General features: G+C 36.4%; 2 protein-coding genes across 2 annotated transcripts in view; one reads left to right on the top strand and one right to left on the bottom strand.

Moving 5' to 3' along the window:
- The window catches only part of LOC121386291, a 24,894-nt gene extending 23,525 nt beyond the window's left edge, over positions 1-1,369 (top strand). The window contains exon 13 of the mRNA XM_041517143.1: positions 146-1,369. Within this exon, the coding sequence (XP_041373077.1) occupies positions 146-188 (43 nt within the window). The 3' untranslated portion in view covers positions 189-1,369. The remainder of the gene's footprint in view (positions 1-145) is intronic.
- Positions 1,370-16,609: 15,240 nt separating this feature from the next.
- Positions 16,610-61,177, bottom strand: LOC121386292 (serine-rich adhesin for platelets-like). Its single transcript, XM_041517144.1, has 16 exons — positions 61,100-61,177; positions 56,214-56,326; positions 53,239-53,574; positions 41,959-42,000; positions 39,542-39,583; positions 36,396-36,437; positions 36,006-36,047; positions 32,366-32,401; positions 26,541-26,570; positions 26,082-26,111; positions 25,282-25,311; positions 24,302-24,325; positions 21,943-21,984; positions 19,991-20,029; positions 18,203-18,598; positions 16,610-17,022 (listed from the first exon to the last, which is right to left on the bottom strand). Exons 2-16 carry the CDS (start codon positions 56,284-56,286, stop codon positions 16,622-16,624), a joined length of 1,605 nt encoding a protein of 534 aa, XP_041373078.1. The 5' UTR covers positions 56,287-56,326; positions 61,100-61,177; the 3' UTR covers positions 16,610-16,621.
- Between the last annotated feature and the right edge of the window lie 10,912 nt (positions 61,178-72,089).

The raw sequence follows: 72,089 nt of genomic DNA, 5'->3' as shown, positions 1-72,089 counted from the left end.
GGACTTTAGCCCTACTTGCTGCTAATCAATAACTGTAGTCTATATGGTGTCCTGTCACTTTCTGTGTACCAAGTGACTAACTGCTGATACCTGCTCATTAAACAATATGCTGAGGTGTCATTAATTTTTTTCTTGTTACTTTCAGAAATATCGACTCCCTTCTAGCACAAGCTTCTCTGAATAGATGAGATTCTACATAACAAAGAGAAACAAGCCTGTTCTAGAATAGTTTACAGGGGACAATTTGCGAGAGCAGGGAGAAATAATTATTTTTTATATACTCACCATACATAAATTAACATTTTTAATTAAGATATATATGGGTAGATGTAGATCCATGGGAAGAGGCCAAGGGGTGTGTGTGTGTGTGCCCCCCCCCCCTTTTTTGCAGAGGTCAAAATAAATACTAAAAGTGTTTTCAAATCCCACTTACTGTGTTCAGTACCCCCTCTATCACAAACCCTTGGATCTGTACCTGATGTATATGTGGAAAAGATATGACAGACAAACTAGGAATAAATTTTATACAATAAAATAATTTGTCCCCCTTCCAGTGATGTATTATGGAACAGCCCTTATCTGAATGCATGCTGGGACATTTTTGTAGCAGTCTTGGTAGTCTGTTATTATTATATATATATATTTTTAAACCCACTACTCCTTTCCTTTCTCTCCTTTGACTTCCATCTCATTTCTTCCCAATCTGGCAACAACTCCTATCTTTCAACTTCTTTCGCTGACCACCTTCACATCCCAGTCCTTGTCCCTCCAGCTACAACAGGTGCTTGTCTCTTGTAGCTATCTTTGCCACACCTGTCATTTCCCATCAGCTTTTAGTTGTGGGCTTAGTCTGTGATTATTGGTATGGTAATCTGTAGATTTTAGTTTAACACATGTAACTTTATTCAACATTGCTATGCTCCCTTCTAGAGCCTTCACGAGTCCAAAATATTGGGACTTGAATACTCGAGGGTCAAACTCGACCCGAACACTAGATGATAATGAGACTAAGGAATAAAGTAAAATAGTATTATGTATCTTAATTCCAGCACTGAACATGGATGCCAAATCATTCCATTGCATTTAGAAACCGGTTGATATGTTCAGTGTTGTGAAGGACGGACAGCCAGTTTAAAAAGAGAAACTAGCGCAAGATCATATAATTATTATGTAACTTATATCTATCATTATGTACTGCTGGGTGGGGCAGGGTTATTTCAAGCAACATGATGCTGATACATCGTAGGGTTTGGAAAACTAGGATAGTCAAGATGCTTCCTGTTCTGTCTGAAATTATATATTTAATTAATACATGTATATATATTTCAATATATTGTTAACTTTAACAAATAAATTTATATTTATATCAGTTTTATGTTTTGGTGCTTCTGTTTAATATAGTGTTTATAGTTGACAGTCAACCACTTGCTATGTGATTAGTAAAATTTCTTGTGCAGAACAATTTGTCATACATTCCCTGTCCAGAGGTGAGATCTATGTTCAGCTCAGTCTGTGAAGTGCTCGGTCGAGGTGCCTTGGCCACAGGATGTCCTCAACCATATAACTAAATAAAATGTGTTGAGTGTGTCGTTAAATAAAACAGTTCATATATGTTACAAATCTGATCATTCACAAATTAAAATTACTTTTAAATTTCTTGAACTTGGTTTAAACAATATTTATTAGCAAATTAAATTTAGGATTTGCCAACAGGCAGGTGCCTATATTAAGGCCTCTCCCTACATTTAACAAATATACATGTTATACATCAAGGTGGCTAGAACAATATTACAATAAAGATAACACGGATAGTTGGAGGAATAGAAGAGAGGAAGGTGTAGAAGAAACAAAGAATAAATAGCAAGGAGTTAGAATAGTTAAATGGTTAATTGATCTTGAAACGCTTACTATTAATAAGAAAATTCTGAACAGATTTAAATATAGAGATATTTTTTTGGACACTTAAATTAGAATCTCCAAATAGTAAAGTATGACACTTGAGATTATAATAGTTCAGTAAATGGGTATTGCGAGCTGCAACATATATTGGGCAAAAACATAAAAAATGTTCTTCATCTTCAACTGGATGGCCACAAATACAAGAAGAGGTATCTGTCACATGTTGTACACATTTTTGACCATTCAAATCACTGGAACGGGTAGAGAGACATGGAAATTGAATAATACATAGAGAATAATACACTAGTGGCTGTATCATACAATTTATCTCACAACTAGTTGTTTTAAAATGCATCTAACAAGCAAAAGTGAGTATGATACATTTTTAAACAACGAGTTGTGAGATAAATGGTATCTAACAGACACATATGTATTATTCTATTTCATACATATCCCAAAAAAACCAGGTTTTAAGCAAATTTGAAAAGTTATTTACAACCGTTGCACTTGTAGCTAACTTACGCATCAGAAACTTGATTGTCTGGTTATACTATACGTCACAGTATAATCTATTTCCACTGTGTTGTTTTTTATTGGATGCATGGCACTGGTAACCTCGTCATCACCTAGGAGCAGCCAGTCGTATGTCTTGAAACTTAACACACCACACGTATGTGTGTAAACAACCCATGAGTTATCAAAAATAACCAATGATGTTCTCACCAACAGGTGTGTAAGAAATGTAGTTTATTACAAGATGAGGATTACATTGACTTTGTTAAATCATGTATAATTTACAGTATAAAAAATACTTTAAAACAATATCGGGTAGAAGACTATCTGTCGGATAGTGACAACAAACCAAATATTTCAGTAAATTACCAATTACTTCAGGAAATAATAAAGTTTATGAGTGGAGGTAAAATTTTGTTTGTGTGTAAAGGAATAAATGTTAAAATTTTACAATTTCTAGCAAGATGCATTTTCAAGCTGGGCTCAATTCCAACAAATGAACACCACACCCCACAAGACATTTTTTATCGCAGCCTCTTTGGTTTAATCCAAATATTAAGATAAATATTTTATTAAACGCAGTGGGAGCAGGCATGATGTGCTTGTTATTATGGATGTGGTTGATAAGTAGTAACCTTCATTTTACATGACAGGTTTGACAGACAGAATAACTTTAATGTAAATTATTTTCAGTATCATTTCGCAACACAAATTACAGATCAAGACTGGGGAACTCGTATACAATATTCCTTTTCAAAATAACAAGATGATACACAAATACAATCCCTCCAGTTTAAAATAAAACACAAAATATATAGAGGACTGTTCTGAGAATTGCTTAGCTATAACTTTGTAATTTAATCAGGTTCATAGATAATTTTCAAAAACAAAAGTTCTCTTTATTCTGCTACAAAATCTATAAACAATTGCATTAAAATGGCATTTTGTTACAAATTTAACACCAAAAACGGAATTCTGTAAGCACAAACTCTTTAAACTACATGATGTCATTGTTTGCCAAATCATGATGATGTCATATTTAGTATCGACAAGGTCATTGGTTTGTAAGCTAGCATCAAACTGTCCAATAGTATTGTCCATTAGACCATTGCAGAATATTTTTCACTGAGAAAATATGGAAAATATTTTTCCTGTTACGAGTGACCGCTGGGGTAATAAAATACAAATAGTAAACTGATACACAATGTAATTCATGTGAAACAAAACAATATACTTTTTGTTGAAACACAAAAGAGACCTTAATTCATCTACATTTATTTGCTGAATCTCAATATGTTTGAAATGTTCAAATTTTTAAAGTTACATGTATATTTGAACTGTTCAAAGTTCACTAATATTAAAACATTTAATTTTTCAATATTATACACAACGATCCCCTAATGACAAACTTCATAATTCCTTAATCAACAGGGCATTTGTTACAAAAAATGGTGAACAAAGACATAAATACATAACTACATTACATGGAACTTAATCAACCAAAATTACATTTTGAAATTAAAATAAACAAATATATATCCAGGGTTTTAACACCTACATGTGTTTCTAGACTTCGATAAATGGCATTACCCAACGGCCATGGTTGTTTTTGGGGTTTTTACCAATTTTGGACAAAAAAATTCTCAATCTGAATGTAAATAATTCTTCTTTTTTTATTATTAATATTATATAAAGACATATTATATGACAATGATACATACCCCTTGACAAATACCTCCTCCCCCTCACCACCCCCCCCCCATAACATTTCTTAATGCAAACTAGATATATTATTTTGAATAAATTACAAGTATAATATTACTTTTATAAATTCTAACGTGGCTTAATAAGTTATTTTTGAAATGAAACTGAGAATTCCATTTTTTTGTTGTTGTAAAAATCACATTTACCCCCAGTAAATTCCCAAAGTCAAAGCAAAGTTAAATTTTAAAAATAACACCACGATATCAGACGATAATTATTTTCCATGTTAGTTTGAGGTAATTTATTATATTATGCATATATACTCTTCAAAAAAAAGTAGGGGAACTCTAATAAGAATTTACAATTGCCAAAATTGTAAGGTATGTTAGCTGTGGGGAATGGTTATATGATTGGGCAAACATTACGACCGATAGTTCAGTATTACAGTAGGTTTTATGACCACCAAAGATCTTGAAGGACGATTGGGGTCAGAAGTGAAATTTGAAAGTCAACGAATTTTTATCAGTAAATCATAAATTCAAACAATGAAAATGACTAAAAACAAAACAATAACAACTGTATGATCAACAGAATGAAAAAGATTGACAGAAATAATGTTCCACAGTGATTAATGGACCTTCCTGGAAATTGTCAAAATCGAGAATGATACCCCACGCACGTGTACGGGGCAATTGCGTGATGCATGTGCAAACTATGGAATGTGTTTCAGTGTGTTGATAAATAGACCTGAACGTTCTTTACTAGGATGTCTGTGGTCTAATAGTTGATATTAATATTTCATGTTCCTCTACTTTTTTTGAAGAGTATATGTTTGCAAGATAGTTTCTAAATTGCTTCTTGTCCATTAGCAACATAAAATTGATCACATTATACAAATTTTATGTATGTATAAAGTTTCTTTTGGATGCTAGTATATATTCGCTTGTCTACTGACGTTCAGGATCGGCCTTGGTGGTGTCGTCATTAAGCCATTGGATATAATGCTGGTAGGTACTGGGTTTGCAGCTTGGTACAGACTCCCTCCTAGAGGGGGTGGGACATAGCCCAGTGGTAAAGCACTCACTTGATGTGTGGTCGGTATGGGATCGATCCCTGTCAGTGGACCCATTGGGCCATTTCTCACTCCATCCAGTGCATCACGACTGGTACTTCAAAGACCGTGATATGTGCTATCCTGTCTATGGTGCTAACAAAAGATCCCTTGCTGCTAATCGAAAAGAGTAGCTCATGAAGTGGCGACAGCGGGTTTCCTCTCTCAATATGTGTGGTTCTTAACCATATGTCTGACGCCATATAACCGTAAATAAAATGTGTCGAGTGCGTCGTTAAATAAAACATTTCTTTTGTTCCTCCTAGAGTGAGTTTTAACAACTTAATGGGTAGGTGTAAGACCACTACACCCGCTTCTCTCTCACTAACCACTAACAACTAACCTACTGTCCTGGACTATAGACACACTAACTTAATACTAAAACCAGCCTCGGTGGTGTCGGCATTAAGCCATTGGATATAATGCTGGTAGGTACTGGGTTCGCAGCCTGGTACCGACTCCCTTCCAGAGTGAGTTTTAACAACTTAATGGGTAGGTGTAAGACCACTACACCCGCTTCTCTCTCACTAACCACTAACAACTAACCTACTGTCCTGGACTATAGACACACTAACTTAATACTAAAACCAGCCTCGGTGGTGTCGGCATCAAGCCATTGGATATAATGCTGGTAGGTACTGGGTTCGCAGCCTGGTACAGACTCCCTCCTAGAGGGAGTTTTAACAACTCAATGGGTAATTTAACACTACTACACCCTGTTCTCTCTTACTAACCACTAACAACTAACCCACTGTCCTGGACTATAGACACACTAACTTAATACTAAAACCGGTGTCGGCATTAAGCCGTTGGATATAATGCTGGTAGATACTGGGTTCACAGCCTGGTACCGACTCCCTCCTAGAGTGAGTTTTAACAACTCTATTGGTAGGTGTAACACTACTACACCCTGTTCTCTCTTACTAACCACTAACAAGTACCCACTGTCCTGGACTATAAACACACTAACTTAATACTAAAACCGGTGTCGGCATTAAGCCATTGGATATAATGCTGGTAGGTACTGGGTTCGCAGCCTGGTACCGACTCCCTCCTAGAGGGAGTTTTAACAACTCGATGGGTAGGTGTAACACTACTACACCCTGTTCTATCTTACTAACCACTAACAAGTACCCACTGTCCTGGACTATAGACAAACTAACTTAATACTAAAACCGGCCTCGGTGGTGTCGGCATTAAGCCATTGGATATAATGCTGGTAGGTACTGGGTTCGCAGCCTGGTACCGACTCCCTTCCAGAGTGAGTTTTAACAACTTAATGGGTAGGTGTAAGACCACTACACCCGCTTCTCTCTCACTAACCACTAACAAGTACCCACTGTCCTGGACTATAGACACACTAACTTAATAATAAAACCAGCCTCGGTGGTGTCGTCATTAAGCCATTGGATATAATGCTGGTAGGTACTGGGTTCGCAGCCTGGTACCGACTCCCTCCTAGAGGGAGTTTTAACAACTCAATGGGTAATTGTAACACTACTACACCCTGTTCTCTCTTACTAACCACTAACAACTAACCCACTGTCCTGGACTATAGACACACTAACTTAATACTAAAACCGGTGTCGGCATTAAGCCATTGGATATAATGCTGGTAGGTACTGGGTTCGCAGCCTGGTACCGACTTCCTCCTAGAGGGAGTTTTAACAACTCAATGGGTAATTGTAACACTACTACACCCTGTTCTCTCTTACTAACCACTAACAACTAACCCACTGTCCTGGACTATAGACACACTAACTTAATACTAAAACCGGTGTCGGCATTAAGCCATTGGATATAATGCTGGTAGGTACTGGGTTCGCAGCTTGGTACCGACTTCCTCCTAGAGGGAGTTTTAACAACTCAATGGGTAATTGTAACACTACTACACCCTGTTCTCTCTTACTAACCACTAACAACTAACCCACTGTCCTGGACTATAGACACACTAACTTAATACTAAAACCGGTGTCGGCATTAAGCCATTGGATATAATGCTGGTAGGTACTGGGTTCGCAGCCTGGTACCGACTCCCTTCCAGAGGGAGTTCTAACAACTCAATGGGTAATTGTAACACTACTACACCCTGTTCTCTCTTACTAACCACTAACAACTAACCCACTGTCCTGGACTATAGACACACTAACTTAATACTAAAACCGGTGTCGGCATTAAGCCATTGGATATAATGCTGGTAGGTACTGGGTTCGCAGCTTCGTACCGACTTCCTCCTAGAGGGAGTTTTAACAACTCAATGGGTAATTGTAACACTACTACACCCTGTTCTCTCTTACTAACCACTAACAACTAACCCACTGTCCTGGACTATAGACACACTAACTTAATACTAAAACCGGTGTCGGCATTAAGCCATTGGATATAATGCTGGTAGGTACTGGGTTCGCAGCCTGGTACCGACTTCCTCCTAGAGGGAGTTTTAACAACTCAATGGGTAATTGTAACACTACTACACCCTGTTCTCTCTTACTAACCACTAACAACTAACCCACTGTCCTGGACTATAGACACACTAACTTAATACTAAAACCGGTGTCGGCATTAAGCCATTGGATATAATGCTGGTAGGTACTGGGTTCGCAGCCTGGTACCGACTTCCTCCTAGAGGGAGTTTTAACAACTCAATGGGTAATTGTAACACTACTACACCCTGTTCTCTCTTACTAACCACTAACAACTAACCCACTGTCCTGGACTATAGACACACTAACTTAATACTAAAACCGGTGTCGGCATTAAGCCATTGGATATAATGCTGGTAGGTACTGGGTTCGCAGCCTGGTACCGACTTCCTCCTAGAGGGAGTTTTAACAACTCAATGGGTAATTGTAACACTACTACACCCTGTTCTCTCTTACTAACCACTAACAACTAACCCACTGTCCTGGACTATAGACACACTAACTTAATACTAAAACCGGTGTCGGCATTAAGCCATTGGATATAATGCTGGTAGGTACTGGGTTCGCAGCCTGGTACCGACTTCCTCCTAGAGGGAGTTTTAACAACTCAATGGGTAATTGTAACACTACTACACCCTGTTCTCTCTTACTAACCACTAACAACTAACCCACTGTCCTGGACTATAGACACACTAACTTAATACTAAAACCGGTGTCGGCATTAAGCCGTTGGATATAATGCTGGTAGGTACTGGGTTCGCAGCCTGGTACCGACTTCCTCCTAGAGGGAGTTTTAACAACTCAATGGGTAATTGTAACACTACTACACCCTGTTCTCTCTTACTAACCACTAACAACTAACCCACTGTCCTGGACTATAGACACACTAACTTAATACTAAAACCGGCCTCGGTGGTGTCATTATTAAGCCATTGGATATAATGCTGGTAGGTACTGGGTTCGTAGCCTGGTACCGCCTCCCTCCCAGAATGAGTTTAAATGACTCAATGTGTAGGTGTAAGATATATATATATATAGACAGTAACTTAATACTATATTAAAACCAGCCTCGGTGGTGTCGTGGTTAAGCCATTGGACATAAGGCTGGTAGGTACTGGGTTCGCAGCCCGGTACCGCCCTCGGTGTTGTCATGGTTAAGCCATGGGACATAACGCTGGTAGGTACTGGGTTCGCAGCCCGGTACCGCCCTCGGTGTTGTCGTGGTTAAGCCATGGGACATAACGCTGGTAGGCACTATGTTCGCAGCCCGGTACCGCCCTCGGTGTTGTCGTGGTTAAGCCATGGGACATAACGCTGGTAGGCACTATGTTCGCAGCCCGGTACCGCCCTCGGTGTTGTCGTGGTTAAGCCATGGGACATAACGCTGGTAGGCACTATGTTCGCAGCCCGGTACCGCCCTCGGTGTTGTCGTGGTTAAGCCATGGGACATAACGCTGGTAGGCACTATGTTCGCAGCCCGGTACCGCCCTCGGTGTTGTCGTGGTTAAGCCATGGGACATAACGCTGGTAGGCACTATGTTCGCAGCCCGGTACCGCCCTCGGTGTTGTCGTGGTTAAGCCATGGGACATAACGCTGGTAGGCACTATGTTCGCAGCCCGGTACCGCCCTCGGTGTTGTCGTGGTTAAGCCATGGGACATAACGCTGGTAGGCACTATGTTCGCAGCCCGGTACCGCCCTCGGCGTTGTCATGGTTAAGCCATGGGACATAATGCTGGTAGGTACTGGGTTCGCAGCCCAGTACCGACTCCCTCCCAGAATGAGTTTAAATGACTCAATGTGTAGATGTAAGACCACTACACCCTCTTCTCTCTCACTGAAAACAACCAACCCACTATCCTGAACAGACAGTCCAGATAGCTGAGGTGTGTGTGCCCAGGACAGCGTGCTTGAACCTTAAGCATAGAAATAGGTTGAAATGAATGAATGAATGGTGTTCAGTACATCTCTATCTATGACAGGTTGTACTCAGTCAGGAACTGTATTTGATTAGCCAGTCGAATCATTCACACGGGCAATGGTTGAACTCAAACGATTGATCGAGACATCCCGAATAAAGTAACTTCACAACTAACTTTGCTCTTTAAAAGAAGGATTGTCAAAGGTGACCTTTTGTATTATGGTCTCAGCATTGTCTTTCTCTTTCTCATCGTAGTGATGTTGACGTTTTATTCTGTTAAGAAAAAAAAAAGTATTCAGCTCATTAGATAGCAGTTACTGAATGGTAGATTGTTTTGTTTTGTTATTAATTTAATTTTAGTTTTATTTATTTTTTAAAATTATACACTTTTTTATCTATTGTCAGAGTTGGGTCAGAGGGTTTTACGTGCACATTCAGAGCAAGCGGTTGTAGCGCACGCCTGTCATGGGCACAGTTGCCAGCCTTGGCAGACTCCTCTGTCCAGGACAGGTTCTCAGAGTACTGCTACAACAGAACGTTCCCTATACTGGACAAGGCTTTCTGAGTCTGTAATTAAAAATAAAACAGACTTAATCAAGTGCTCCTGTTAGGTAGTTATGGGTTTGAAATGTGTTACAACTTACATATACATAACTTCACATCAGGGTTCGAAACTTGCCAAAAAATATGGGGGCCCAAATAATAATAATGCATGTTGGCAAATTATGGTAAGCGGACTATGAGCAAAATTTTAATGTGGAATACAAATATTAATAGTTGCCCATATGTTATAGTTCTAAAAAAGATATTATATGGGTGACTAACGCCATTATTTTTTAATAATTAAGTCGCCCAAACGGAACACTGATAGAGTTTGGCGACCTGGTTACAGGCCGTTTCGAGCCCTGCTCATACGTTGTTTTTGCTTTCTATTTGTTGCACGAGTTTATTTTACTGAAGAATATATACCATGAGACCACGTAGCGATTGAGCGGTATGTTCTTTGGCAAAATAAACAAGTGCAATAAATAGGAAGCGAAAACAACTTATGTGAAATTCTGTATTTATTACATACATTGTACCTTCTTTTATGTTTTACAAAAACGTTTTTTAATTTTTAACGTCACAACAACTCTTTATTAAATCTATGATCAAAACTTCTTTCATGGATTTACGTAACGTTAAGAATCATACTCTGTGGCAGCCATGTATAATGTTTAAAATATGATGTGACATCATTTGTAAATCATATATATGATATCAGTAAATAAAAGGCACCAACTGCAGTAAAAAGAAAAAGGGAATTCCCCATTTAAAAGTTCCGGTCCAAAATAAATTATCACGCAGTTTCAAAATATCTTTATGACTATATATAGTCAGATTGAATAGTTGTTCCAGCCAATGCACCACTACTGGTATATCAAAGGCCGTGGTATGTACTACCCTGTCTGTGGGATAGTGCATATAAAAGAACTCTTGCTGCTAATCAAAAAGAGTAGCCCATGAAGTGGCAACAGTGGATTTCCTCTCTCAATATCTGTGTGGTCCTTAACCATATGTCTGATGTCATGTAACCGTAAATAAAATGTGTTGAGTGCGTCGTTAAATAAAACATTTTCCTTCTTCCTTTTTAGATTGAATAGGTAAGATATATACATGAGATTTCAGCCCAATACTTTGAGAGGTCCACAAAACCAGATGTGAGACAGACAGACAAATGGACACAGACAAAACCTTGAATATCCTGTCCGATTAGAATAGTGGACTAATAAACATGCATTGAGCATAGTATTGAAGAGTACTGAAGATCAAGGATGGAAGAAGTAGTGAAGATCAAGGATGGAAGAAGTAGTGAAGATCAAGGATGGAAGAAGTAGTGAAGATCAAGTATGGAAGAAGTACAGAAGATCAAGGATGGAAGAAGTATTGAAGATCAAGTATGGAAGAAGTACAGAAGATCAAGGATGGAAGAGTATTGAAGATCAAGGATGGAAGAAGTAGTGATATCAAGGATGGAAGAAGTAGTGAAGATCAAGGATGGAAGAAGTACTGAAGATCAAGGTTGGAAGAAGTAGTGAAGATCAAGGATGGAAGAAGTAGTGAAGATCAAGGATGGAAGAAGTATTTAAGATCAAGGATAGAAGAAGTACAGAAGATCAAAGATGGAAGAAGTACTGAAGATCAAGGATGGAAGAAGTATTGAAGATCAAGGATGGAAGAAGTATTGAAGATCAAGGATTAATGTAGTATTGAAGATCTCTGTTTGATGTACATGAAGATCAAGGGTTGATGTAGTATTGAAGATCAAGGGTTGATGTAGTATTGAAGATCAAGGGTTGATGTAGTATTGAAGATCAATGGTTGATGTAGTATTGAAGATCAAGGGTTGATGTAGTATTGAAGATCAAGGGTGTATGTAGTATTGAAGATCAAGGGTTGATGTAGTATTGAAGATCAAGGGTTGATGTAGTATTTAATCAAGAATTGATATAGTATTGAAGATCAAGGATTGATGTAGTATTGAATCAAGGGTTGATGTAGTATTGAAGATCAATGTTTAATGTAGTATTGAATCAAGGGTTGATGTAGTATTGAAGATCAGTGTTTAATGTAGTATTGAATCAAGGATTGATGTAGTATTGAAGATTAAGGTTGATGTAGTATTGAAGATTAAGGTTGATGTAGTATTAAAGATGTTTGATGTAGTATTGACTCTTTTAAGTTCAAAGATTGATGTAGTATTAAAGATGTTTGCTGTAGTATTGAATCAAGGGTTGATGTAGTATTGAAGATCAGTGTTTAATGTAGTATTGAATCAAGGATTGATGTAGTATTGAAGATTAAGGTTGATGTAGTATTGAAGATCAATTTTTGATGTAGTATTAAAGATGTTTGATGTAGTATTGACTCTTTTAAGTTCAAAGATTGATGTAGTATTAAAGATGTTTGATGTAGTATTGAATCAAGGGTTAATGTAGTATTAAGATCAAGGATTGAAGAAATATTGAATCAAGGATTGATGTAGTATTGAAGATCAAGGATGAAGAAATATTGAATCAAGGATTGATGTAGTATTAAGATCAAGGATTGAAGAATAACATTATTCCCATCTCTGAACCGTGTCATTCTAGTTTGGAAGTACATGTGTATACATACAGTGCAGCACTGCCAGAGATCGTTCTTCGGTGAAAGTAGTTTTTTCTTTGCACAATATTTAAGCTCTCAATTCAAGTAATATTACTCTGTACTTTATACTCCTGAATAAAATGTGTGTCGTTGTTGGTTTGGGTTTCTAAAGGATTTTCATCTTTATTTTACAATTTAGATTTAAGTTTAAAACTGACATTTCATAAATTTTCATATATGTATCAAGCAATATCTGTAATAATAATATTGTAATTGTATAATAGTCATGGATATATATTTTGTTTTAATGTGACAATCATAGTTTTGTGTAGATATACTGTATGTATTTAAATATGTGAATGCAAGATTGAATAAAAATTAAAATGATTTTTTTTATTTTAAACTGACATGTTTCAACTGGTTGAATTAAAGGTATAGAGTGGAAGAGGGACGTACACATATTTAACAAATACAAGCACACAATTTTAAGAGGACTGTCACGAATTTCTTGCCATTGTAACATGTTTATGACCAACAGATTCTTTTTGATGACTAAAATTACATATTAAAAATATTTTCCTGTCTAAATATCGGTGTCTTATAAACAAAGTGTTTGTTGTCCTAATGTTTTTGCATAGTAGCCCAAACCAGATTTTACTTTCCAATACATTTTTATGTACAAAATCTCCAACATTATGAAGAAAAAAAGAAGAACAGCTGCTACAAACACTTGAATACGACAACAAATACACTGGATATACATTTCATTTCAACTTATTTTCGTGCTTATATCCAATTAAGGCTCAAGCATGCTGTCCTGGGCACACACACCTCAGCTATCTGAATTGTCTGTCCAGGACAGTGGGATAGTGGTTAGTGAGAAAGAAGAACTGCTGCTACAAACACTTGAATACGACTACAAATACACTGGATATACATTTCATTTCAACTTATTTTCGTGCTTATATCCAATTAAGGCTCAAGCATGCTGTCCTGGGCACACACCTCAGCTATCTGAATTGTCTGTCCAGGACAGTGGGATAGTGGTTAGTGAGAAAGAAGAGGGTGTAGTGGCCTTACACCTACCCACTGAGTCATTAAAACTCGCTCTGGGTGAGAGTCGGTAGGTACTAGGCTGCGAACCCTGTACCTACAAGCCGTATGTCCGATGGCTTAACCAACTGCATATATAAGCACTGGTATTCTAAAGTTAAAAAGTTTTTTTTGTTTAACAACACCACTAGAGCACACTGATTTAACATCGGCTATTGAATGCCAAACATTTGGCAATTCTGACATGCAGTCTTATAGAGACCAAACCTGCTACATATTTTTTCCCATTAGTAACAAGGGATCTTTTATATGCACCACCCCACGGACAGGACAGCACATACCACAGCCTTTGATATACCAGTCGTGGTGCACTGGGTGCAACGAGAAATAGCCCAGTGGACCCACCGATCGATCTCAGACCAACAGCGCATCATGCAAGTGTTTTATCGGGCTACGTCCTGCCCCTTTGGTATTCTAAAGAAGAAAATATATTTGATTTGTAATTTTGGTCGCCCCGTTAATGGGAAACAGTTTACAACAGCTGCAAACTCCGGACAGTTCTTGTACGGCTATCATCCACAGTACTGAACAGATCAGACTGGAGTACCTCTTGTAATACAACAACAGGAGAAGAACGCCAAAACCTAGCAGAATTATAAGCGCCACTGATCCAATAATGATAATTTCCATAGACTGAGTGCTGGCTTTTGGTAATGGACTTGAAGTTTGAGGCGCTGAAAAGATACACAAACAATAGTTTAATATTGTTCTGGTGTACATCATGGGTGGGAATTGGTAAACTGTAAAAAAAAGAGGAAATCTAGAGGGGTCCCGGAAATTCGTAAAATCCTAGGTTAAAATCTGTGCCATCTGACACATTTCTGAGGAAAGGACGATTAAAATGCGAGGAAACACAATATTCCATGAGAGGAAAACAGCTGATCCGAGGAGAATTCCCACCCCTGATACATGCAGTCAACATTACTGTAGTCCGTCCCATTCTCCTACACAATGTTTGTTTTGTACATAATTTCAGTTCAGTTTGAGTAAGAAGAAAAGTAAAAAGTGTTTTGGAAATAACAAAACAAATTAAAATTTTGTGTGCAATTTAAAAATCAGTCTGCTCAGAAATAAATAACTTGTAGTAAATTGAAAAAAAAAGGAGTTCGCTGTGGGAAGAACTATAGATAAAATTACTAAAACATTATTAGTAATTCTGTCATAAGACGGACATAAACTGAACAAGTATTCTGGGAGTACTGCTCAACCAATACATGTCCCCTACCAGGCCTAAAAACTTTTTCAAGGGCCATAACCGTCAAAAATGGATCAATCGCCATGTGAGTTAAACTTGATCCGTTACATTACATGAAAAGGCTACACACAAAATTTCAGCTCAATCTCTTCAGGCATTGCGCAAAAAAAAAGAGTCAGAAAAACACATTTTTGTATCTCCCAAGTTCAAGGGCCATAACTGTTAAAAACTTTTTTTTAAATTGTCCAGATTGAACAAGAAAAGTAGTTTGTTTTGTTAAACGATACCGTTACAGCACATTGATTTATTGATCACTGGCTATTGGATGTCAAAAATATGGTCATTTTGACAGTCATAGAGAGGAATCCGCTACATTTTTCCATTAGTAGCAAGGGATCTTTTACATGCACCATCTCACACACAGGATATCACATACAACAGCCTTTGAAATACTAGTCATGCATAGTGCACTGGCTGCATGGAACGAGAAATAGCTCAATGGGCCCACTGACTGGAATGGATCCTGGACCGACCGTGCATCAAGTGTGCGCTTTAGCACTGGGCTACATCACGCCCCCTGTCTAGATTGATGCATAACAATTAATAAACTTAGGCTGGTAGGTACTGGGTTCGCAGCCTGTTACCGGCTTCCACCCAGAGTGAGTTTTAACGACTCAATGGGTAGGTATAAGACCACTACACCGTCTTTTCCCCTGACTATAAACACTAACCGCTAACAACTAATCCACTGTTCTAAACAGACAGCCCGGTACCGGCTTCCACCCAGAGTGAGTTTTAACGACTCAATGGGTAGGTGTAAGACCACTACACCCTCTTTTCCCCTGACTATAAACACTAACCGCTAACAACTAATCCACTGTTCTAAACAGACAGCCCGGTACCGGCTTCCACCCAGAGTGAGTTTTAACGACTCAATGGGTAGGTATAAGACCACTACACCGTCTTTTCCCCTGACTATAAACACTAACCGCTAACAACTAACCCACTGTTCTAAACAGACAGCCCGGTACCGGCTTCCACCCAGAGTGAGTTTTAACGACTCAATGGGTAGGTGTAAGACCACTACACCCTCTTTTCCCCTGACTATAAACACTAACCGCTAACAACTAACCCACTGTTCTAAACAGACAGCCCAGTACCAGCTCCCACCCAGAGCGAGTTTTAACGACTCAATGGGTAGGTGTAAGACTGCTACACCCTCTTCTCTCTCACTAACCAACCAACCACTAACAACTAACCCAATGTCCTGGACAGAGAGGCCCAGATAGTGGGGTGTGTGCCCAGGACAGTGTGCTTGAATCTTACTTGGATATAAACCAAAGCCGGTTTATCCTACTAGCACATGCAGCACATGCAGCACGTGCTACAGTCCCCGTGCTTCAGAGGGCCCTGCGGTGATGTGTACATTTATTTTTCCTAGGTAATTTTTCCCCCCTCTTCCCGAGGGGGTTGCAAAATATATATCCTTGGAATGGGGACCTGCTGTTATTTAATTGTGCTACAAGCCCGCGGATCCTTAAACCGGCTCTGATATAATTAAGCACAAAGATAAGTTGAAATGAAATAAAATAAACTTGATCTTACCTTCTGTAGCTGTCACACTAGCAGATGTCTTAGTTTCAGAACAGTTACCGGAACAGTCGGTGTAGCAGTTGTTCTCATACCGGTGATACCGGTGTAGATGGTAAAGTTGTCTGAGTATTGTTCACTGTTGTTGACGAGACACCGGATCGTCCGGTTACCATCATACACCGACGCAATGTGTCTGACAATCGACTGTCCTGTACAGTTTTCTGGAGTGATGGGGCCATCGTGGATCCGGTCCTCGTAGGGGTACGGTGTCCACGTCATTGAGTTGTCAGCGTACGCCCACTGCCATGACCACGGCACGGCTTGTGGTGAATCTTCAACATTGCCAATACAACGCAATTCTACAGTTTCGTTTTCGTGGTATGCACTAGCCGCCTTCCTTGGTGTAACATGCATAAAGGTTTGTCCTAGATCAGGTAAAAAAATTAAAAGTTTGTTTTGTTTAATGACACCACTGGAGTACATTAATTTATTAATCACAAGCTACTGGATGTTGAACTTTTGGTAATTTTAACACGGAGTGTTAGAGAGGAAACCCGCTACACTTAAATATGACTACAAATACACTGTGTATATACATACATAGGCACTGGTATTCTAAAGTTAAACGTTTGTTTTGTTTAATGACACCACTAGAGCACACTGATTTATTAATCATCTATTGGATGTCAAACATTTATTGGTATTTCGTGTACCATTACACAAGCAAACATTGATACAATAAACATTAATTGCATGCTTTCAGTTGAAAAGAGTTGCACGCTTCATGTGTATCTGAAAAGTAAATGAAAAAAAAAAATTGTTTTGTTTAATGACACCACTAGAGCACATTGATTTATTAATCATCTATTGGATGTCAAACAGTTATTGGTATTTCGTGTACCATTACACAAGCAAACATTGATACAATAAACATTAATTGCATGCTTTCAGTTGAAAAGAGTTGCACGCTTCATGTGTATCTGAAAAGTAAATGAAAAAAAAAAGTTTTTGTTTAACGACACCACTAGAGCACATTGATTTATTAATCATTGGCTGGTGGATGTCAAACATTTGGTAATTTTGACATTAGTCTTAGATAGGAAACCCGTTACATTTTTCCATTAGTAGCAAGAGATCTTTTATATGCACCATCCCACAGACAGGATAGCACATATCACAGCCTTTGATATACCAGTCTTGGTGCACTGGCTGGAACGAGAAATAACCCAATGGGCCCACCGATGGGGATCGATCCTAGACCGACCGCGCATCAAGCGAGCATTTTCCCACTGGGCTACGTCCCGCCCTCATTCGCCGCTCCACAGACAGGATAGCACATACCACGGCCTTTGATATACCAGTCTTGGTGCACTGGCTGGAACGAGAAATAACCCAATGGGCCCACCAACGGGGATCGATCCTAGACCGACCGCGCATCAAGCGAGCACTTTTACCACTGGGCTACGTCCCGCTCCTGTTATAATGAATGTGACATACGAGCCAATATTAATCAAGATTAATGTGTGAACATAAAAAAGGACAGAGCTATATGTAGAGGACATCTGAATTATCAACTGCGTAGCAAACAAATCACAGAGTACTTACTGTGTACAGTAATATGCTTGCTATCCCTGGAGGAAGTTTCAGGGCCAAATGCCGTCGACAAGTAGTCGATCTTGCAGATGTATTTACCCGAGTCTCTGCATGTTATTTCTCCAAGAGCCACCTGTATGGAAGACCTTTCTTTATCATTGTCACGTATCCCCCCGGTTACTAGGGCTCTCTGTCGTAACGTTTCGTCCTGTAGCGTGGCTTTTCCAAACTTTCTCGTTGCTACGGCTTTAGCCACTGACTTGGGCTCTGTAGAAGTGTCGTTGCTCACGATTCTCTCCACTGTTATAGCAGTCAATGACTCTATCTGGTCGATGATCTTTCCAGGACGACATACTATTGTCATGGTGTTATCAGATTCCACTTGTACCGTTAGCAATGCAACTTCATCTGTAAATAAACATATGTGTCATTAATTATCAGATAAAGGATACAGTACGTATCGTATTGTGGGCTATGTATTGTGATACATGTATATTGTATTGTGGGCTATGTATTGTGATACATGTATATCGTATTGTGGGCTATGTATCGTGATACATGTATATCATATTGTGCGCTATGTATCGTGATACATGTATATCGTATTGTGGGCTATGTATTGTGATACATGTATATCATATTGTGCGCTATGTGTCGTGATACATGTATATCGTATTGTGGGCTATGTATTGTGATACATGTATATCGTATTGTAAGCTATGTATCATGATACATGTATATCGTATTCTGGGCTATGTATCGTGGGCTATGTATTGTGATACATGTATATCGTATTGTGGGCTATGTATTGTGATACATGTATATCGTATCGTGGGCTATGTATTGTGATACATGTATATCATATTGTGCGCTATGTATCGTGATACATGTATATCGTATTGTGGGCTATGTATTGTGATACATGTATATCGTATTGTAAGCTATGTATCGTGATACATGTATATCGTATTCTGGGCTATGTATCGTGGGCTATGTATTGTGATACATGTATATCGTATTGTGGGCTATATATTGTGATACATGTATATCGTATCGTGGGCTATGTATTGTGATACATGTATATCGTATCGTGGGCTATGTATTGTGATACATGTATATCGTATTGTGGGCTATGTATCATGATACATGTATATCGTATCGTGGGCTATGTATTGCGATACATGTATATCGTATCGTGCGCTATGTATTGCGATACATGTATATCATATCGTGCGCTATGTATTGCGATACATGTATATCGTATCGTGTGCTATGTATTGCGATACATGTATATCGTATCGTGCGCTATGTATTGCGATACATGTATATCGTATCGTGCGCTATGTATTGTGATACATGTATATCGCATTGTGGGCTATATATTGTGATACATGTATATGATATCGTGGGCTATGTATCGTTATACATATATCGTATCGTGGGCTATGTATTGTGATACATGTATATCGTATTGTGGGCTATATAGTGTGATACATGTATATCATATCATGGGCTATGTATCGTGGGCTATGTATTGTGATACATGTTATCGTATTGTGGGCTATGTATCATGATACATGTATATCGTATTGTGGGCCATGTATCGTGATACATATATTGTATCGTGGGCTATGTATTGTGATACATGTATATCGTATCGTGGGCTATGTATTGTGATACATGTATATCGTATTGTGGGCTATGTGTCGTGATACGTATCGTTTCAAGAGGTACAGATGTATCGTGACAACCTTGGTACACACCAACTAGCTGACAGGTTAAATCTAAATTAGAACTTACCTTGGCTTTCATCACTCCCTGGTTTGACTGTGGTCACAGCTGTAATAGTAATAATAAGCATTCTGAGAGAAAAAAGTTTTTTTTGTTTAACAACACCACTAGAACACATTGATTTATTAATCATCGGCTATTGGATGTCATATTTTGACAGTCATAGAGATGAAACCCACTACATTTTTCCATTAGTAGCAAGGGATCTTTTATATGCACCATCCCGCAGGCAGGATAGCACATACCACAGCCTTTGATATACCAGTCGTGGTGCACTGGCTAGAGCGAGAAATAGCCCAATAGGCCCACCGACAGGGATCGATCCTAGACCGACCGTGCATCAAGCGAGCGTTTTCCCACTGGGCTACGTCCCGCACTCATTCTGAGAGAACTGCTAAATCAATACATGTCCCCTATCGAGCCAAACAAATTTCCGTATCTTCTAAATTCTAACTCTCTGCCATAAGTTGGTGTATCGCTTTGACATTCAGACTTTGTCTATAACAGTACCGGTACATGATAAAGCTATACACACAATTTCAGCTCAATATTTCGATGCAGTGTCAATTTTTTTTTTATAAGCGACAGTTGGTGAATTAAGTAATAATCTGTTAAATTTGTGTAGCAAATCGCGACATGATATACCAAACAAATTGTTCCCTGAAAAACTATATGTGGAACAGACTGGCAGGTGAACAGATAGACAGACAGACAGACAGACAGACAGGATGGAGATTAAACCTATATAGTCCTTTCCGGTTGGAACAGCATGCAGGGGACTATTATGTCTTTATAAAAACAAGAAGAGAGGAAACAATTTAACTGTAGGACATTTACACATAAACATAAATGTTTGAGACGTACTCATCAAAATGTTAACAGTTTGTTTGCTTAATTAAAGACACCGATATACAGCACACTGATGAGCCGGCGATTAATAAATCAATGGTTGTGTCATTAAAAAAAAAAAAAAAAAAAAAAAAAAAAAATAATATTTAAGTCAAGCATTCTTGTTGTTTTGGTCAGCCATTTTGGAAACCGTTTGCATATTAAAATACCGTTGCATAAATCAAGGCAAGGCAAGGCAGATATCTCAGGGCTTGAAATTTTAGAGCATTATAAAATTAAAATACCTGTATAACAGAATCACAAGCTCAGCCTCGGCTAAATAGAAGATGAGATGATCGTACATACATACATACATCTGTCTCCTGAAAAATTACCTGCAATTTTCAGTAAGGCCTAAAACAAATAAATATGTGTTTCAGGTTTTATCCTGGGAAAAAAATAGGATAGGTAGGTAGGAACTTTTTTTTTTAAATCGAATCAAACCGAGAAACCGTAATCTAGTTTGCCGATTGCAAAAAATCAGGGGCCATGATATTTTTTCTCGATTTTTTTTATTAATTTTTTTATTATTATTATTATTTATTTTGCTTCAAAAAATGTCAGGGTCACCATATAACATCAGGATAGGTCGGGAAACTGGAAACACACATATTTTTGTTTTAGGTCCAATTTCAGCAGGTGAATTTTTATTTTACTCGCTGGGTCTAAAAACCGAAATGATTTTCGCAGGTCGTTATTTGGAATCCATATACGTGTATAGTCCTTTCCTTTTCTGTGTTTTGAAGGTCACCAGCAAGGTGACCTGCCTATATAAATCACCAGATGAAACAAATTTAATACATGCAGTCCATAATCTATTATTCTATAAAAAAAAAATTGTAAATAATTTCAGTTTGGTTTGATGTAAGAAGAAAAGTAAGTGTTTTGGAAATAACAAAAAAAAAAAACCTATTTTTGTGTGCAATTTACAAATCAATCAGGTCAGAAATAAATAACATGTAGTAAATTCCATAGCATGAAAAAAGGTGTTCCTGTATAATGGACTATAGAGAAAATATCCAGTGCATACACCAACTAGCTGACACATTAAATCTAAATTAGAACTTAATTACCTTGACTAATTGTACTAGTCTCTGGTACGACTGTCGTGGTAGCTGTAAAATAAAAACGTATTAAAAATGAGACAACATTTTACGGTTTTAAAAGTACAACTCGCACAATACCTACTGTGTGCTTATATCCAAGTGAGGTTCAAGTACACTGTCCTGGGCACACACCTCAGCTATCTGGGCTGTCTGTCCAGGACAGTTAGTTGTTAGTAGTTAGTGAGAGAGAAGAGGGTGTAGTGGTCATACACCTACCCACTGAATCATTAAAACTCGCTCTGGGTGGGAGCCGGTACCGGACTGCGAATCCTGTACCTACCAGCCTTATGGCCGACAGCCTAACCACAACACCGCCGAGGCCGGTTATCTATATTATTACTTTTAGACTCTTTCCTACATGTATACAAGGGAGATAATCCAGGGCTCAAATTTAAAGGCGGTTATGCGGTAAATTGCCGTAATGCCCCAGTCAAATGCCAAATTGCTGTAAAAATTAAACAGGCCATGCTTTATTTTGCAGGTTACTAATTGCATGGTCACCATACTTTAACCCAGGGCTCAAAATTAAAGATGGTCAATGTGGCAAATGGCCGTAGGCCTTAAAGGGACATTCCTGAGTTAATTTGCTGCATTGTAAGATGTTTCCGACTAATAAAATATTTCTACGATTAAACTTACATATTAAATATATTTTCTAGTTTAGAATATCAGCGTCTGTATATTCAATGCGTTTCTGGTTGTTTTAATATTTGTAAGAAGCCCAAACTGGATTTGGTCTTCAAATAATTTCATACATATGAAAAAATAATATTTTAAGAAATAAAATGAAATTTAACCTACATGTAGAACAAATATTAGAACGATCAGAAACACATTCAATATACAGCCACTAATATTTTATGAAGAATAATATATTTGATATGTAATTACAATCGTTGAAAAGTCTCTGTTAGTCGATAACATCTTAAAATTTGCAGCAAACTCAGGAATGTCCCTTTAATGACCCAGTCAAAAGCCCCATTGCCCTAAAAAGTAAACAGGCCGTGCTTTATTTTGCAGGTTACTAATTGCATGGTCACCATACTCTAACCCAGGGCTCAGAATTAAAGGCGGTCAATGTGGCAAATGACTGTAGGCCTTAATGCCCCAGTCAAATGCCCTATTGCCTTAAAAATTAAACAGGCCGTGCCTTTTTAGCAGGTTACTAATTGCATGCATGATCACCATACTCTAACATAATTTCAAGTGTTTTTGCTGGCCCCCTTTTGCATTTACCAGCCCCCTTTATTTTTTCACACCTCCGTGCTAAAAAAGCTTCGACCATTCCAGACTTCAAAAGTTACATAATTTAACCAGTATCTGTAACAGCCTCTATTATGTCCCAAACCAGTATAAAAGTTATATTTTATTGGAGCAACATTTATTCTCTTTTTTGTTGTGTTCACAATCTGTACTTGGAACCACATACTTGGCACCAAATTTGTCACGTGATCAGAACAGTCGTTCAGTTGTTGTTTTTTTTGTCCACTGACTGTTGTCTGATATTTCATCCATGTGCTTCAGATTTAATTGGTCAAAACTGATGATTTTTATTCTAATAAAATACTAACCCACTGTCTTGGACAGACAGCCCAGATAGCCGAGGTGTGTGCCCCGGACAGCGTGCTTGAACCTTAATTGGATATAAGCATGAAAATAAGTTGAAATGGAATGAAAGGTACATGTATACAAAATTCTGCCTTCTAAGCCGTTACCTGTCATGGAACATTGGTTGGGATGAACAGGAAGGAAATGCTTTATTTAACGACGCACTCAACCTGTTCGATTAGCAGCAAGGGATCTTTTATATGCACCATCCCACAGACAGGGTAGTATATACCACGGCCTTTGATATGCCAGTCGTGGTGCACTGGCTGGAACAACAAATAGCCCAATGGGCCCACCGACGGGGATCGATCCCAGACCGATGACAGGCATGCACGCTAAAGTTAAAGTTAAAGTTTGTTTTGTTTAAGGGCATCACTAGAGCACATTGATTTCTTAATCATCGGCTACTGGATGTCAAACATTTGGTAATTCTGAAAAATAGAGAGGAAACCCGCTACAGTTTTCCATTAGTAGCAACTTGCAAGGGATCTTTTATATGCACCATCCCACAGACAGGATAGCACATACCACGGCCATTGATATTCCAGTTGTGGTGTGACTGGTTGGAACGAGAAATAGCCCATGGGCCCACCGATGGGGAAAACACCAGATGAAGGCATGAAACAGATATTGTAGAGCAGTTTCAACAGATGCAGTCTCAGTGAAAATGTCCAGTACACACTATAACTATAACTGTTACTTCTATATTAGAACTTACGTTGGCTTTCGACTGTGGTCACAGCTGTAAAATAAAAATAATAATAATAACATTAATAATAAAAATAAAATAATAAACAAATAAAATAGGTAACATTTTAGTTGGAGGAAAACAGTCATAAATAATATTTACAAAAAACCACCTAAAAACATCTTTATTATATAAATACCTATAGATTTGCTGAAACCATATAAAAGTGATATTCGGTGAAAAGTCATATTTAAACAAAAATGTTAGTTAAATGAAAATATAGAAATCATATTTAATATTATAGAAATGCAATTATGATAAAATATCTAAAATCGATTTGTTTCTTTGTGTTGAGGTTTTTTGTTTAAAGACACCACTAGAGCACATTGATTTATTAATCATCAGCAATTGGGTGTTAAACATTTGGTAATTTTTGACATATCGTCTTTGAAAGGAAACCTGTTACATTTTTCCATTAGTGCCAAGGGATCTTTTATTTGCACCATCCCAGAGACAGGATAGCACATACCACAACCTTTAATATACCAGTCGTTGAGCACTGGCTAGAATGAGAAATGGCCCAATGGGCCCACTGACGGGGATCGATCTTAGGTTGATTCTACATCATGTGAGCGCTTCACCACTGGGCTACTGGAACGCCTCTTAAAATTGATCGAGTACGAAGCTAAATAATGATGACACAATGTCCTGTCATTGAGTATACGTTAATGTTTTTGTGCGATTTTCTTTTAGGATCACTTTGTCAATAATACATTTGTACAGCAGTTGTATTAATTATAAAATAACTATAGATTTAATAATTAAATAAATATAATTTTTATTCATATTTCTTTTTAAAAGTTCGTGGTCAAGTAAATTTTCAGAAAAGTTGCAACAGAACAAATATATCATGGCGTTATGTGTTTTCGATAGTATAAGCGAAAGATATTAATAAAAATAAGTATGCCCAAAATACAAAAGCTAACAGTAAGTACAAATTTAGAACTTACATGTACTTTGGCTTTCGACTGTGGTCACAGCTATAAGAAAAAAAAAAAGAAAAAAAAAAAAAAATAGATAACATTTTAGTTTGAATTTTTTTTTTTTTTTTTTTTTTTTAAATAATATAAAAATAAACACCTTTATTATATACTATGAAATATATAGATCTACAGAAACCATAAAAAAATGTTTTTATGTAAAAGTCATATTTTCATTGTATTTTAGTACATGTATTTGGAATGGATTATATTTTAGAAAATATAGAATCACATTTATATTTTTGTGAACAAATTCACGATTCAGTTATCTGCCTTGTAAATTATTACATTTTAATTACCGAGGTTGGTGTCGCTTCGTCGTTTTTTATATTTGACGATTACTAATGCATTTCATTGTATTTGAAAAATTAAACAAATGTAATTTAAACAATTGTACCAATAAACTATGGATATGATCAATAAAATATCTAAAACTGATTGAGTACGAAGTTAAATAATGATGACACAATGTCCTGTCATTGAGTATACGTTAATGTTTTTGTGCGATTTTCTTTTAGGATCACTTTGTCAATAATACATTTGTACAGCAGTTGTATTAATTATAAAATAACTATTGATTTAATAATGAAATAAATATAATTTGTATTCATATTTCTTTTTAAAAGTTTGTGGTAAATTTTCAGAAAAGTTGTAACAGAACAAATATATCATGGCGTTACCTGTTTTCGATAGTATAAGCGAAAGATATTAATAAAAATAAGTATGCCCATTTTACACAAGGTAACAGTAAGTACAAATTTAGAACTTACATGTGCTTTGGCTTTCGACTGTGGTCACAACTATAAGAAAAAAATAAAATAATAATAATAATAATAAAATAGATAACATTTGAGTTTGTTTGATTTTGGGGGTGTTTAAATAATATAAAAATAAACACCTTTATTATATACTATGAAATATATAGATCTACAGAAACCATAAAAATAATTTTTTGTGAAAAGTCATATTTTCATTGTATTTTAGTACATGTATTTGGAATGGATTATATTTTAGAAAATATAGAAATCACATTTATATTTTTGTTAACAAATTCACGATTCAGTTATCTTCCTTGTAAATTATTACATTTTAATTACTGAGGTTGGTGTCGCTTTGTCGTTTTTATATCATGGCGTTACGTGTTTTCGATAGTATAAGCGAAAGATATTAATAAAAATAAGTATGCCCAAAATACACAAGGTAACAGTAAGTACAAATTTAGAACTTACATGTAGTTTGGCTTTCGACTGTGGTCACAGCTATAAGAAAATAAAAATAAAAATAAAAAAACAATAAAATAGATAACATTTTAGTTTGAGGATTTCCTTTTTGAAAATAATAATATAAAAATAAACACCTTTATTATATACGTGTACTATGAAATATATAGATCTACAGAAACCATAACAAAAACATTCTGTGAAAAGTTATATTTTCATTATATTTTAGTATTTGGAATTAGGAGATAACCATATGGAGTTTTTAGATTTGCGGGTGTTATTGTCTATTTGATCCCGCAAATGTCATTTTTGACCGAAGGCGTTAGCCTGAGGTCAAAAATGAAACATTTGCGGGATCAAATAGACAATAACACCCGCAAATCTAAAAACTCCATATGGTTATGTCCATTGTAAACTGAAACGTTTTTTACAGAGAACTATATAATTGTTCGGCATAATAACATTCACTGACATCGTTAAACGGCTTTTTCAGTTACTATGCAATGCATGCGATCCGTGAATTTCACTTTCTTTAGTCTGCTTAATTGACATCCATTTTTTAAATGCTTACTGAAATGGGAAGAAATTAACATTTACAATGTCAATGAAATATATCCTATTTCGTGAAAAAAAATCCAACCGTTGACGTTTGAACAGTTAACTTGCAACAACTGTACCGCTTTCCAATGACGTCACTGGTTGCTGATGCGAAATGAATTCGTCCATAGGGGTGTTGGTTTAACTATTATCTAGTGCTTTAAAACAAACAACAAACATTGTTTTTTTACATATGTCAAAGTTATTTAATCAAATCAGCAGTGTGTCAATACATTTTTAATTGGTGAACCTATTTTTGGTGTTTTGTTGAAACCAATTTTAACAATTTTATACGAACAAAAATTAATACCCTACTGTAATGGGACAGTCTTGACCTACTGAAAGTAATTATTTATTGTGACAGTCGAGTTTTGCATGTTGAAAAGACCACGTGTTACATTTTGTGCAGTGTTACATTTTGTGCAGCACGATCAAATTGGAAATTATGTACAGTTCTGTTTGGATTTGGTCTGTTGCCATATGGAGTAAGAACACCCCTTTCACCTTGCAAGATTTGGGAATATGCACGTTTTTGGACAGAGCTTGATTCCAGGGAATATGATTTTAAAGATTCGTCAGTGCGATGACCCGTGATTTTACAAATCTCCCTGTTCTCTACACCAGCGTGCTACAGCAAGGTGACTGCGGTGGCGCGAAGACAATGGTTTGTGTACACTTTTTCAATGTTTGCGGCTTTGCATATTTCTTTCATGAATGAAGCTATGATGTTTTTCCCAATTGGACGTGACGTGTACCAAACTGAATCGCTTTCAGAGACAGATTGTTTTGGCTGTTGGTAAAATGATGGATTATTTTGATTCATTTTGGATTTGTAAATTTTGAACGAGGAAACCGGGCAGTAGACGGAATTTGTTGCATAAATGCGTTTTTTAGGTTCAACGGCATCTTTTAAATCACCACAATGATTTTTTGTGATTTCGCAATGTGTCATTTCGATGAACTCGTAACCATCCTCATCAGCTGAAATTTTAAATGAACTGGATGAAAGTTCTCGCTGATTTTCTGATCCACGGCGTGCAAAACCTAGTGTGATGTCAAACCACACCTTTCTAACAAGATCCAGGGGAGAATCTAAATTGAAGCTATTCCTAATCTTGTCAAGCTCTATTGCCGAGATTGCGGGGTGGTGTTTTGTTTCATCAAGCCCCTCTTTCTTTAGATTACGGATCATCGACAGGAAAATATTGTTAGATGTGTGAAATTCGCTATCTTTGAGAATGTTTAGGTTTCGTTCAAAAGGAGGTGCCCTAATGTGCCTATGGATTGCTGCTCGGAGACCAACAAAAGGCGATTTAGAGTACAGTTCGCCCTGGGTGTTCCGGACTTCTGCATAAAACAGGCGAAGCCTCTCGTTCAGAGTAGTCGCATCAAGAGTTTCAAAATCAGTGGAAAATCCACGAACTTCAAGCCATTCTACACAGGAAGAGAGAGAGAAAAAAAAGAGAAAACATAAGGTGTGCAGGCAACGAGTGAGTGATGAGGTACCTGTAAGTAATTTTAAAATAAAAATGAAATTTAAAAGAATATGATAGTGACCAGTAATTTTGTATTATATATAGCCTATATATATATACTTTTTTTTTTGGGTGGGGGTGGGGGGGGGGGTTGTTGTAAAACATTGCTACTGTAAACTTCTATAAACAAAGCATGTCTAAGGTTAAAATAACCATGTAGATTGCAAATGTTTGGGTTTTTGTTTTGTTTTTATATAACGTTTGTGTTGCAGTACGTCATACATAGTTATACAAAGCGTTTACAATGGGTTATTTATAGACGCAGAAATGAATCGATCGACGTGTATGTAGGCCTTTTTGTTTACTATATTTTTTTAATTGCGGGCAAGGGGGCGTAACTCTGACATGTTTTGTTTTAACGCTTTAAACGTTTTTGTTTCTTGTTAGGGCGGCGGATGGGGGGGGGGGCTTACGTTTCAATATCTTGACACCCCATATTGTCTTCCGTCCTGTGGCTTTTGACAAAGAATCCCCAATTATCTTTTTTAGGTGTTCTTCATCCACCTTGACAAATCGCTGGTTCTTGGTGTCTGTTGCAACTTGTTGAGCAAGTTGATCAAGGTCATCCAGACCGCTGTTGCCATTGGCGCTTGTCGAGGACGTTGCACTTGCTTCAGTTGTATCATCAAGAACTGAAATAGAGAGAGGAAGCCTATTCAGAAGATAGTTAACCCATCATTTTCCATCTCAAAAGAAATTTAAATTTTGAAGAAGAAAATAATGAAATTGGAAATCAACTGACTCATTTTTAAAATATCACAAAATTATATATCAACAAAACTTGCAATTTAAATGACTCACAAAATTATATCTAAGTAAACCTTACATTTAAATTACTTACCATCATCTTTCATCAACATATCTATCAGAACTTCATCTGTCTGCCAATTTGTATCGTCGTCAAATAGGTTAAAATTTGGCGTATCCATTTGAAGAGGTGATCCACTTCGGTTGTCTGCCATTTTGTTGTTTGAAATAGTAACAATGTATTCATGAGCAGTGATTAACTTACTAATTTGAGGGTATCGAATGCCATTCGACAATGTTTATTAGCCAATCATATTACAGAACATACTTACCATCAGTTTACAATGGATTATATCTGAGAAAATATAGAACTCATATTGATATTTTTGTGAACAAATTCACGATTCAGTTATCTTCCTTGTAAATTATTACATTTTAATTACTGAGGTTGGTGTCGCTTCGTCATTTTTTATATTTGACAATTACTAATGCATTTCATTGTATTTGAAAAATTAAACAAATGTAATTTAAACAATTGTACCAATAAACTATGGATGTGAAGTGCAATTACAATAAAATATCTAAAACTGAATGAATATGAAGTTAAATAATCATGACACAATGTTCTGTCATTTAATGTCAGTTTAAAGTTTAACTCGAGTTCATTCATTTTTTTTTTTTTTTGAGTTTTTTGCGAGTCTATTTAATAAATATCTAAATAATCATATTATTATATACCTATTCAATCTTACTATAAAGATAAAGACATTTTGAAGCAGTGTGATAAATTTATTTTATATCGCACATACGTTGTTTTCGCTTCCTATTAATTTCACTCGACCGCTACGCAGTCTCGTGGTATATATATTCTTGCGCAAAATAAACTTGTGCAATAAATAGGAAGCAACCAGGGGTGGGGAAAAATAAAATTGTCAATCGATCCCACTTGATGTCGTCACAACCAGGGGGTGGGAGGAATTAAAAAAAACAAAAAAAACGATATTTGCCAAATAGTTATTTTTTAAATCATAGTGATATTTGTATAGTTTTATCTTGAATCATGAACGCAAAACAATTAACATGAACAAAAAAAAATATGTATATATTTTAATCACATATGATCAGTGAAAAACCCCACAAATTGTATATATTTTACATAATAGAATAAATAATATAAAAAAGGAATAAATGTTATGAATTTTAATTCCCATATATGTATAAAAAGTACGAGTATTCAGTACTGTATCTTGAAAATTAATAAAAGATGGCACTGTTGAAGCGTTTGACAGCCTGAGCTAGCACATGTTTAGACAAAGATAGTAATAACGTCATCACTGATTGGATGAAATTTGACCTCTACTGGCTCTTGAGATAACAGTACATGTAGCTGTTCTGCTTACTCCCACTTGTTAAAAAAAAGGTGGAAACCTTTTGTTAATTTTAAAATCCTTTATAATTATTGGATACACTACATTGAACAGTCAACAATAAATACATTTATAGATTATTTCATTTTATTTTATGCTATTTTAAGCAGTTTGTATTGCACAAAAGCTCTTGCTTCGGATTAGGACACTCGACCCGACACACACAGGTGTTGACAGATGTTGATTGTAACCAGTTGCAAATTCTGGGTCCTTTGTTTTAATTGGAGTGTAATACATTGATGGCTCTCTAAACCAAGAATGGTGCTATCGTTAATGTCTGTGTAATCTCTTGACCGACTCAGCGACTTTGACAAATGGCAGTCGATTGACACTACTGTAGGTCCGACTTCAGTGACTGGCGATATACTTAGGCAGACTTTAAAATCACAAACGTCTGAAACACCAGACCACTATTGACCACTATTTATTTATTATTTTAAATCATGCACGAGATACCGATGTCTGGGCTGGCCGGTCCGTTTGACCGATAGGAATTTGTTCCAGTAATAGAAATGGACAGGTGCTTCTGACCGACAAGAATGACAAAAGTGGGACCGGCAAACGCGCGTTTTTAAAAAATAATTTCGGTCTCAGAGATCGAGAATCGGTCCCAGACCGGGAAAAAAGGGCTTTTCCCCACCCCTGATATATATATATATATATATATATATATATATATATATATATATATATATATATATATATATATATATATATATATATATATATATATATATATATATATAATGATGATGTTGAGTTTAAGTTCATGTTCAACTTGAGTTCCATTCATGTTTTGTTTTTGTAGGGTTTTGGGGAGGATAACTTAAATTTGTCAGGTATGTTTGCACAGCAGTATTATTAAATAACTACTGATTTAATAATTAAATAAATATACACAGTCATTTTTATTCATATTTCTTTTTAAAAGTCCATGGTCAAATAAATTTTCTGGAAAAGTTGCAATGGAACAGATATAGCAGTAAGTACAAACATATAAACCTCAAAACATTTCACCTCAAAATCAATAGTGTCAAGATAAAATAACTTGAAATGCATTTTCGAGACGTACTCATCAAATAAAAAGTTTGTTATGTTTAACGACATCACTAGAGCTCACTGATTTATTAATCATCAGCTATTGGATGTTAAACATTTCGTAATTCTGACAGTCTTAATTAGAGAGGAAACCTGCTACATTTTTCCATTAGTAGCAAAAGGATCTTTTATACATGTATGCACCATCCCACAGACAGGGTAGCACATACCACGACCTTTGATATACCAGTCAGGGTGGAATGAGAAATAGCCTAATGGGCCCACCAATGGGGACTGATCCCAAACTGACCGCACATCAGGTAAGCGCGGTACCACTGGGCTACATCCCACCCCCCTATCACCAGATGAAGTCATGAATCACACACATGTATCACAACGAACAGATTTATCAGATGTATTCTGGAGAAAACGTCCACTATACACACTGACTACATGAAGCTGACATATTAAATCTAAATTTAGAACTTACATGTACGTGTACTTTGGCTTTCGACTGTGGTCACAGCTGTAAGAAAATAAAAATAAAAATAAATAAAAATAATAAACTGTAAATAAAATAGATAACATTTTACTTTGAGAAAAAAGTTTTAAAAAAAAGAGAATAATATAAAAACAAACATTTTTATTATATACTATGAAATATATATACATCTACAGAAACAATAAAAGTGATTTTCGGTGAAGTCTTCTTTTTTTTTTCCCAGAGGTCTCTCTATCTTATTTTTTTATTCACCATCTCAGTACCAGTATATAATATTATACATGTCACACGTTTGTCTAAATTAATAATCCTATTATTAAATGTTTAAACCACAAATATGCCTTTTGATCCTTTCCTTTTCTGTCTTTTACAACACCACTAGAACACACTGATTAATGAATCATTGGCTACTGGATGTCAAACATTTCGTCAACCAAGAATTAACTATAGGTCTATCTGCAATATCAAATGCATTGTGTATATAGACCTAGTTACTTCTCGGTTGACGATTTGGTAATTCTGAAATGCAGTCATCAAACATGGTTCATACAGAAATTTCAAACCTAAATTTAGGGGCTTTTTAGGGACTTTTTAGGGTCAATGTAAGTAAAATTTAGGGACTAAAACTTTGCTGTCCGCCATTTGCAATGACCTTCGAACTCGACAAAATTCAAGTAAAATAGTGTTCGAGCAGGCTGTCGGAATCTACAGAGAACTGTCCTACACATTTTCAGAAATATAAATACGTAGAATCCACATAGGCATAAATGTCTGATTCAGTTCAGATAATTTTAGAATATTCCGTTCTATTTAGTTTGCACTCAGATTAAGACTCTTGATTAGTATTTTACAAACATGTTTTGTTTTAGAATGACCAATCAAGCACTCCCCGAAAGTTACGAATGAACAATACCGAACATTGATGATGTGTTACCTATGAATTGTTGGTATCATTTTGGCAGTTTACACACCAACGTGAAAGAGATCAAAAAATGAAAGTAGATATCAATGTATTTTTGGCAATTTATTTAATGTTTCCGGAAGAAGAAAAATGTCTATTGATTTTAGGGCTTATATGGCCCAATTAAGGGTCTTTTGTGAACTTGTCCGTAAAATATAGGGCATTTTAGGGCTAGATCATCAAAATTGGGACTTTTTAGGCCAACACTTCCAACTTATGGCCTTTTCAAGCATTTGCGAGCCCTGTCAAAGGAAACCCGCTACAGTTTTCCTAATGCAGCAACTTAAGGGATCTTTTATATGCACTTTCCCACAGACAGAAAAGCACATATCATGGCCTTTGACCAGTTGTGGTAACTGTGTTTAGACAACTCCTGCAATAAAGAAAATTACCACGGTAAAAAAAAAAAGCGAAATAAATTATAAGTTTATTATTTGTTTCGTTTGCCAATATGCTGCAAGATTAATTTATACCATTGGTGGTATTCCTCGATTGAAAGTGACACAACAGTTAACAAGTGCATGATTAAGAACACGAAAGACGTGTACGATTAAGAACAATGGGGTTGTAAGGGGATGACACTTTATATATACAGCGTAGTCAGTCCACAGTGATGTGCAAGTTCAATTTTTATCCTTTAAAGGAGAGGACAATTAAGGCATTTGGCCTGGAATGCATATTCAACGATATATAATGCACATTATTGCTTAATATCAACACGTATAATCGTATAGTTAATAAAATGGTTAAATGTGACGGCTATTATATATAATGGGCGCAGCCATTTTGATCTTCTCAGTGAGTACGCCCTCTGGCGAGCTGGTGGTTACGTAATACTTAACACGTAACGTCAGGAATGAGCCTTAGAATTAGAGAAACACAATCTACCTGTTTTTTGCGGAATGATAAATAGTCATGCATTGCAATGTTCTGTAATAATACACATCCCAGTAAGCCAGCAATAAGTATATCAATATATACATATATTATTTTTCAATACAAAATAAAATACCATTGTCAAAGTGGCTACACAACAAGTTGAAACAATTAACAATGTTTTGCCCATGCATTAACATACATACTGAAATGATACACGGAGTGTTTTCTTAGTAAATTGGTCTATGCCGTTAGTCGCTTCTACCTGTGATTCCTAATTGGCAGGTGTGTATTTGATTGGTAACCAGACGAGTCAATTAATTGACGCTGTCTAGACACAAAAATACATACCGGTATTGTGGAATATTACCTGTCGCCCCTAAAATTGTAATGGACATGGTTTATTACTGTAAATAGTTCTGTAAAACTATTGATTAAGTAGACACTTCCATCTAAAACCACAGAACTGACCAATTACGTAGTCCCAAAGAAAAGAAAATTATCACTTGGGTATCGTGGGTTGTCGTTTTCGCTCCAATGTAGCATATCAATAGGCCTAATAGTGTACATTTTTCCTTTGGATTATTTAACAGAGAAAAATACTATAACCCCATTTTGTTCCGTTAATGCAACTTGAAATATATTTAGTTGCATAGTTTATTATATTATTACGTCATTTAGGTTGATCAAAGAGAAGCGCCTTGTCGAAAATTACTGCTTTTGTTTACACTGTACATACAGGAGATGGTCAGGAGCTGACGTCACTTCGCCCCAAGCTATCCCACCAGGAATAATCATGTTTTTTTTATTAACTCTAAAATTACACGTTTTTCATTTGCTAAAGTGTCAGTATGTGTTAGTGGTCCGGGTATGCATCTTTCCAACACATAAGGCTGTTGTATGAGTTGACCCTACCTTTAATTATATTATATCAAAGTGTCCGAATATATTTTATACAATTAAAATCATTTTCTTTAATAACGGCATATTTTTTATTAGGAAATCTGTCACCTTTCAAACCCAAATAAATTGCTATAGTTTTTTTCTTTTGGATTAGGCCACTCGGTACCAGAAAAGGATATATATTTTGTCAATATAAATTACAGAGAAAATTTTATTAAACTATCGAAACGATCTCTTTCTCTATATGTATATCTACAAATATCTCATCATCATAACACTTCAAGTGACTTGTAGGAGTGTATACTGAATATTTTACTGAAAATAAGACATCCATACTGCACCATACCCACTGTTCAACACTAGCTATAAGCTGTCACACCCACCCCTGTAATCCAGTGGTCCCTGCAATGCATATGTTATGAACAGTCAACAGAGATCAATGACCTACATGTAGTTGGAACTCTTTGCTGGTAATTTACAACATATTTTCGATCATGCCCAAAGGCGCCAAGATTCAGATACTTAATAATAATGGTACAGTTACTGTTTTAATATTGAATTTGAATCTGTTTTCAGTTCACAAAGTATATTATATTTTTAAGAATAAGGAAAAAAATATATCTTGAAAATAAAATTCAATATAGTCCACAGCAAAAAGAAAATGCAGTGGAGAATAAAAAACCCTGTGGTAAACTCTGCAGCAATCTCCACGGCATTGACGATTACCACAGGCAATTGCAGGAGTTGTTTAGAAAGTCATAGACCTGCTATATGTGACCTGCCTATAATGAGATAAAACATAATTAACACAGAAATAATTCACCAGATGTAGTCCGAGAGAAAATTAGCACCAACTAGATGATATGTGAAATCTAAATCAGAACTTACCCTGGCTTTCACTACTCCCTGGTTTGAATGTGGTTACAGCTGCTGCAATAATAATAATAATAATAATAATAATAATAATAATAATATTTATAATAATAATAATAATAACACAACAGATGCAGCAAGGGATCTTTTATATGCACTTTCCCACAGACAGGAAAGCACATACCACGGCCTTTGACCAGTTTGGGCCTAAATGAAACAGATAATACAAAGAAATTATTCATCAAATGTAATTAAGTCACGTTCACTCTTGCATTCACACTGAAACTTTTCCTGGTCTAAATTAGAAAGGATCAGTTAATTTAGCCTGACCCAAAACATTGATCTAGGCTTGGTCAAAAATTTAGCAATAACTAACTGACAAGTTAAATCTAAATTAGAACTAACCTTGGGTTTCATCACTTGTCACTGGTTTGACTGTTGTCACAGCTGTAATAATAATAATAATAATAATAATAATAATAATAACAGAGGTTCTAGAATACGGTGGTCCGATGCCAGAGGCCAGTGGTTTTAAGATTCGGGCCACTAAAAATTACTTTGTACGATCCCAATGGCAATATATATATACTGAACAGCATTGAAAATTCACCACTAGTTGATGATAACAAATGTGAATGGGTCGTATATCAGCATTAAGAATATCAATGAATAAGTACTGTACTACCTTATAGACACCATGCATGACGATGAATAACTTACAAAAATTACTGCCTGAAAAACGTAAATTGAATGTGCAAATCATGCTGACTGGGGCTATAAAAGATAGTCTCTGAAAAGCCACTTTTATGTACTCATTTATAAGTGACAAAATATTCATTCGTTTTTAATGCTGTTAACGGATTACTTTTATAACTTAGGTGATACATTTTAGTGAAAACAATTATTTTAGAATTTTAATAGGTAACTTTTATTTTAAACTCATTCAAATTGTTTGCATGTTTGTCTTTAAACAAACCATAAAGTATGCCTATAAAAAGCCTATCTGTATGTTGTGTAAATTGACAAATTGATTGAACATGATCTCAGTATATGCAAAATATTCATTGAAAAGTTAATTATTTTCATTTACTGGTTCTTTATAATAATAATAATAATCATTCTGAGAGTACTGCTAAAGCAAGACATGTCCCCTACCGGGTCCAAAACATTTTTGTATCTCCTAAATTCAAGGGTGATAACTATGTAAAAAAACCATTGATCTGCAACAGCTAGTAGGCCACAGATCACAGTTATCTTCCCGGAAATTTGACCGCACAAGTAGTCTGCTGTTTGACTGTGATTATTTCATGGCAGACAGCTTTTAAGTGGCAACTATTTGACTGAAGTTGACAGGGGAGAGCATGTAGTTTGTAAACATGTGTAACTTGTTGACATTGAAGACTTGTTTTTGGTAATTCTGGCCAATGCTTTTTGTGTAAAATGGGTGTACTCCAGCCAAGTTTAGTGGGTGTGTTTGTTTAAACCAATATCCTGGGAGAAAGAGCTGGACAACAGGGTTTGTCCTTTTCAGGATATGTGTCCCCCAGGCAGGCAAAGGTACATACAAAAATCCACGGGCCTGCCGATATTAATAAAAATGTTAAGCCACTAACGCTATATAGAAACAACATATAGTGTAATTAATTGTGGTCTGTGGCCAGTACATGCATGATAAAGCTATACACAATTTTTCATACCATTATCTTCAGGCATTGCCAAAAACATCTGGAAACCTAATTTTCATACATGTATCTCCTAAGTCCAACGGCCATAACTTCAGGAAAGTCAAACTTATTCAGTAAGAGAATGTGATAAAGCTATACCCAAAATTCAAGCTCAATATCTTTATTGAGGCATTGCCAAAAAAAGTGCAGAAAACACATTTTCTTATCTCCAAAGTTCAAGAGCCATAAATCTGTCAAAAATGGGTAAAATAAACTGCCATGAAAGTCAAACTTGATCTGTAACATGTAGAAAAAGTTATACACAAAATTTCAGCTCAATATCTCAAGGCATTGTGAAAAAAAAAACCATCTGGAAAACTATAGACAGGAACACAACCTATAGTCTCCTCCGGTTGGACCTGTAGGGAACTAATAATAATACATGTAATACAAAAGCCAAACAAGATATATAGCTGATTAGCGCATGTCAATTTTAACAATGCATATATAAAAAAAAAAAAAAATTGTCAACAGCGCCATCCATATCAGAAATAATGGCATGCTGAGTCCACTAACAATTATATACTGTGATGCACAAAGACATTTTGGGTAAACATGAGGTGTTTTGGGTACATGCAAAGTCATTAAAAATGCCTAGGTTCTACGGAAAATGTAAGGAAAAGCATTTAAGGTGTGATTTCAAGCCTGGCCTGCATTAATTGCATGGTGTTTCCGAGAGAGTCCTGTTTTTTATTTGAAATAATTCATTTCCTCCATTTTGAGGGCAGGACGTAGCCCAGTGGTAAAGTGCTCACTTGATGCAAGGTCAGCCTAGGATCGATCCCCATCGGTGGGCCCATTGGGCTATTTCTCGTTCTCGCCAGTGCACCACGACTGGTATATCAAAGGCCGTAGTATGTGCTATCCTGTCTGTGGGATGGTGCATATAAAAGACCCCTTGCTGCTAATCGAAAAAAGAGTAGCCCATGAAGTGGCGACAGCGGGTTTCCTCTATATATATCTGTGTGGTCCTTAACCATATGTCCGAAGCCATATAACCGTAAATAAAATGTGTTGAGTGCGTCGTTAAATAAACCATTTCCTTCCTTCCTTATGTTTTTGTCCATTTACGAAATGTCTAAATAATCATATATTATGTTAGACTACAACTATTCCTTTTCTTTCCTATCCTGGCTTTAGAAGGTCATCTGGCTTTAATCACCAGATGAAGCAGATATTCAGGGCTATAGCAAGGATTCTTTTTTTTTTTTGGGGGGGGGGGGGGGGGGGGGGGGGGGAGGTGGCACAGATGAATTCAATTAATTATTTTTGTAGTGTATGGCAAGAACAACATCAAGTCATCATCTGCTAGTATACATTTTATAGCTGGGCGATATACCGTATATACCGTTCGGCATTGGTATCATGTCAATACAGATTTATCATACCAAGCAAATTTCAAAATACAGAAATTTCGGTATTGAAAATTGTTATCTGCCATTTAGTAAAGCACTAACAATATATTTGACGAACGCAAAATAGCTGAAAAGAAAGAGAGATGAGGGTCTGTGTGTATGGAATTTATTTTTATTTAGATGAAATTAGCAGGTGAGACTTAACTCGGGCATGCATTTGAAGAAGAGTACCGTATATGGAAAATACCGCTCGATATCGGCATCAATATTGGTATTGTATCAATACTGAGTACCGTACCAATGCTGAGGTAAATCACTTCAAAAATACTGATACCGATACTGAAATTTCAATACTGTCCAGCTATGATACGTTTGTGACTGCTTTAATCGGTTATCATGCATAATCAGTCAATAGAAACAGTGGTTGCAGGATAAATCTAAATTAGAACTTAAAAAGAACTCAGAAAATAACCTTGGCTTGTGACAGTCTCTGGCTCGTCTGTGACCGGCACAGCTGTATAAGAAAAAAAGAAAGAAAAAAAAATGAAGAGAATTGAAGGGACATTCCTGAGTTTGCTGCAACTTTTAAGATGTTATCGACTAACAGAGCCTTTTTAACGATTGCAATTACATATCAAATATATTGTTCTGCATAAAATATTAGTGGCTTTATAGTAAACGTGTTTCTTATCATTCTAATATTTTTACTAGGTTAAATTTCATTTTATTTCCTAATAAAATCCAGTTTTGGCCTCCTTACAAATATTAAGATGACCAGAAACACATAAAATATACAGACACTGATATTCTAAACAAGAAAATAAATTTAATATGTAAGTTTAATCATAGAAATATTTTATTAGTGGGAAACATCTTACATCTTTTCTTTTTTTTCTTATCTCGATGAACCGAAAACATTTAAGCCACGCACACCTACACACACACACACACACCCCACACACCCTCAACTCGCACTACTTTTCTGTAACTAGCTGGATTATTCAGGCAACCATATTTAGATATTCTGAAGAAAACACAAATGTAAGATACTAAAAGTAATACAATTGTGACACAGATACCACATAATAGTGCACTTTTTATATACGATAAATTAATGGAAAATGCTATAAAAAGGAGACATACGTATTTGATGAAAAATGTCATCGCTAATGTAATGAGACTCGGTCGGTGGCCAAAGAAATGTAGGAACGTTTACGCCTGAAACTTAAAGACTTTTAAGCGTTGTTTTAAAGCTTTTGACAAAAATGTTATCTGCCATTTAGTAAAGCACTAACAATATATCTGACGAACACAAAATAGCTGAAAAGAAGACAGAGATGAGGGCCTTGTGTATGGAATTTTATTTTATTTAGATGAAATTACTGGGTGAGACTTAACTCGGGCATGCATTTAAAGAAGAGTATACCGCAAATATCGCTCGATATCGGTATCACTATTGCTATTGTATCAATACTGAGTACCGTACCAATGCTGAGGTAAATCACTTCAAAAATACTGATACCGATACTGAACTTTCAATACTGCCCAGCTATGATACGTTTGTGACTGCTTTAATCGGTTATCATGCATAATCAGTCAATAGAAACAGTGGTTGCAGGATAAATCTAAATTAGAACTTAAAAAGAACTCAGAAAATTACCTTGGCTTGTGACATTCTCTGGCTCCTCTGTGACCGGCACAGCTGTATAAGAAAAAAAGAAAGAAAAAAATGAAGAGAACTGAAGGGACATTCCTGAGTTTGCTGCAACTTTTAAGATGTTATCGACTAACAGAGCCTTTTTAACGACTGCAATTACATATCAACTATATTGTTCTGCATAAAATATTAGTGGCTTTATAGTAAACGTGTTTCTTATCATTCTAATATTTTTACTAGGTTAAATTTCATTTTATTTCCTAAAATATTATTTTTTCGTATGTACGAAATTATCTGAAAACAGAATCCAGTTTTGGCCTCCTTACAAATATTAAGATGACCAGAAACACATAAAATATACAGACACTGATATTCTAAACAAGAAAATAAATTTAATATGTAAGTTTAATCATAGAAATATTTTATTAGTGGGAAACATCTTACATCTTTTTTTTTTTTTCTTATCTCGATGAACCGAAAACATTTAAGCCTCACACACCTACACACACACACACACACCCCACACACCCTCAACTCGCACTACTTTTCTGTAACTAGCTGGATTATTCAGGCAACCATATTTAGATATTTTGAAGAAAACACAAATGTAAGATACTAAAAGTAATACAATTGTGACACAGATACCACATAATAGTGCACTTTTTATATACGATAAATTAATGGAAAATGCTATAAAAAGGAGACATACGTATTGATGAAAAATGTCATCGCTAATGTAATGAGACTCGGTCGGTGGCCAAAGAAATGTAGGAACGTTTACGCCTGAAACTTAACAACTTTTAAGCGTTGTTTTAAAGCTTTTGACAAAAATGTTATCTGCCATTTAGTAAAGCACTAACAATATACAATATATCTGACGAACACAAAATGGCTGAAAAGAAGACAGAGATGAGGGCCTTGTGTATGGAATTTTATTTTATTTAGATGAAATTAGCGGGTGAGACTTAACTCGGGCATGCATTTAAAGAAGAGTATACCGCAAATACCGCTCGATATCGGTATCACTATTGCTATTGTATCAATACCGAATACCGTACCAATACTGAGGTAAATCACTTCAAAAATACTGATACCGATACTGAACTTTCAATACTGTCCAGCTATGATACGTTTGTGACTGCTTTAATCGGTTATCATGCATAATCAGTCAATAGAAACAGTGGTTGCAGGATAAATCTAAATTAGAACTTAAAAAGAACTCAGAAAATAACCTTGGCTTGTAACAGTCTCTGGCTCCTCTGTGACCGGCACAGCTGTATAAGAAAAAAGAAAGAAAAAAATGAAGAGAATTGAAGGGACATTCCTGAGTTTGCTGCAACTTTTAAGATGTTATCGACTAACAGAGCCTTTTTAACGATTGCAATTACATATCAAATATATTGTTCTGCATAAAATATTACTGGCTTTATAGTAAACGTGTTTCTTATCGTTCTAATATTTTTATTAGGTTAAATTTCATTTTATTTCCTAAAATATTATTTTTTCGTATGTACGAAATTATCTGAAAACAGAATCCAGTTTTGGTCTCCTTACAAATATTAAGATGACCAGAAACACACTAAATATACAGACACTGATATTCTAAACAAGAAAATAAATGTAATATGCAAGTTTAATCGTAGAAGTATTTTATTAGTGGGAAACATCTTACATCTTTTTCTTTTTTTCTTATCTCGATGAACCGAAAACATTTAAGCCACACACGCCCCCCCCCCCCCCACACACACTCAACTTGCACTACTTTTCTGTAACTAGCTGGATTATTCAGACAACCATATTTAGATATTTTGAAGAAAACACAAATGTAAGATACTAAAAGTAATACAATTGTGACACAGATACCACATAATAGTGCACTTTTTATATACGATAAATTAATGGAAAATGCTATAAAAAGGAGACATACGTATTGATGAAAAATGTCATCGCTAATGTAATGAGACTCGGTCGGTGGCCAAAGAAATGTAGGAACGTTTACGCCTGAAACATAATGACTTTTAAGCGTTGTTTTAAAGCTTTTGACGAAAATAAAACGGTTTAGCCAACAATGCAAATGTTTGACGCGTTGCCTTCATTCACGTTCACGAAATATAAACTAAACACAAATCGGAAAAATCCTTCCAACATAACTTAACAAGCCGTCAAAATGCACGCAGCTAAATCTAGCGGAAATGGTTTTGCTTATTAAAATTACGTCATTTACCAAATGACGTCATTTGGCATTCACTTATTTAAAAAATCAGCCGATTCAAATAATAGTGAACGAATGTTTACATTTTTACGTGATGTAAGTATCAATGAAATTTACACAAACAACATGCTTAAAACAAAACAAAACAAATTGAGACATTTACTGTTAAATTATGCATATAAATTTAATAATAAGATTTGACCGCAATTATTTTTTGGTTCATGCAGGTATGAACTGAAAAACTGATGTGCACACTTTTGTATGGCCTCTACACAGAGTCATACAGTGTGCATGTTATTTTTTTGGTACATATACTTCCATGAACCAAAAAATAATCAGTCAATTCTTAAATATTATATACACAGTGGGTTCCACCTAATCGTATACCAGGTAATGGAATATTTTGCCTAACTGCGGTAAATGACTAGACTGGGTAATTAAACAAGCATTTTGAGAGTACTGCTAAATCAATACACGTCCCCTACCTGACCCAACAATTTTTCGTATCTCCTAAATTCAAGGGCCAAACATCTGTGAAAAGTAAGTAAATCACCACAAAAGTTAAACTTGATCAGTAACAGTACATGATAAAGCTATATATATATCACCTCAATATTTTCAGGTAGTGCAAAACGAAAGTCAGGGGCCATAACTCTGTCAAAAATGGGTACATTGCCATGCAAGTTAAACTTGATCTGAAACAGTACACGATAAAGCTATATACAAAATTTCAGTTCAATATTTCAAGGCCTTCGGTTCTGAAAAAGAAGTCCGGAATTTTTTTTTTCACATTGCCTAAGTTCAAGGGCCATAACTCTGTCGAAAAATGGGTAAAACGCCATGAAAGTCAAACTTGATCTGTAACAGTACATGATAAAGCTATTTATTACCCCAGCGGTCACTCATAACAGGGAAAATATTTTCCATATTTTCTCAGTGAGAAATATTCTGCATTGGTCTAACGAACAATACTATTGGACAATTTGACGCTTACAAACCAATGACTTTATCGGTACTAAATATGACGTCATCACGATTTGACAAACACAAAATGACGTCATGTAGTTTAAAGAGTTTGCCTTTACGGGTCTCTGTTTTTGGTGTTAAATTAATAACAAAATGTTATTTTAATGCAATTCATTATAGATTTGGAAGCAGAATAAAGAGAACTTGTGTTTTTTAAAATTATCTATGAACGTGATTAAATTACGTTATAGTAATTCTCAGAACAGTGCATAAAGTGGTTTACATCGTTCCTATACAGGTTGGCCTTCTTGCATGTGCGTCGAAAATAAAGGTTTTTAGAGATGTCACGGGGATTCTATAATTCCCGTAACTGAATAAAACACGATTATCAAAATATCTCTCCTAACTGTATATCTATTAGATCTCTCTGTAACAGGCGGTTAAACCCTAGTATGGCTCGTCTCTAGGTATGATCAGAGATACGATCTTATATAAAGTATATATTATTATAGCACGTTTAGCTCACTAGAAACACAACAAAACACAATACACTTTGGAATCTGTATTAATCTACGCTGACAAATGTACAGCCGTAGTAGTTAATTAATAACAGCAATAATAACAACCCAGAACTGATCACTTAATTAGTTAATCTCTAGGTGTCTTACACAATATGCGAATCACTTCACCGTTACACCACACCCACACGTGTGATAATTGAGAAACGCTTCCAGGAGAAGTTAATTAATAAAGGAATTACAACACCATTCCTAACTGGTTAATTTTTAATTAACCCTTACTACTCGTTCAGTAACGTGTGATAATTTAGGAACGCTTCCAGGGGAACTTAATTAATAAAGGAATTACAGCTCTATTCCTAACGGGTTAATTTTTAATTACCCCTAACTACTCATTCAGTAACCTTGTAACACAGAATTAATACTGGTACTGATCACAATAAAGACAATAACCTACAGTGTACCTAGGTCTTCTAGGATGACTGGCTAAGCTTTATATTACCAAATACTCGTATAATGTTAGAACAAGAAGTCTACGATTTACTTCGTCAGATGACCAAAGACACTGTCTAAAGAATATTGGTATAATACAGTATTAAAATATTTAAAAGTCACATCAATCACATCAAGGTTATACACAGAGCAGAAATAATATATTTACCAGTCCAAACGGACAACGTTCCCCCTGGACGCCTTCCAAATGTTTCTCCTAGATATCTCTAAATTCTAGCTATTTATTATAAATCAGAATACGCCTGGGGGTACAAGGCGGTACCTCACGTATCATCTCATATTCTACCTCTACTAGAGTCGGTATATTTCTCTCTGATCGTCAGTCTGGCTGTCGCCAACCGCGAGCAATCTCCTGGCCATAAACAGCACTACCGGAGATATTACGTAACTACTAGCCACATGGCCTCCGCACCTGGCTGGGTGTGTATTAGGTGTACCGATCGAGGACCGTCGCGCAGAAGTATTACGTAACAAGTTGCCCATCTGGGCTTAAGTGCAATGAAACTGCACACGGCCCTCTAACACAAGTAAAATTGCCACAGGCGAAAACAAATTAAGAGCATGTACCGTCACAAGAGAAAACATAGCTGAGGTAATAAATAGAATAACAAACTCGGTACCAGTTATTATCAAATTTACATGTATGTACAACTGAAAATTATTTCACTCGAGACATAAATTTGATAATAACTGGTAACTCGTTTATTATCCTCTATATATACCACCTCAATATTTTCAGGTATTGCAAAACAAAAGTCAGGAATTTGTTTTACAGATCTCCTACATTCAAGGGCCATAACTGTGTAAAAAAAATGGTAAATTGCCTTCATTCAAAAGTCTATGTCGAAATTACTTTCTTTTCTTAATATTATTAAATAGTCTGATACTCTCTTCTTTCTCTTATTTATTTTTGGACTGTCCTAAAATGCTCCAAATTATATAAATATTCAACCGAGCAGGCAATTCTTTTTATTTTTGGCTTGTAACTTTTTTCTTTTTTTTTAAATTCTATTAACTTTTTTACTAATTGCTATTTTCTAAATTCTGCCCATTTTCAACTCTACCCCCCCCACCCTCCATCCCGAGTCAGGCCACCGATCTTATATATAATTTCTTTTTGACCACCCGATCTAATCTAGCGACCAAATTTAATTAGTAGAATTTTCTTTATTAATTATATTAGAGATGCACATCAAAATTTTAAAGGCCTACTATTTAATTTTTGGATGTAAATTTCAAAATTGTCCGCTTAATTTTTTTCTGTCCTGGAACAAACCCTGGCTATCCAGAGACAGGCCCCAGGATGTACATGCTCGAAACTCTAGTGGTATATGAGCATGTAAAAATTATTCGCACTCACTACAGTACATGATAAAGCTATACACAAAATTTCAGCTCAATATCTCAAAGCTTTCTGCAGAAAACATCCAGAAAACATATGTGGGTCAGATGAACGGACAGATGAACAGACAGACAGAAGGATAGATATAAAATCTACAGTCCCCTCCAGTTGGACCGGTAGGGGACTAATAATAGTCTGTTTGCACATGCAGAGCTTATGCTAGTGCGTGGAACCCACTTTATAGATACACGTACGTGTATATATATATGTATATATATATATATATACACATGTATATATATATATACATGTATATATATATATATATATATATATATATATATATATATATATATATATATATATATACACATGTATATATATATATATACATACATGTATATATATACATATATATATATATGTATATATATATATGTATATATATATACATGTATATATATATATATATATATATACATGTATATATATTATATATAGTCGAGCCGATCAACATTGTGACCACAAGTTAAAATACACGTATCCAAAATAATCACCAGCAAATTAAATACAAATAACCTGACCTCAAAATATTTCACCTCTGAACTACTGAAATGTTAAGTTTAATTAGATTATTAAAACAGCTGCAAATGCATTTCTGAATACTAACAACTCCCTGTCGGTGGGCCCATTGGGCTATTTCTCACTCCAGCCAGTGCACCATGACTGGTACATCAAAGGCTGTGGTATGTGCTATCCTGCCTATGGAATGGTGCATATAAAAGATCCCTTGCTGCTAATCGAAAAAGAGTAGCCCATGAAGTGGCGACAGGGGGTTTCCTCCCTTAATATCTGTGTGGTCTTTAACCATGTGTCTGACGCCATATAACCGTAAATAAAATGTGTTGAGTGCATCGTTAAATAATCCATTTCCTATACCGCAGCTGTTAATGACAGTAATGAATTGAAAGTAAAACGACTTTCCTGCACTCAGAAAAGACAATTTAAGTATCTGTTTTGCCCAAATTAGTTAGATCTAAAGCCCTGGGCCACCTGTTTATGACAGCCACCTATCTATGAATGCCACCTGTCTATGACGGCCACCTGTCTATGATCGCCACTTTGATTTTACCCCATCACATTTTACTATATGTATTACCTCTGTATGACATCCAGTTGCTCAACGTGCAAACCAATAGGGGAAAATGAACCTTAAAACTACAGGTGAATAATGGATGCAAAATTTTAGCGACAAATTCCAAGTTTAAAGCTAAAGTTTGTTTTGTTTAACGACACCACTTGAGCACATTGATTTATTAATCATTAGACTATTGGATGTCAAAACATTTGGTCATTTTGACATGTATAGTCTCAGAGAGGAAACCCGCTACATTTTTCCATTAGTAGCAAGGGTTCTTTTATATGCACCATCCCCCAGACAGGGTAGTACATACCACAGCCTTTGATATACCAGTTGTGGTGCACTGGATGGAACAAGAAATAGCCTAATGAGCCCACTGACGGGGATCGATCTCAGACCTACCGTGCATCGAGCGAGCTGTAAACAACTGTACAGTGTCTGCTTGTTATAGAAATTTGACAGGAGTCAAGGTTAGTAGACCAGTTTTTATTTTAATGTGGCAAAGCATTGTAATAATATGGCCAATTCTGAATTTGAATGACATCAGTATTCCAATGAGTTCACTTTGCATCTCATTACAATAACCATACACTGGGTAAATGACGTTTCCATTTTAAGAATGCTGGGGAAAATTCCAATGCAAAACTGCTATTAAATTTTTTTGTTTGCACATTACTAATGCACCTGAATGTGTTTGAAGAAAATCTTGTGGTTAAAAAATTGTACCTTTTACGAAATATGGATTTCAAATGAAATTATGGTAAGATATGCTATATTTAATGCATACACAGCCAAATCAAGGGTGTCATCGACCTTAGTGTTTTTAGAGTTTTGTGATTTCATAATGTAACGTGCTTTTGTACACAATAATGGAGTGGACATTTTGGGTGTATAATTTTAACCACAAGCGTTTCTAATGCATGGCAAAATATCATATCCAGTGCATCAAATAATGATGCTTTTTACGTGCATCCCTGTTTATTTACATTATATGTTGTTTTGCAGAAAATATTGGAACTGCAATGTCTTTACCGTTATTTGCAGCTATTGTAAACTGATAGTGAGTGTGTTCTGTATTGTGATTAGTTAATTACATTCTTTTTCCGGGATCAAATGAAAATAACACCCGGAAAGCTAATGACATTTGCGGGATCAATTAGACAATAACACCAACAAATCTATAAACTCCATATGGTTATCTCCTAATGGACTGTCACCATAGTATGTTTGCTTAAATGTCAATAAACATAGTGCAGTGACCTCAATTAATTTACATCTCAAAAATACCACATACTTTGATTACACTGGCTATGCTAGGTATTACATTATAAACAGAGAATAACTAGTTAATCAGGGGTGCAGAAATGGAAAAATTTCACTAGCCCGCTGGACTAGAACCAAGTAACATTTACTAGCTCGCCAGAATTTCTACTAGTCCGCCAGCCTATAGAACAATATTATTTTTTAACAATATCTTTATAATAGCATGTCGCCAACCCCCCCCCCCCCCCCCCCAGCATAAATTTCCGCCCACTTCAGGAGCTCAATTTATGTCCAACTATTTTACCAACCGTATGAACAAAAAACAGACACATATTAACAACAAAAACATTATTAAGGACACTTGGTAAGTGATCAAGATCACGTGACAACGGAACAAAATCAAACCCCAAAACTATTAGTCAAGATTAAGTTTTTCACATTTCTATCATATAGAGTTACAAAATTCAAGTGACATTCCGCAAGTATTTAACAGAAAAATTCTTCAAAAACACATCGGTAACATATTTCCAACGTAAAAAAAACTACTGACCTTTGACCGGATCCGTTTCCGAGGAAATTACTGTCAAAATGGAACCATTTTCATTTGGGATTTTTATGTTTGTTTTTGTTGTTGTTTTTAGTTATAATGGCATTTCAGTGTATCAAATGACGAAAACGGTGTTAAAACCTGAAAATGTTTGTTCCGAACATTAAATGATGAATAATGTAAACAACGCATGTTTATAATGCCGTTTTCGCCATATATTTAATTTTTTGCTTCCACTTAAGCCATAGATTTTAGGTTCCATTTCATCCCATTTTGTTCCTTTTTCATTTGAGGCCATTTTGGCATGGTTCCGTTTTCGCTATAACCTGTTACCTGAATATCGCGCAGTTCGAAATTCCGTAGTAGTCTATTGGCAATACGGTACATATATCATTGTTTCTTTGAATGGTTTGGAATTCTGGCATGGCTGACACTGAGTTGCAAATTCAATGCAAAAAAAATAATAAAATGAATAAATAAAATTCAATCCCCAAAAACCCGCCGAACTGGTAGTTGCATTTTTTAACTCGTCTTTGGTGAGCGGGTGAGTACTTTCTGCACCCTGTTAATCATGTAGAATATTGGCTTTATGCTGTGAATAGGATAAAGCCAATATCCTACGTTATTACCTAGTTATTATCTTTTATTCTTCAGACCATAAAAATTAAGGGGAAAACCTATTATTTCTGTTATTTCAACTACATTGTACGGTGACCTAGAGGTCAAATGAGCAATTTTGTAATGTCGCTATGCGTGTGACGTCAAAAGTCATATCCTGCTGTATATGACTTTGCTTTACCCCTCATCATAATCTGTCAATAGAACAGTAACTGCCGTTTGTAAAATCTTCAGCAGCTGAAAAAAGCTTCCGAATTGTTTTTGCGAGTCTTTTCTCTCCTCAGAAATTAGCATAACTTAATTGTTAAAATGTAAATGTCACCAAACTGATAATAATGTACAGCAATAAAATTAATATTTTCAATGTTTCACTGTCATTTATAATTATACTAACCATCGTTACTTTTCATTTTAGTCCTATTAACACAGGGCTCACACTGGATCAAAATTAGCTAAATGAGATTTTTATTAGCCATAATGGAAATGTTTCTGTCAAAATTGTTTTATGCAGTACTATATAGAGTATTTATATATCGATATGAAATTAATGCATCTTTTTCAGCTAATTATGTACAAACTGGAATAAATCTGAATAACAAAACCATATTCCCTGATAAAAATCAAAGACAGCAATGTATAGGACCAGTTAATATATTACTTTGATGTTTTCAATGTGTGTGGGGATATGCAGTTGGAAGCCAGTGCCCCCTGCAACCATCCACCCCAACTTCTAAGGCCTATGACATTAATAAAAATTCAAGAGCCAATAATACTCTTCTTCTTTTTTCAACAGCTCATTATTTCTTTTAAACAGCAATCTTTATGTTGGTTTGAACTGTTTTTTTATTATTATTATTATTTTTTAAACTAACCCATCAATTCCCCACCCCAACAATTTCGTAATTTGTGCCATGTGTATTGAAACTGACACACATTATCGGTAGTTTTTATGACTTTGGTAGAGGCACTGATTTTCCGCGATCGCGGACGGAATCGCGGAAATACCTATCTGAAACGGAATTCCCGATTTTTTTCCAAAACATTATTTAACTTAAAATAGCGCATTTGATTAATTAAAATTTATTTTTCGAACTAGAAACTATGGACACCGACAGCTGCCTGTGCTATGCTACGACACTAGTACCTTTATATGTTACGCCAAATGTTTAATGTAGAGTATCTAGACGTTTTACCAGTCGTGTTTTCTTCGCTTATTCCCAGCGATTTAACAGGAAAAAGCGAACATTGTGAGCTAACCTTGTCCGATATTTACTCAAGTAAAAGATATATTATGTTATGTTTGCTTATTAATTTTTAACATTTGCGGCATTGCCATATTTCCGATCTCACAAACGAATGCAGTAATTGCATATTGTTTGCCAGGCTTTGTTCAAAATAAATTATACAAGGGAAGTGGTTTAAAGTGTGATCGTTTGTAATTATGTTCCCGATCATATCGTAAAGAAAACCGAAAATGTCCGAAGTCTGTGTCGTGGCGTATTCGTGTTTAAATTTAAACCAAAAATAAATACTAACTACTGACATATTTTGCCTCATTGCATATTGATTTATTTTATACCAGCAATTAACTGCGGTGTGTGTGTGTGTGTGTGTGTGTGTGTGTGTGTGTGTGTGAATTTGTAACAGAAAAGGGAAAAATCTGAAATGGAAAATCAGTGCCTCTACTTTGGTTCAAGGACTTTACAAAGTTAAAATAACAAGCTACAGATCCTTCAGACTTTGTTTTCATACACGTTGAATACATGCCGCTAAAATTAATAACCGTGATTATTGAAATAAGCAAACATTATTATTCTGTATTCTAGATGACACCGTTTCTCATTATCGGTTGCGAGATCGCTATTATGCTAATTGAATATTTGGTATTATTATTATATTTCAGGTGTCGGATAGATTATATAACCATTTGTTCACATCAGAAGATAGAAAATGGCTTAGCCAAAATTTCAGCCACTTAAAAGATTTATTAGCTATTTAAAAAAAAAAAATAACCCATGGCTACCGACAGCGCAATGTAAATGTTACCAAACTGATAATAATATAAAACAATAAATAAAATTAATACCTGTTCATGTTCACTGTCATTTATAATTATACTATCCATCCGTATACTTTTCATTTGGGTCCTATTAACTGCTAATAACAAGTTTACCACTAATAATCATTAAACAAACTGTCATTTTGAAGTTTTAACTGCTCATTAATATTTAATTACTAACCATTCTCACTGATTAACTTTATGACTATCACTAAATAACCACCACTGTCAATTAGACAGCAACTGAACGTTGTCCACCCATTTCAGCCAATCGCAGACTTTTATTTTGTCTGTCTTAATCATGAAGAACGACCGAAAGGCTGTCTAAATTTGTAGTGTTGCATGCTCCGCCTATTTGAGAGAATGAACCAATGAAATGCCTTCTAAACTATGCATACATTGTAGTTAATTATTAATCACTGTTCTTTTGAAGTTTTCACTGTCATTAAATTTAATTACTAACCTTCCTCACTTCATGTCTGACGTCAGGCATAAGTGTACGCTACAAATTCAGTAATTAAACCCTAATTTCCACCCCCCTAACAAGACGCTAACATTTTGAAAGTAAAACCGATAATTAAATATAACAGGGAGTTACTAGTAAGTAAACAAGTAAATAAACATATCAATATTGTTTTATTTTGACATTGGTTACAATTAATTTGCCAGATTGCTACAAAAGCAACACACTTCGCCCACCCGTTCTACAAATTCATGATAATTCGGAACACCTCGGCTGATTACGAAAGTAAATATGCCGAAGTGTTCCGAATGATCGGAATATTCCGATAGACAGTACGAGTTCTGCTTACATATATCCAATGAAAACAGTTAATACATGTTATATTAAGGAAGACGCCACTGTTATCTTTTTCTGAACGAAAACTTTTGGTTTCAGTTTCAATTTCTCAACAATTTTAAAAGTTAGCAGTATAAAATTTTCACCATTTAAATTTGTTAAAGGGAGCATTTTTTCACCCCGAGATATATGTTTTACGAGCGTTATATGGGAAATAACTCTCATGTCTTATACATTCGGCAATTATCGCTTAGCAAATCAACTGATAAAGTTACTTCATGGATGTCCGATACCAGTGAATCCATCCAAGATGTTCTGAAAAAAGTTGGCAACCAATTTATTATTTAACTAATTCGCACTACTTCGCAAAGAAGATTTCAGTCATTAAAGGGGCACTTAAGACTACCGTAAACATTGCTTTGTGGAACGGCTGTAAAGTTTACGGTGCCAGTTATAAAACTCACCTTAAGTCACTACAATTAACCTTATAGCTACGATTCTTTCATGCAACATGACCCCGCAGCTAGTACTTACCATAGGCCGTCTTGGTACAAGTGGATAACTGACCCAATTCCTTCTTTCCAACATAACAAGTCCATTCGCCAGCATCGTAGCTGGCGTTGAATGACTCTATGGTTACAGTGGTCGTCCTAGTCAATGAGCTGGCTATAGCACTGTATCCACGTATAAGCCCAAGTGCTAAACACAAATTATTTTCGCTGTTACATATTAGCACTGGTTGTGGTGATCCACTGTTTGGTCGCATTATTCTCATACCTTCATCTGTCATTCCAGTTAATTTACAGACTACCGTTGTGGATTTTCCAGGGTACCCACCATTCATGCAATCAATAGTTAGCTTTGCTACACCTGTTAAAAAAAAACCAGAAACAATTAAAAGGGACAGACACTAATTTTTAAAGCGTATTTTTCACTATTATAAGCCGTTTATGATCACTGAAATCAAACATTACTTATATTTTATTGTTTAGATTATCCATTTCCGTAGAATCGAAGTGTTTCTGGTCATCCTGTTGTTTCTAATATCACAAAATGCATTTTTCATATTTTTAAAAATGCACATGCATCTGAGAAGTAGCGGTTATTTATCTGAGTTTTAGTCTATTTTTTAAGGATATTTTCCTGTTTTAATGTCACAGACTCTTGTTTCAATCACTCTGTTGTAACTTTATCTAAGTGTGTTACAGGTTTGTAGATTAACTAAACTGAGAGTCCATTTTTACAAGTTGAAACTAGGGTCAGGGCCTTTAAGATACCTACACATATCAATTTACACGGAGATCCAGGGTTTCTGACAAAGTACAAAGGGTTAAATTACATCAGGGAAAATCTTGTTTTTAAAATCTTGATTAGCGATATTTCTAGTCAATTGAAAAATTGATTACAAACTACTGTTTAATGTTTTAAAATTGTGTAGCAATCTCTAAAACTTACGTAGCGAATCGCAACGCGATACTGAATAAAATGTTCCCTGTACGTACCCTAAAATCTTGAGAATTAATGGATACATTTTTATAATTTTTAGAAAGATTATAACAGGGCTTCTGGATTATGGTAGCCCCACTCCCATGGCTAGTGATATTCAATGTTGGGCTAGTAAATAACTACTATTGCCATGCCAGACAGGGCTTCTAGATTATGGTAGCCCCACTCCCATGGCTAGTGATATTCAATGTTGGGCTAGTAAATAACTACTATTGCCATGCCAGACAGGGCTTCTAGATTATGGTAGCCCCACTCCCATGGCTAGTGATATTCAATGTTGGGCTAGTAAATAACTACTATAGCCATGCCAGACAGGGCTTCTAGATTATGGTAGCCCCACTCCCATGGCTAGTGATATTCAATGCTGGGCTAGTAAATAACTAGTATTACAGTGCCAGACAGGGCTTCTAGATTATGGTAGCCCCACTCCCATGGCTAGTGATATTCAATGCTGGGCTAGTAAATAACTACTATTGCCATGCCCGATGGCTAGTGAACTTTTTATTTTGGTCAAATGTTGCAGTAAGTCTATTTTGTAAATATGAATATCCTGACCCACCCCAACCCCCAATATTAGTGTTTTCAAGCTCTATTGCCCTCTTTATGTGACACATTTCTGATTATTACTATTATTTAGTAAACTTGTATTAACTTTAAAGTAAACTAGGGCTAGTGAATTTTTAATCATGGCTAGTAAATTTTTAAAATCAATGATCCCATGGCTATTACATTTTGTTTAAATTCTAGAAGCCCTGCATTATATAGTAAGAGAATGCTGTTTAGAATTGGTCATGGTGTCAAAATTTCAAAAGATTTCAGACCCATAACCACCTATAGTAGAAAAAGTACTAGAGCACATTGATTTTTTATCTTATCATCGGCTTTTGGATGTCAAACATATGCTCATTCTGACACTGTTTTTGTTTTTAGAAGAAACCCACTGCTGCCACATAGACTACTCTTTTACTTCAGGCAGCAAGGGATCTTTTATTTGCACTCCCAGGCAGGATAGCACAAACCATGGCCTTTATTGAACCAGTTATGTGGATCACTGGTTGGTGCAAGTGGTTTACACCTACCCATTGAGCCTTGCGGAGCACTCACTCAGGGTTTGGAGTCGGTATCTGGATTAAAAATCCAATGCCTCGACTGGGATTCGAACCCAGTACCTACCAGCCTGTAGACCGATGGCCTAACCATGACGCCACCGAGGCCGGTTCCCACCTATAGTAGGGACACTTATGATCTGCTTTGTTTTTATTACATATAAATGCAGGTCTTCCAATTATTTTCTGGCAGAAACCTGAGCTCCTGTATTTAATTCTTCATTTTGTCACTAGTAAATAATTAATTAATTTGTAAAGACCGGCCTCGGTGGCATCATGGTTAGGCCATCGGTCTACAGGCTGGTAGGTACTGGGTTCGAATCCCAGTCGAGACATGGGATTTTTAATCCAGATACTGACTCCAAACCCTGAGTGAGTATATAATGGTACTGGGTTCGGATCCCAGTCGAGGCATGGGATTTTTAATCCAGATACCGACTCCAAATCCTGAGTGAGTGCTCTGCCAGGCTCAATGGCTAGGTGTAAACCACTTGCACCGACCAGTGATCCATAACTGGTTCAACAAAGGCCATGGTTTGTGCTATCCTGCCTGTGGGAAGCGCAAATAAAAGATTCCTTGCTGCTAATCGGAAAGAGTAGCCCATGTAGTGGCGACAGCTGTTTCCTCTCAAAATCTGTGTGGTCCTTAACCATATGTCTGACGCCGTATAACCGTAAATAAAATGTGTCAAGTGCGTCGTTAAATAAAACATTTCTTTCTTTCTTTTTTGTTCTGCCCCATCGTCTCAAGAAAAAAAACAATCCTTGGAGCTTGCTAAATCTCGCTAAAGCTCACTCCAAGGGCAAAGATTGATTTTCTTGAGATTAGTGTCAGAAAAAACATCTACAAAAGGACTAATGCCAGAAACTATTATTCAAAAGGTATACTCAACTAACCTTGCACATGTTTGGGTAAAATTAGTAACATCAGCACCATGATCTGACATGTCCAGTTAGTTTTCAGTGACATGGTACTTCACTTTTTCATTTTTCATCTGTAAACAATAACCCTGAAAAAGAAAAAAAAAACTTTTTCAAAATTCACTTGCCAAAGTCAAAGTTTCAACAGCCATTTTCCCACATCATTTCACTTGTCATACCTTTTCAATCTTAGGGGCCATTCTACAATTATGTAAAGTTCAGGGGGGTGGGGGGGTGGGGGTGGGGGGTGGGGGGGGGCAGGCATTGAAATAAGTTGAAAACAATCATTAAGGTTTCCACATGTCAAGAAAGTCAAGAATGTTACTTCGTTTGACACAAAATCTCATATTAAAGTAAAACTACATCACCTAACTTGATTGAATGTTTTTCAAATATTTATCAGCTCTCTACCTTAACTTTTCTGTCCAGGAGCCAGATGGCATCCATCTATTTTTTTTAGACACCAAATAACAAATTTAGGAGCCATGTTAATATAAATGTATATATTGTGTGTGTGGGCGAGCGTGCGTGCGCGCGCGCATGTGTGTAATATATATTGGCTATTTTCACAAAAAGGGGAAAATAATGGTAAAGAACTTTCAAAAAAATAAAATGTTGTTTTTCATGTTTTTAATAGTAAAATCTAAAGCAGATATAATCAGTGGTACATTATTTCAAGTAGCAAAGCTACAGGTGGATAAAATGTTTTAATGTACATGAAAATATTTCCGTGCTTCTGTTTTGGCCCTTAATGGTATGGAATAATGGTGGACAATTGTCTTTATCGTTATGTCTTTATAGTGTTAAAAAATTAATGGCAAAGAAAATAAATAATGGTAAATATTTTTATAAATGTACATAGATATCTATACTTGTTATTATTACAGGCATATGTAAGATGTAATGCTAGACTGGATGATTGTGAAAAAGGGTTAAATCTGTCTTTGCCATCATTCAACAAAGACTGGGTAAAGACAAAGATTAGAACGGTAAAAACACATGACATGGTATTTGTGTAATCTGTAATGCAATCAGGCAAATGCAAGGGCCAAATTAACATCTATGAAAAGTGGGTAAGTAAAAGTAAAGTTTGTTTTATTTAACAACGCCACTAGAGCACATTGATTTTTTATCCTATTGGACTTCAAACATATGGTCATCCTGACACTTGTTTTTTGGGGTTTTTTTTTAGGAAACCTGCTGTCGCCACAATGGCTACTCTTTTACAACAGGCAGCAAGGGATCTTTTATTTGTGCTTCCCACAGGCAGGATAGCACAAACCATGGCTTTTGTTGAACCAGTTATGGATCACTGGTCGGTGCAAGTGGTTTACACCTACCCACTGAGCTTTGCGGAGCACTCACTCAGGGTTTGGAGTCGGTATCTGGATTGAAAATCCCATGCCTCGACTGGGATCCGAACCCAGTACCTAAAAGTCTGTAGACAGATGGCATGGGCGTACATAGCATTTTGAAAAGGGGGGTTCTAAAATAGATTGCAGAGATATTGGGCATATATTTCTATGTTGAGTTTTGAAAAGGGGGGTTCCAAAATAGATTGCAGAGATATTGGGCATATATTTCTATGTTGAGTAAATATAATAATGTCAGATATCAATGTCAGATATATTAAATTATAAAAAAAGGGATTTCAGGGGGGGGGGGGGTGGGGGGTGGTCGAACCCATCAACCCCAACCCCCCCCCCCCCCCCCATGTACGCCCATGGATGGCCTAACCACGACGCCGGTGAAAAGTGGGTAGATCACTGAAAGTTAAATTTGGTCAGTAACAGTACATGATAAAGCTATATATAAAAAATTTCGCCTCAATATTTTCAGGTATTGCAAAACAAAAGTCCAGAAAACATATCTCCTAAGTTCAAGGGTCATAACTCTGTCAAAAATGGGTAAATTGCCATGAAAGTTAAAGTTCACCTGTAACAGTACATGATAAAGCTATATACAAAATTTCAGTTCAATATCTTATGGCCTTCTAAAAAAGGAAGTCCAGTAAACCAACTATCACATTGCCTAAGTTTAAGGGCCATAACTCCGTCAAAAATGGGTAAATCGCCATGAGAGTCAAATTTTATCTGTAACAGCACATGATAAAGGTATACACAAAAGTTCAGGTTAATATCTCAAGGCCTTTTGGAAAAAACATCCGGAAAACATATGTGGCATAGACGGACGGACAGATGGACACAGACAGACGGATAGACAGGACAGTGGATTTTTGGGGGGTAAAATTTTAATCCTGACCCTTCCTCCCCTGAAATTTAAGGGTTTTTAATCTATATCTCCTTCTTGAGGTGACATATTCCATTATTCCTATTAGTAAAATTGTATTTACTTAAAGTAGGGCTAATGAATTTTTAATCATTTGCTAGTAAATTTTTTAAATCACTAGTGGATTTTTGTAACAATTCTAGAAGGCCTGAAATGGCTTTGAACAACAGACTTCCTGAATGAAAAAATATAAATGATGAGTTTCTCACACTTCCTGGATACTTCATTAACCTAATGGTAAAGACAGACAATAACATGATAGTGAAAAAAGTATTTTAAAAATTAAAAATAACTTGCCTATAAAGATACCCAGCTAGTATCTACGTGCTTGACATGTTGATCTAAACTTGACCTAGATGTGACAGTGCCATCTTGCCGATAATTTTCATACTAATCAAAGGTTTGGTCCTTTTTATAGATAATATACTCTTCAAAAACAGTAGGGGAACTCTTATAAGAATTTACCACTGCCAAAATTATAAGGTATATTAGATGTGGGGAATGGTTATATGATAATAGTGAATTAATTGGGCAAATTTAATAACCGGTAGTTCAGTATTACAGTAGGTTTTATGACCACCAAAGATCTTGAAGGACAATTAGGGTCAGACTTGAAATTTGAAACTTGACATTTTTTTATCAGTAAATCGCAAATTCAAACAATAAAAATTACTAAAAACAAAACAATAACAACTGTATGATCAACAGAATGAACAAGATTGACAGAAATAATGTTCCACAGTGATTAATCGACCTTTCTGGAAATGGTCAAAATCGAGAATGACACCCCACACGCGTGTACGGGGCAACTGCATGATGCACATGCAAACTATGGAATGTGTTTCGGTGTGTTGATAAACAGACGTTCTTTACTAGGATGTCTGTGGTCAAAACGTATGTTCGGTCTAATAGTTAATATTTCAGGTTCCCCTACTTTTTTTGAAGAGTATATAACAAAATAAAAAATAAAAGATGCAACTAAAAGTTGTATGCACTGTAGTTTTATATTAATATTTTCAATTAAAATTATTTTTGGGAGTTTTGCAATTCCATAACGATAGCATATATATGTGTTTTTGTACACAATAACATAGTGGACTTTTGAGTATATAATTTTAACCACAAGCTTTTCCATTGGATCTACATGGCCAAATCAGTGTTCTACGCTCGGCTTTATAACTTACTCTTCTTTGGCTAGTGGACAAAAAAAGTTTACTCGCCAAGCTTAAAATGTTACTAGCCACACTACTCTTTTTGTATCATTTATGCATGTGTTGTAACCATCTAAACATTATACATTACTTATGCTGCTGGATTAAATAAATAGTTAGAAATTTTAGATTTCCGTTTTCCTAAAGAATTGTAATATTTAAAAATGTTTCCGCTTTCAAGGTTTTTGCCATGCTTCTACATGCTGGGCAGAAACAATGTATACATCTACACAGCAAGAAAAACAAACACACCGCTAACTGGGGCTGCATTCGATTTGAACGAGTGTAGCAACATGCATAATGGGTTAGCAGATCAAACGCATCACTTGTGTTCGTTCAATAATTACATAGTGGAAACTTTGGCAGGTTTTTTGTTACCTTGCTCCACATAACATTTTGTAACGTTAAGACCACCATCCCTTCTAAAATTATGTAACACCCTTGTCATCCCTCCACTTTTCACTGCCACAGTTATGCATTTTAACCAACATTATTCAATTTGCATTTTTTTTTTTTTAATTTATTTTAAATAAATAATTGATTAAAAAAATCATCAAATAAAAATTACAATGTGTATAGTATGAACAGTGAGTGAGCAACCCTTACTTGATTTTGTACTCGTGTTCTTCAATCGAATGCAACCACCACTAATGTACCATAGTGAATCGGTTATGTATAGTACAATACAGTATTTGGAACTTCTTCAGTCGGCCGATTGCACACATGATCCAGAAATCCATATCAATTGAGATATTCCAAATGGTTATGTGCATTAAAATAATACACCAATCAAAATATCTGGATTGTTTTCGCGATAAGTTCCAAACGGTACCAAAAATTAATACGGAATTCACAGTGATCAATCGAACAACTTCGTAAATAACGAAGTGTTCCGACTGCACATGATGTCAACAAATTGCATTGGTTTTCGCTGTTAGGACTCTGAACGCACATGGCAAATAATTTAATACTTAGACGTTACGGTTTTTGGAGTCAGTCGCCAGATGGCGATGATAATAAATTCAATCGGTTGCCACGCCAACATTTTGGTCGCATTGGCGACCATTTTGGTCGCAACGTAGAACACTGCAACTAGCATATCCAGTGCATCAAGTGATAATGCTTTTTATGTGCATCTCTGTTTATTTACATTATATGCTGTTTTATGAAAAATATAGCAGCTGCAATGTCTTTATTTACCCTTTTTTGTCAAAATAGCCTACATACATAAAAGATCCTACATTTGTTATTTCTCACCTAAAAATATAGAAGTATGCGCTGTGTGGGCTGGTATATATAATATAGCAATTTTAAAAAATATTTCTGTACAGATGTTATATAATGAACAGTGAAAAAACTTACCAAATTTTAGTACACATTCGTCATCTCTATGGACACCTAAGCAACTGACACATTGCTTCTATGGAACTGCAGAGAAACCTAAATGGTAAAAAATAAACAGTTTTGTTATTAACATGTTGGTCCAAAAAAAAAAAGAAAAAAAAAGAATTGGTTCCCACATCCCCTTAGGCCAGCTAAGGCAAAATTAAAACAATGTGTGGTTCTAGTTACAGTAAGAGAAAATAAGGGTAGAGCTATAGTTAGGTAGGTAGGCTGTAACTTCAACAATAACAACCAAAAAAAATAATCTTAAAATCTGTCAAACTGGTCTTGTATTTTTTTTATAATAATTAATGTGGGTTTTTTTAATTTAAAGATGGTTTATTTTTATTACTGACACCACTAGAGCACATTGATTTATTAATCGTTGTCTACTGCACGTCAAACATTGATAATTTTAATTTCTTTCATCTTTTTGAAACTTAAAATTAATATTTTGTCAAGAATTATGAAAAATAAAAAAATACTGACCTATAAACAGCATTGTCTGCTTCTTATAGATATTTGACAGGGGTCAAGGTTAGTAGACCAGTCTTTATTTTAATGTGGCGTAGCATTGTAATAATATTGCTAATTTTTTATTTGAATGATGTCAGTATTCCAATGACATCACTTTGAATCTCCTTACAATAACCATACACTGTACATAACATTTTCGTTTTGTGAATGCTGGAAAATTTCCAATGCAAAATTGCTGTTGAAATTTTTTTGTTTCAACATTACTAATGCACCTGAATGTGTTTGAAGAAAATCTTGTGATTAAAGAATTGTACCCTTTACGAAATATGTATTTCAATTGAAATTACGGTAAGATATGCAATATTTATTGTGTACGAAGCCAAAACAAGGGTGCAAAAAGTGACTGTCGTCGACTTTAGACAGTTTAGTGTCGACGTTGTTTTTTGTTGTTTTTTTTAGATTACTTATGCATTTCACTGGTTTTGAAGCAAATATTGTAATATAAAATGTTTAGTGAAATATCGAAATGAAGTGAAATTACTGTAATATAATAAAATTGTATATTTATTGTGTACGAAGCCAAAATACTGGCGCCGGAAGTATCCGTCGTTGACCTCGCACGGTGCCCCTAAAAAAAAGGTGAAAACTTTGATCCCTGCCGTAAATTCAAAATAGTCTTTGGTGTACCTATTATGTAGAACGTTCAACTTAAATAGAAAATTGTAAACTAAAAGAGAAACAGAATTTTACGGTCTTATTTTGGGGGTTTCGGTAACTGAAAATAAGATTACTCACTTGCAATATGGCGCAGACATAAGACAGGATCACACGTCAGTTGTCAGATGACGTCACCACTCTCCGGAACCGTTTTTGCATAGATCCATGTTTGAAGGGTATATGAAGTAATTTAAGCGGGCGGGACATTGCCCAGTGGTAAAGCGCTCGCTTGATGCACGGTTGGTTTAGGATCGATCCCCGGTGGTGGGCCCATTGGGCTATTTCTCTTTCCAGCTAGGGCACCAGATTGGTAGGCCTATATCAAAGGCCGTGATGTGGTAGCTATCCTGTCTATCCATGGGATGGTGCATATAAAATATCCCTTGCTGCTAATCGAAAAGAGTAGCCCATGAAGTGGCGACAGCGGATTTCCTCTCTCAATATATGTGTGGTCCTTAAGCATATTTCCGACGCCATATTATCGTAAATAAAATGTGTTGAATGCGTCGTTAAATAAAACAGTTCCTTCCTTCCTTTAAGCAGTCCTAGATAGCGTGATAACTGTCCAAATGTCCGTTTAACTCTCTTATCGTACTCGGGCTAGGTTGGTCTAGGATCGATCCCAGTCGGTGGTATATATCTCTTCCAGCCAGTGCACCACGACTGGTAGCCCATGTTAAAGGCCGTGGTACGTGTTATTCTCTTTGTGGGATGGTGCATATAAAAGATGCCTTGCTACTAATGGAAAAAATGTAGCGGGTTTCCTCTCTAAGACTATATGTAACAAAATTACCAAATATTTGACATCCAATAGCCGATGATTAATAATTAATGTGCTCTAGTGGTGTCGTTAAACAAAACAAACTTTAACCGACTGTAACAGAGGTAAACGGACAATAGTAGTACGGGCTTCCATTTTCGTAGGGAGGCAGGCTGGCTTTTGCCCGAATTAAACGAAAATTGCCGAATTTGGATAACAACATCTATTCATATCAACTGGCATTACTACCAAACAGGGATGGAAACCAATCACTACGTATTTCTACATGGATTACAACTCATTGCGTGGCCAATCTAATTAAAATTAGCTCCACTATTACATGTGGATCTAACAGCAGCCAGTTGGAGCTCATGTTCACCAATCAAAACCTTACTTGCAGAATCATGCCAGTGATTTTAAAATGATTTGAAAACATTCCGAATTATCCTGAGGGTATACATGTTTCGTGTGAATTACGAATGCCTTAAAACATGTTTTATTTTACAAAATAAATAATTTGTAATGTAAAACTGAAGACTGATTTAGTTGGGAATTTTTTTTAATAAATAAATAAATAAATTTTAATGTAAAATTGAAGACTGATAACCCATCCCGTACGTATTGGTATGGTTCGCTGTACTGCGGCCACTAAAATAGACTCGCAAGATATTTTTAGAATTTGTATGCTCCCAAATAACGTTATAAAAGGTGAAGTGTGATTGGTCAATATTTAAATTATTATTTACAGACACACCCACACACACACACACACACACACACACACACACAGACACACACACACACATACACACAAATACACACACATACACACACAAATACACACACACACAAATACACACACACATTCACACATACACACACACACACACACACAGACACATACACGTGTGGTTTGTGCTATCCTGCCTGTGGGAAGCGCAAATAAAAGATCCCTTGCTGCTAATCGGAAAGAGTAGCTCGTGTAGTGGCGACAGCGGGTTTCCTCTCAAAATCTGTGTGGTCTGACGCCATATAACCGTAAATAAAATATGTTGAGTGCGTCGTTAAATAAAACATTTCTTTCTTTCTGAAAATAATGCTTTTGCAAATGTAGGTTTTATACAAAAAAGTTTATGCTAATATTATACACAGCTCAGATAGCTGAGGTGTGTGTCCAGGACAGCGTGTTTGAACCTTAATTGGATATAGGCACGAAAATAAGTTGAAATGAAATAAATGAGAGGTTCGAGAGGCCAGATTTAGCTCAGTCAGTTGAGTGCTCGCTTGAGGTGCTTGCGTCGCAGGATCGAACCACCTCGGTGAATCCATTTAATTGTTTGTGTTTTTTCTCTTTCCAATCAGTGCACCACAACTGGTCAAAGGCCGTGGCATATGCTTTTATGTCTGGGAAAGTGCATATAAAAGATTTCTTGCTGCATTAGGAAAAATGTAGCGGGTTTCCTTGGATGACTATGTGTCAGAATTACCAAATGTTTTAATGTAGCGGGTTTCCTCTCTACGACTATATGTCTAAATTACCAAATGTTTGGCATCCAATAGCCGATGATTAATTAATCAATGTGCTCCAGTGGTGCCGTTAAACAAAACAAAGTTTTTAAGAGATTTGACTGTTTTAAAGATGCAGACCCTAGTTTCAGCCCCTGAATATGGACACTAAGTTTAGTTAATCTTCAAACCTGTAACACACATTAGGATAAAACAGAGAGAAGTCTGTGATGTTTAAACAGGGAAATACCGTCTAAAAAAATAATTAGATAACCATTACTTCTCACATGAACGTGCGTTTTTAGAATTATGAAAAATAGTTTTTGGGGTAGGCCTATTGAATGAAATGTTTTATTTAATGACGCACTCAGCATATGTTATTTACGGTTATATGGCGTCAGACATATGGTTAAGGACCATACAGATATTAAGAGAGGAAACCCGCTGTCGCCACTTCATGAACTACTCTTTTCGATTAGTAGCAAGGCATCTTTTATATGCACCATTCCACAGACAAGATAGCACACACCACTGCCTTTGGTATACTAGTCGTGGTGCACTGATTGGAACGAGAAATAGCCCAATGGGCCCACCGACGGGGATCGATCTTAGACCGACCGCGCATCGAGCGAACGCTTTACCACTGGGCTACATCCCTCCCCTCGCGCCTCACCAGTGCTATATGTAGTGGAGTCGTTAAACAGATCAAACTTTTAAGTGGAGGACAATTATTGCTGGTACCAGAAGTAAATCTTGTAACATGGTGCCTGGGAACAACTAGGTGCGGATCCAGAGATTTGTGAGGGGGCACCGGGTATATGATAGATATTTGAACAGACTTTTTTTTTAATCTTTTTTTTTTTTTTTACATCGGTGAAAAAAAAGGGGGCGCGCACCCCTCGACGCCATGCCTTGGATCCGCGTCTGACAATTATCGTTCTACAACCCTATGACTCCGCCACTGGATAACAGACAAAGCAAAAACAAAACCAACAAAGGAACCCCGTTGCTGGATTTGAACTGTGTCTTTGATACGACAAACGAAACGGCTTTAAGTTCTTAAAGATATTTTATTGCTGCCATGTGTCCGCTTCCAACTAATTATTTATTTCTTCTGTACGGCATCGATGCTGTAGAAAAAGGCCTGTGGTGATTTGATGTTTACTGTTTACCTGTTAAGTTTAATTAGTTTGTTCAAGGTTATAATGGCACCACAACCGGGTTACGCCGTTTGCGTTCACCGGAAGTCGTCTGCCTGAAGAGGTGACGTCGGCACGCGCCCTGTAGTGCCCCGGTCGCCATCTATTGTGTAAAAATATTAACATTATAGCAAATTGGATTTTATTGTTTTATTTTTGTCTTTCATCTTTTTCTGCTCTACCCAGAATAGCTAATTTGAACGTTTGAACAACTTTAACACTAGAGCAGATTATTTCTTTATACTTATTTTGTGACTAGCCTATAGGCCTATCCAGTGGTGGATCCAAAAAATCCATTTAGGAAGGCCCCAGTGACACGAGGCGGAATGCCAATGGAACTTTGGGGGAGGTTTGGAGGGGATCGTAAAAAATAAAAATTAATATATAATAACATTAAAACTGTCGCAAAATTTAGGGGGGGGGGGGCTCCTGGGGGCCCATAGATCGGCCTCTGATATCCAACTGGATTTTACGTTTCTCTTCAGGATAGCAAAAAATTAAAAATAAATAAATGAAAAGGCAAAAAGGAAAGAATGAATGCTGTAATAATATGATTTGTACATGTAGCTCGAGTTACCTTTAGCCCTCGCATTATTGATATTGGTATGTAGGGGAAGGCTAGAGGAAACTTATGTGTAATACTTTGGCAATCGTCGACAAGCTACGGTGTCTAAAATACACTGTTTTTCCTAATTCTGATACCACAGAGTTTTAGTTTAATTATTCTCGAGTCCAGTTATGACGTTAAACTTACATGTTGCTAACCAGTACCAACGTTACACGAAGAAACCCGACGCCCCCATACGTCACCACAAGAAAGTACAGCGCAGGTTTGTTTTGCATAGGGACGTCGGGTAGCCTTCCCCTACATATCAGTATTAATAAAGGGAGGGCAGGAGGTGACTCGAGCTATGTACATGCAGTAGTAGCTATGCTTATGTATCATTTTATGTGATCTGAACTTTCAAATAAAGTTGTGTTTTATTCTGTTTAACGACGCATTCAACACATCATTATTACGATCGTCATACACAGAAAACAAAATTGAGAGAGAAAACCCACTGTTCAAAGCCAGTATATTCCACGGCCTTTGTCACGGAGACCGATCCTAGACCTTAGCTTAGTAACTGGTTTAACGTGTCAATATACCACTAGGGTTTCGCGAACACGCCTATCCCGAGTCCGGCCGGCTTCCGATAGGATCGGGGTTTGACTCGGGACAGGGATAACCTAACAAATAGGGTCAATTTTGAAATTTTGAATATTAACGCCAAAAGTACAAAAAAGGGGAAAACTGGGGTTAATAAGTTTTGGCTACGCCCTTAAAGAAAAATATTAGCATTCCTTACCTATATAAATTATTAATATAATATAATTTCGGCGCAAATTTAGATGGGCTGGTCTAAAATTAATAATAATTATTAACCAATATTCATTAAGCCCATGGGATCTAGACCAACCGCCTGCTAACGTTAAAGTTTGATTTGTTTAACGAGACAACTAGATCACACTGATTCATTAATCACTTCCTATTGAATGTCAAACATAAATTTGGTAATTTTGACATATAGTCTTAGAGAAAAAAACCGTTATATTTTTCTATTGGTAACAAAGAATCTTTTATATGTACTAAACCACAGACAGGATAGCACATACCACGGCCTTTTATATATCAGTCGTGGTGTACTGGCTGGAACAAGAAATAGCCCAATGGACCGGTCCCACCTTTACGGGAATCAATTCTTAACTGACGGTGCATCAGGCGAGCACTTTACCACTGGGCTACTGTCTCAGCGGGGGTGCCTTTCTCCCTGGCAGGGTATACAGGATATATTACATAACCCAAGTAAGTAATTTGTCTGCCAAATGGGATGTCTGTCTGTTGGGAGGTTCCCAAAGAAGCGTGTATAATATAAATAGAGACTACTACTCTCGGCTAACTAAAATTCAAAACATATGTAGTTCCCTCTTTATTTTTCGACGAACATTCAAAATTGCGCCTAATTTCCTTCATTGAAAACTGCGCACCCTTCCAATAGCACTCATAACCACCCTCAGCCTTTTACCGACTCTGGTCGAGATGCTGGTGCTCTCTTGCACCTGTCAGTGCAGGCGGTCCCCCCTCCAACCCTCCCCACCCTTCCCTGTCCTGGATAGAGGAGCCAGCCGAGGCTGGAACCTGTGCCCAGGACAGGCGTGCGCTACAACAGCTTGTTCTGAATGTGCACGTTAAACACTGACCTGACCTGACATGAGTGACCATTAGATACCATTTATCTTATAACGAGTTGTTTTAAAACGTATCTAACGAGAAAAAATTAGTTGGAAACGTTTTTAAGCGACGAGTTGTAAGATAACTGGTATCTAACGGCCACGAATGTAGCATTCCATTTCTTACATATTTAAAAAAACAAAAAAAAAAACCCAAAACACAGGTTTAAAATAGATTCATCACCTAGTAGCAGCCAATGGTATGTTTTTAAATTGTTATCAGACGTATGTGTGTTATTAGTATGTGTTATCAAAAACAACGAATAATGTTCTTATCAATGGGTGTGTAAGAAAAAATATTCAGTTTCAGGTTAACTTTTACGTCACAAAGCTATCAATTCCTATCGCACCTATTTGATTGGATGGTATGGCCACAATGGCCGGATCATCATTATATTCTAGTAGTAGCCAGCCGTATGTCTTTAAATCGGACATACACATATGTGTTTCTAGTATGTGTTATCATAAATAACGAAAGTTAAAAAGTTAGTTTCTTTTGTTTAACGACACCACTAGAGCACATTGACTTATTAATCATCAGCTAGTCGATGTCAAACATTTGGTAAATTGGGACATATAGTCTTAGAGAGAAAACCCGCTACATTTTTCTATTAATATCAAGGGATCTTTTATATGCACGATCCCACAGATAAGATAGCCATACAATGGCCTTTGATATACCAGTCGTGGTGCACTTGCTGGAACGAGAAATAGCCAACTGAGGATCGATCCCAGAGCGACCGCGTATCAGGCGAGCGTTTTACTACTGAAGCTGATGTTCTCACCAACGTAATGGTGTGTAAAAAAAAAGTTTGTTTTGTTTAACGACACCACTAGAGCACACTGATTTCTTATTCATCGGCTATTGTATGTCAAACATATGGTGATTTTTGACAGTCACAGAGAGGAAACCCGCTACATTTTCACATTAGTAGCAAGCGATCTTTTATATGCACCATCCCAAAGACAGGATAGCACATACCACGGCCTTTAATATACCAGTCGTGGTGCACTGGCTGGAACGAGAAATAGTCCAATGAGCCCACCGACGTGGATCGATCCTAGACCGGCCGCGCTTCAGGCGTGCGCTTTACCACTGGGCTACGTCCCGCTCTGGGCGGAGTGTAACAAATTTAAAAAAGTTATTATTATATGTATAATCGAGAACGAAATTAGGCATATATTATAACGGTACATCAATAACATTATAACATTAAATAAATGTTTAGTAAATTGTATAACTGAATAGTTTGCAATGCAATTTATCGTCCATTTTCTAAGTGTGCTATACCAGTTTTGCTACTTTAGTGAAATAGCCACCGTATACATCTGTTGGTGCAGTGCATGGACGGACCATCTGTTACCGGATCTCACCTATTTTCGGGTTCGTGTTTGCTCGTTAAGATTAATTTCTTCGCGGCAAAAATCACTTAACCTGACAAATTGAGAACGACAAATTACGTTTACCAGTTATGGATCGACAGCGCTCATTTGACACAAGGCGCGGCGTGTCTACAAACTGCAAAAAGTAATTAACTACTTATATCCGATATCCGCCGATATCCGCCGCGACCACTCGAAGCCAAAGGGAACGATTTAACTATCTCTCAAAGCAAATACTCGCTAATTAGTCCCCAATGGCAGGGGGCTAATTAAAGTAATTAGGCATAAAGTTCCCGCCGTGCTAACTGTCCACAGATTTCGGCGATTTTCGGCTTGGCTAGATTTCCGTGAATTGTGCAGTGGGTGAGCCTGGTATCAAAGAGCGAATGGTTCAATCTCCGTTCATTTGTGTTGCTGCTGGAAAGCCACTTGGCAGCAATCAGAGTACAGCGATAATAGACCGTACTTAGCCAAAGTCCTGTCTGTGGAATGGCGCATATAAAAGATCTCTTGCTATATTAAAGGCATATTGTCACAGACCACTGACCTATTTACTGGTCTAACAAAGTATTACAGGTGATCTCAATCTAATTAAAATTAGCTCCACTATTACATGTGGATCTAACAGCAGCCAGTTAGAGCTCATGCCCACCAATCAAAACTTTACTTGCAGAATCATGCCAGTGATTTAAAAATAATTTGATAACATTCCGAATTATCCTGAGGGTATACGACATGTTTCGTGTGAATTACGAATGCCTTAAAACATGTTTTATTTTATAAAATAAATAATTTGTAATGTAAAACTGAAGACTGATTTTTTTTTTTTTTTTTTCATAAATAAATAAATAATTTTTAATGTAAAATTGAAGACTGATAACTCATCCCGTACGTATTGGTATGGTTCGCAGTAGTGCGGCCACTATAATAGACTCGCCCGATAATTTTAGAATTTGTATGCTCCCAAATAACGTTATAAAAGGCGAAGTGTGATTGGTCAATATTTAAATTATTATTTACAGACGAAATGTTACCTGGACATTGGAGACTACGCAGTGTTGTTAGCAATCTGATTAAAATTCGTTCTACTGGTCTAAATAAGGCATTCGTAATTCACATGAAACATATCGTATACCCTCAGGATAATTCGGAATATTTTCATATTATTTTCAAATCACTGGCATGATTCTGCAAGTAAGGTTTTGATTGGTGGACATGAGCTCCAACTGGCTGCTGTTAGATCCACATGTACTAGTGGAGCTAATTTTAATTAGATTGAGGTGATCTGTGATCACCCCCTGCCCCTACCCGTCCATTTTAAATGTTCTTTTTAATGACTTTTTAAGGTTGTGTTTTAGTTGTTTTTTAATTCATCATCTATAATATACACTTAATTGCCATGAGCGCTGTTATTTCGAAATTGTCTGGAAAGCATGTGGTGTGTGAGCATGTTCAAAAAATTACTTGACCTGACCTGATCTGACCTGGAAAGTATGATTTCTAATGCTAGTTTCAAACTACCAACTGCCATGACTTCTACGACTGTCCAGTTGCTAGTCTGGGCGCTCTTACGACTCGATTATCGTCGTATAACTCATTAGTTGTTAATCTGAGCGCGCCTGTCGTAAATCGGGAGTTTGAGAAATTACAACGCAACCATCGAATTGGTCAACTGACAGTTGGTAGTCCGATCCTAGCATTACGCTATACAGATCTTGCTTCCGTTTGGAACTCACCTCCTTTACCTACGGCAGACACAAATTGCCCTTTTAGAATTTTGTGACACCCCCCACTTGCAAAAACCTGGATCCCCTGTTATATGCACTTTCCCACAGACAGACCGGCCTCGGTGGCGTCGTGGCAGGCCATCGGTCTACAGGCTGGTAGGTACTGGGTTCGGATCCAGTCGAGGCATGGGATTTTTAATCCAGATGCCGACTCCAAACCCTGAGTGAGTGCTCCGCAAGGCTCAATGGGTAGGTGTAAACCACTTGCACCGACCAGTGATCCATAACTGGTTCAACAAAGGCCATGGTTTGTGCTATCCTGCCTGTGGGAAGCGCAAATAAAAGATCCCTTGCTGCCAATCGGAAGAGTAGCCCATGTAGTGGCGACAGCGGGTTTCCTCTCAAAATCTGTGTGGTCTTTAACCATATGTCTGACGCCATATAACCGTAAATAAAATGTGTTGAGTGCGTCGTTAAATAAAACACTTCTTTCTTCTTTTTTTCCCCACAGACAGGACAGTACACAGCACGGCCTTTGATATACCAGTCGTGGGGCACTGGTTGGGGAAACAACAGAAAATGAGTTTACTGAGGTGATCCGAGCCGATGCAATCACCCAGGCGATCGTTCTACTGATTGAGCCAGATTTCCCCTCCCCCAGCCCACATGCAAAACATCCAAATAGGTTTTAAAATGATAAATTATTTACATTCCGAAAATTACTGTGATGTTAAATTCTTGGCTTGACGTAGGCCAGTGGTAAAGTGCTCGCCTGATGCGCGGTCAATTTAGGATCAATTCCCCTCGGTGGACCCAGTGGGCTATTTCTCGTTCCAGCCAGTGCACCACGACTGGTATATCAAAGGCCGTGGTATGTACTACCCTGTCTGTGGGATGGTGCATATAAAAGATCCCTTGCTACATCCAAT

This window comes from Gigantopelta aegis, chromosome 12 (assembly GCF_016097555.1).
Source record: "Gigantopelta aegis isolate Gae_Host chromosome 12, Gae_host_genome, whole genome shotgun sequence".
Lineage (NCBI taxonomy): Eukaryota > Metazoa > Mollusca > Gastropoda > Neomphalida > Peltospiridae > Gigantopelta > Gigantopelta aegis.
The sequence above is the reverse complement of the archived record's forward strand: the minus strand, read 5'-3'. Positions and strand labels throughout refer to the sequence as shown.

Excerpts from the sequence above, each read along its gene's own strand:
- LOC121386292 (XM_041517144.1), bottom strand. The coding sequence starts at position 56,286 with ATGTCACTGAAAACTAACTGGACATGTCAGATCATGGTGCTGATGTTA. Across the intron at positions 36,438-39,541 it reads AGAGACTGTCACAAGCCAAG|CTGTGACAACAGTCAAACCA; the intron begins GTTATTTTCTGA and ends TTATTATTACAG. Across the intron at positions 17,023-18,202 it reads CAAGCATATTACTGTACACA|GACAAACCTTTATGCATGTT; the intron begins GTAAGTACTCTG and ends TACCTGATCTAG.